Source organism: Microcaecilia unicolor, chromosome 2 (genome assembly GCF_901765095.1).
Source record: "Microcaecilia unicolor chromosome 2, aMicUni1.1, whole genome shotgun sequence".
In the NCBI taxonomy this organism is placed as follows: domain Eukaryota; kingdom Metazoa; phylum Chordata; class Amphibia; order Gymnophiona; family Siphonopidae; genus Microcaecilia; species Microcaecilia unicolor.
The window spans coordinates 29,867,309-29,939,397 of NC_044032.1; the positions used below are offsets into that span (position 1 = coordinate 29,867,309).

Genomic DNA, 72,089 nt, shown 5'->3' on the forward strand with positions numbered 1-72,089 from the left:
CTGACCGCTGTGCTTGCCAACAAGGGTTTTGCCACCAAGTATTAGGTCTTGTTTGCCAGAGGGATTAAATACTTATTTCCCTCTGCAGAATGCAAATAAATTCATATACTTTCCACAATGTGATTTTCCGGATTTAATTTGTGATGTGCTATCTCTCACTGTTACCAATAACTTACCCTTCAATTATGGGCTGCTCATGTCTTTGTCAGTGGGCAAACTTACAAAATCAGCAAGGGATCAAATACTTATTTCCCCCACTGTATTTTCTCAGATTCATTTTAAATTTATTACTTTGTAGCTTCATTGCGTGCCCCCTAGTCCTAGTATTTTTGGAAAGAGTAAACAAGCGGTTCATGTCTACCCGTTCTACTCCTCTCATTATTTTATATAACTCTATCATATCTCACCTCAGCCGTCTTTTCTCCAAGCTGTAGTGTCATAGTAAATGACGGCAGATAAAGACCTGTACGGTCCATCCAGTCTGCCCAACAAGATAAACTCATTTTGCATGGTATGTGATACTATATATGTATAACCGAGTTTGAGTCCAAGCCATTTCAGACTTTCCTCATAGGGAAGTCGTCCCATCCCCTTTATCATTTTCATCACCCTTCTCTATACCTTTTTTAATTCCACTATATCTTTTTTGAGATTTTTTCCTCCTCTTTTACATAACATGATATTGAATTGCTAAAAGGGGCAGTACCAGAACGAGGCACACTGTATTTGCATGCTTCATCCATGTTTTGTCCAATTTCCACCCATGTGACCATCTATCAGGAAAGTTATGGAGTTACGGACCAAGAAAGGGATCTGGGAGTCATCGTGGATAGGACGTTGAAATCTTCAGCTCAATGTGCTGCAGCGGCTAAGAAGGCAAACAGAATGTTGAGTATTATTAGAAAAGGGATGGAAAACAAGCATGAGGCAGATCTTGTTCTAAAATGCAAGCGTCATCGACAACGTATCAACGTGGACATCTCTACCCCAAGTTGGATATCCTCTTAGCCTAGAATGGGTGGCAGAGCTGGTGGTTGGGAAGCGGGGCTAGTGCTGGGCAGACTTATATGGTCTGTGCCGGGGCTGGTGGTTGGGCGGCGGGGATAGTGCTGGGCACACTTATATGGTCTGTGCCAGAGCTGGTGGTGGGAGGCAGGGATAGTGCTGGGCAGACTTATATGGTCTGTGCCGGGGCTGGTGGTTGGGAGGTGGGGATAGCGCTGGGCAGACTTATATGGTCTGTGCCAGAGCTGGTGGTGGGAGGCGAGGCTGGTAGTTGGGATGCGGGGATAGTGCTGGGCAGAATTATACGGTCTGTGCCGGGGCTGGTGGTTGGGCGGCGGGGATAGTGCTGGGCAGACTTATACGGTCTGTGCCAGAGCTGGTGGTGGGAGGCAGGGATAGTGCTGGGCAGACTTATATGGTCTGTGCCGGGGCTGGTGGTTGGGAGGTGGGGATAGCGCTGGGCAGACTTATATGGTCTGTGCCAGAGCTGGTGGTGGGAGGCGGGGCTGGTAGTTGGGATGCGGGGATAGTGCTGGGCAGAATTATACGGTCTGTGCCGGGGCTGGTGGTTGGGCGGCGGGGATAGTGCTGGGCAGACTTATACGGTCAGTGCACTGAAGAGGACAGTACAAATAAAAAAGTAGCACATATGAGTTATCTTGTTGGGCAGACTGGATGGACCCTGCAGGTCTTTTTCTGCCGTCATCTACTATGTTTACTTATTCAAATAGATAGAATTGTTATGGAGATGGAAGGACCTCTGTTGGAAAAAAAAGATGCATAACACTACAACTACCAGGCCAAAAAGAATGAAAGGATATTTGCATCTATTTCCATCTATAGTAATTAAGGGCAATGATTAGCAAAGTTTATTATGAGATTAGATTTTTCTAGTACTTTGAAAGACAATGAGAGGTATGCAAGCTTTTATAATACTATTCAAAATCAGTTGGCACTGATGGACTCTCACTACTGGTTTTTCTTGTCGCTTCTGGAACTTCAGAAAATATATCTTAACAAGGAATGATGTGCCTGACACTTAACTCAATCACACGGTCACATATACCTGGTAATATATAATAGCATTTTGTTGTGCAGCTAAATTTGATCCGTATGTTAAACTGTCAGTTATAATTGGATAAAAAGATTGACATCCAACTTCAGTTCTCTTCTTTATTTATTAGGATTTATTTACCGCCTTTTTGAAGGAATTCACTCAAGGCAGTGTATTCTTAAACACTTTATTTTTTTTGTTACATTTGTACCCCACGCTTTCCCACTCATGGCAGGCTCAATGCGGCTTACATGGGGCAATGGAGGGTTAAGTGACTTGCCCAGAGTCACAAGGAGCTGCCTGTGCCTGAAGTGGGAATCCAACTCAGTTCCCCAGGACCAAAGTCCACCACCCTAACCACTAGGCCACTCCTCCACTGTTGCTACTATTTGAGATTCTACATGGAATGTTGCTATTCCACTAGCTCTTCACTCATCCAAAGATAAGAACTAAGTGTATGCTCACCACAATTATAAAAATACCACTGTAAATATGTGTTTATATATATGCAGATTTCACATGTTTTATATATTTATTGGGAACCCTCGGACGATACCACTTAACGGCAATTTCATTAATTTTTTGCCTAGTGGCTAGGTCTCTCTTCATAGGGCATTCCCTTTTGTTAAACCATAAATAATTGCAGTTGCAAACACTTTTCACTCGTGCCCAAAAGTATACGTGCTCAAAATATAATAATTCAAAAAGGAAAAAAGGAAAAAACTTATCTTGAACATTACTACATGTCTCTCTGTTGAAGTCCACTTTGGCTTCCCCTAAATTACGCCGAACTGGATTCAACGAATCAGCACTGCAGCGTTACTTCCTTGAAGCACATGGCCACGGAGGAAGACGAAATATGGAGATTGCGGGTCGGACCTCGGCTGGCGGGGGTTGGGGCCCCCCGCCAGCAAAAGTAAGCAGCGGGGGAGGGTTGACGGCGGGGAGGGGGCCAGGGCGAAATCTGCGGGGGCCCAGGCCCCTGTGGCCCCACGCAGAAACGCCCCTGCTGCACGTACAACGTGCAACGACGTCAGACTCCAAAAGGAGCAGCTTTGAACAGCACAGACTCTGGAGGACGAAAAAGAACTTTAAAAGACCTCGGCTCGGTTGGGATCCCCCGCCAGCCGAAGGAATATTTTTAAAGGCAGCGGCAGGAGGAAGTGGACCTCGGCTGGCGGGGGTTGGGGTCCCCCGCCAGCAAAGGTAGGTGATGGCGGCAGGGGGGTCCAGGGCGAAATCTGTGGGGGCCCAGGCCCCCGTGGCCCCACGCAGATACGCCCCTGATTCATAATATACATGATAGCACTGCATCCGTTTGAAACTCTCCATGCAAATGTATCTCATGCATATTGATTATGGCTGTCCTAAAAATCGACCTGGCAAGGTTGGCCGCTCAGCCTAGGTTGAGAAAATAAAAAATAAATCCAATTAGTTAAATAGATAATATGTATCCACCCTTCCAAATATAAAATTCAAAGCATGCTACAACAAAATAATGTGGATGAAAACTAGATTCTCCTTTTGAGAGGGGCTTGTGAAATGCCTGCATTGCATCTTGTTGCTCCCTAGTGGAGCCACTTTGGATACTAGAGAGTTGATGACAAATGTCTAAAGAGAGGAGTTTTGGGCAATTTTAAGGTTCCTAAATATTTATGCAAAGTTGAGTGTCCAAACATGGGCTGGATTGGGTAGACATGGATCACTTGTTTACTCTCTCCAAAAATACAAGGACTGGGGGGGCATGTAATGAAGCTACTATGTAGTAAGTTTAAAACAAATTGGAGAAAATATTTCTTCACTCATTGTGTAATTAAACTCTGGAATTCATTGGCAGAGAATGTGGTAAAAGCAGTTAGCTTAGCAGGGTTTAAAAAAGGTTTGGACAAGCTCCTACAAGAAAAGTCCACAAGCCATTATTAAGAAGGACTTGGGAAACCCACTGCTTATTCCTGGGATAAGCAGCATAAAATGTGTTTTTACTGTTTTGGGATCTTGCCAGGTACTCGTGACCTGGATTGGCCACAGTTGGAAACAGAATAAAAGGCTTGATGGACCTGCGAACTGACCCAGTATGGCAATGCTTATGTTCTTATGTGCATACTTATCCTCTGTTCTTTCTGGGGATAGAGGTTCTTGAACTCTGTAGCCTAATGGTTAGTGCAGCGGCCTGAGAACCTGGATTCAATTCCCACTGCAGCTCCTTGTGACTCTGGGCAAGTCGCTTAACCCTCCATTGCCCCAGGTATAAAATAAGTACCTGTATGTTATACGTAAACTGCTTTGATTGTAATCACAGACAGGTGGGTCTATCAAATCCCATTCCATGTAAGAGCCAAAACGTACATGTTTGTATCAACCTGTTACAATACACACATGTATTTTTTTTTCCCAACACTGTCACAGGGTCTGATAGCCCTTGCCAATTTTCCTTTAGGGAAGAAATAAAACATGAGCATGAAGTTATGGAACGCACTACTTTGAGACCTGAAGACAATCAACGAAACTATCTTTCGCAAATCCCTCAATTCGTATTTCTTCAACAAAGCTTACAATGAAAACCCAGAACTGTACTAATCCACCTCTGAAAACCCATCGTTTAATATTCCTACTAAATTCCTTCCTTCTTCTCTCTACTTCTTCCCCTAATTAATCTCTGCACAACAATAATTGTACCTGACATCCAGGATTAACTGTGTATAACAAAACTATGTAAGCCACTTTGAGCCTGCAAATAGGTGGGATACAAATGCAATAAATAAATAAATAAATTGAAGGATTACGAGAGAGATCAGCCCTAGTCCTTCCAGTGGCGTACTGTACAAACCAAGCAATTTTTTTGTTTTATGTTTCATTTAATTTATTTTATTTTATTAAATATCAAACATATAAATGGCAAGTGACCGACTCACTTGCAAATGCACAGTAGAGACTTCCCTCTCTGTCCCGCCCTCGCGTCAAGACGTGATGACGTCAGAGGGCGGAACAGAGAGGGAAATGGAGTCGGACTGTTGGACACTGCCGCTGGAGCCTGGAAACGAACATCGCGCACACCAACCTCCACCCTCCCCCCATCCCCGCTGCCGCTCCCACCCCCACCCCCCTCCGTATTGGGCCCCCTGCACTGACCTGACAGCGCCTCTCACTTGCAGCACTTTCACACGGAGGTGAGAGGCGCTGACAGGTCAGTGCAGGGGGCCTGGCACGGAGGGGGGAGGGAGCGGCGGCGAGGAGGGTAGCTGGAAATCTCGCCCGTTTTAACGGGCTTTTTTTTTTTTAAATTCTTTATTTATCATTTTTCATTTAGTTACAAGTATTACACTTGAATAGGAAAAAAAACCAGTCAGTAATCTATTAAATTAAGAAAACAAACAATTTGTAGTAATATGTATGACTTACATTAGACCACCAAAATAGGGGGTTAGGAGTCGTTCCTTCGGAGATAGGATTCTTAACTATTAGAAATAGTTTAAAAATATCAAAAGAAAAGGCTTAACGATTATATCCGCAGTAAATTCTACTTAATTACCCATTCAGGTTATGTTCAGGCTACGAGACATAAACTAGTACTATATTACTTTTTTCTGTTCTATGAATACTTTCAAATGTTCAGGAAAAAGGAAAATATATTTCACACCCATATATTTTATATTACATTTGCATGGATAGTTCAAATTAAAAGTTGCTCCCAACGCTACTGTTGCATCTCTCAATGAAAGTAAATCTTTCCTTCTGGCTTGAGTTTGTTTTGTAATATCTGGGAAAACCCAGATTTTCCCTCCATAAAATGGAGTTTGTATATTTCTTAGTGCCATCTTCCTCACTAAATCCAGATCTTGCTGAAATACAAACGAAGCTAAAAGAGTTCTTCTCTCTGTTATAGAGGTTAATGAAGATTCTAATAAGTCTGATACATTTAAGTCTCCTTGTGGTGGTATTTCACCATTCTTTTTTGTAGGTAAAAAATAAATTTGTTAAGTGGTGGTATATTATTCTCTGGAGAAAATTTCAAATGTTCTATTAGATATCTCTTAAATATCTCCAATGGAGGATATACTGGAGTACAAGGAAAGTTTAATAAACGCAAATTCAATCTCCTGTTGTAATTTTCAAAGTATTCCAGTCTATTTTTTATCATTGTAGTATCTTTTATCAGATTTAACGATGTTTCCTTCAATTTAATATTTTCTGAATTTAGATGGTTAATTTTCTCAGTTATTTCATTTTTCATCTATGCAAAAGAGACAGATAATTCTTGAACATTACTCACAAGTCCTGCTATTTTACCAGTTGATGCCATCACAGTCTGTAACGTTTCCCAAATCGCCACAAGCGTTACCGCCTCAGATGAACCCTTCCCTGGATTCTGTAATGCTGTTCTAGAAATCCCAGCAGAAACCTCGACCGCAGGCCCCACTCGGGCGGTCCGTTCCTCGCTCTCGCGGTCTTTGGTAGCGCCCCCGCTATCGGGCTCTGCGGGCTGAGGCGGCGGGTAATGCGATGGAGGGGACAATGAAACGTCCTGTCCCAAGAGAATGGACTCTCCCTGGTCCAATATCTCAGCGGGATCTCCTGTCGCTATTGTTGCGGATCTCACGAGGTAACTTTCCATAGTTTGCTGGGTTGGTGTTGATGTTAGAGCCGGATGGGTCACGGCCCTTACCAAACCCTTTCTCTTCGTGTGTGGCATTATGGGCTATTGTTCAAGAAGAAAATATTTCTGAGGAAAAATTCACTCGAAGATAGGGTTTTAAACCTCGCATACACGGAGTTACTCGTGGAGCGTTCTTAACGAGCTTAACGGCTAGTGTTTAAATAAATGAAACTAAACAGACAATGAAATGAAAAAGGAAAACAATGTCTATGTGCAACCCTATTTGAAGCTGGCTTAATACAGTTCTCAGAGGGGCCCTTTAACAAAGCCACATAAGGGCCTATGCGCATCCAGCATGCGCCGAATTAACATTACTGCCCAGCTACCACGTGCCCCAGGCGGTAATTCTGAATTTGGCACGCGCCGAAAACCGAACATATTTTCTATTTTCTACCATGTGGTGCTTACCCGGCGGTAAACGGCAGTGGACACCTGCTACATGCCTAGCGCCTGGGTAGCGTGTGAGACCTTACCGCTAAGTCAGTGGGTGTTGGTGAGGCCTCAGGTCGAAAATGGATGCACGCTGGTTGTTATTTTGCCGCATGTCCATTTTCCAGCCATTAAAAAAAGGGCCCTTTTTCCAGGACGCAGCAACAGCTGTCCCGGCGTGCGCCCAAAAGACACTGTCACCGCCGCAGACCACTTTTTTGCTGCTGCGTAGTAAAAGGGCCCAGGAATTCTAAAACAATCCACTACAGACAAAAGAACAAGAAATCAGTCTTAAAGGTAGGTTAATAGATGATGGACTTCAAGTAAGAGCCGGACCATTTTGTTTAAGTGGGCAAAGATGCAAGAATTTTGGTCATTATCCTGGAAAACAACCCTCATAAGAGAGACAAAATGCACCCTCTTTCCTTAGACATAAGCATTTTTACTTGTAGAAACATTACTACTACTTATCATTTCTAAAGCGCTACTAGACGTACGCAGTGCTGTACACTTGAACATGAAGAGACAGTCCCTGCTTGACAGAGCTTACAATCTAATTAGACCAGACAAACAGGACAAACAAGAGATAAGGGAATATTAAAGTGAGGATGATAAAAATAAGGGTTCTGAACAAGTGAACAAGGGTTAGGAGTTAAAAGCAACATCAAAAAGGTGGGCTTGCAAGGACGTATGTGCAGACGTCAGACTCGCAGAAACAGAAGCCTGCCCTTGCAGATCAGCAATGTGGCTGTGCCGGAGAAGAGGGCTTTAGGATATCCACAATAACTATGCATGAGATAGGTTTACTACTACTTACCATTTCTATAGTGCTACTAGACGTACACAGCGCTGTACACTTGAACATGAAGAGACAGTCCCTGCTAGACAGAGCTTACAGTCTAATTAGGACAGACAAACAGGACAAATAAGGGATAAGGACAAAGAGTAGCAAGATTCCGTGTAGAATCCCAAGGAGTAGCAAGATTCTGGAATCCCATAGTACCAAGATTCTGTGCAGAATCCCAAAGAGTAGCAAGATTCAGGAATCCCAAGACTACTGCTACTACTTATCATTTCTAAAGCGCTACTAGACATACGCAGCGCTGTATACTTGAACATGAAGAGACAGTCCCTGCTCGACAGAGCTTACAATCTAATTAGGACAAACAAGAGATAAGGGAATATTAAAGCGAGGATGATAAAATAAGGGTTCTAAACAAGTGAATTAGGGTTAGGAGTTAAAAGCTGCATCAAAAAGGTGGGCTTTTACTTAGATTTGAAGACGGCCAGAGATGGAGCTTGACGTACCGGCTCAGGAAGTCTATTCCAGGCATATGGTGCAGCAAGATAAAAGGAATAGAGTCTGGAGGAGAAGGATGCAGAAACATGCATTTCTAACCACTTTCACACAATTAAACCAGACAGAAAAACACATAAGTACATAGCAATTGCTATTTCGGCCAATCTGGAACAGGCATTGCGTAACCCTAGAAAAGGCCACAGGTTCACAGAACATAAGGTGGCTCTTCTTATACAGGCAAACCTAAATATAGCTCCCCTCAATATTTACAAAATTATGTTCCTATTAAATCAGAACCTTCTAATGATCCTCGCTTGACTCTTGTTTATAGTATCAGAAAATAGCTCAGCGCACAACTTCTTCCCTCTGTTTACTTCCCAAAAAGTGCTGTTACACCTGGAGAGATTTCACCCCCAACCCTACCCCCCCCCCCCCCCACATTTCTCACAAACTTTCAGATGCAGACAGTTGTCTACAATGAAATAGGCATTGCAGCAACGGAACATGTAGTTTTCATGTTTACATTCATTGTCTCCATGACCCAGATTCAACAAGCGTTGAAGCACTGTCATTGGCCTCAAGTCTCAGCAGTTTATCCGCCTCTCAGCTTCTCCTGTGACACTTCTCTAGCTGGAAGGGAAATCAGAAAGTGAAGGCATGGGAGAAGTCACCTGGGAGGAGAATCTGGGGCACAGATAACCAGACAAGGAAGGAAGGAAGGAAGGGAGATAGCATGCTAAGTCACAAAGTTTCTGCAAGGCCCAATGGCCCAATATAGCATCCTTCCAATCGAAAGAAATATAACTGGTGGAAGAAAAAGGGAGAAGAAAGTCTACAAGCGTTACTCTCTTCAAAAGGAAAATTCAAAGTCAGGAATCCCAGAGCAGAAGGGATCTGAAAAGATAAGAACTTAAACTTGGGACGAAGCAGACTGTAGAACACTGAAGAAGCATATTCCAGCTCAAACTTAATGCAGAAAAAACACAATGCCTGGTACTCACTTCATAGCATAACACAAACAACTTCACTACTATAACGACACCATACTGCTCCCTTCCCGTCTCACAAAGTCTGAAAATACTGGGAGTTACCATTGATCGAAACCTCACACTCGATACCCACGTGAAAAATACGACGAAAAAGATGTTCTACTCCATGTGGAAACTCAAAAGAGTAAAACCTTTCTTCCCAAGATACATCTTCCGTACCCTTGTCCAGTCAATGGTAATAAGTCACTTGGACTACTGCAACGCACTGTACGCTGGCTGCAAAGAACAGACTATCAAAAAACTCCAAACAGCCCAGAATACCGCCACCAGACTCATATTTGGCAAAATTAAATATGAAAGTGCAAAACCACTAAGAGAGAAACTTCACTGGCTCCCACTCAAGGAACGTATCGCGTTCAAAATATGCACGCTTGTACACAAAATCATCCACGCAGACGCCCCAACCTACATGCTAAACCTCGTGGACTTGCCTCCTAGAAACGCCAAAAGATCATCCCGCAAATTTCTCAATCTGCCCTTCCCCAGCTGTAAAGGACTAAAATACAAACTGTTACATGCCACCACCTTCTCCTATATGAGCACGCATCTGTGGAATGCATTACCTACTGACTTGAAAACTACTAACGAAATAACCAACTTTTGTAAATCTCTGAAGACATATCTCTTCAACAAGGCCTACAAAGAAAACCCATAGCCTCATTAAATTACCTCGCCAACCCAACCAGTTAAGAAAGTCTACCTCTATACTTACCCACCTAACTCCTTCCTTTTTACTCTGACTTAATCTCTGTACTTCACAAATTGTATCTACTATCCTGGAATGACAATGTCATAACAGGACTCTGTAAGTGTTATGATCGTGGTCAGAACCCCTCTCAAACTTACCTTTTTCCTGGGGGTCAGCTTCTTAGCTGGCTTCTGTTTCTGTTGTCTGTCCTTTCTGAGCTAGCTCTCTCTCTCGGTGCTGGCAGCTTCCAGCAGCATGACTAATTGTCTCACTTTACTGCAGCTGTGGGTGGACTGAGTTAGCTCTACCTCTCTTTGGGTGTACTGGCTTCAAGTGCTTCACGGTGCTGCATTGGTGTGGGTTGGGCCTCTATGGGTTTTAGTGTGCTGCTTGGGTCTAGGGAGTGTGACATCATCAGGGAGAGCCTTGATAAGGAAGTGGTGTTCTTTCCTTCAGAGCCTTGTGCAACCGTGGTGTTTGCTTTAGGTAGGGTGGTGCAGTGTGCACTTCTGACTTTGTGTCTAGTTTCCCTGCTTGCTTTTGCTAAAGGTCCAGGTTAGTGTTAGTGCAGTGTGCACTGGTGACTCTGTGTTTAGCTTTCCTGCTTTTCCCTTGTGGTTCCCCTGCTTTTCCCTCTTGGTTTTGGAAGCATTGCTGTGTGTAGGGCTTTGGAAGCTCTGTTGCTATTAGAAGTACTTCAGGGTTTGGTGTTTTTAGGAACACTACAGATTTTGCTGTTAGAAGTACAGTGTTGCTTGAATGTTTTATTGGGGAAATTAACCTACACTGCATTATTAATTTCATTGACTATAGCTGCGTAGTCAGATTTAATGTAAAAGGCTGGGGTAACTGCAAAGATCATGTGGAGCTTTTGTTTGGTGTTGGCAGTAGTGGGAAAGAGGAAAACAAGTTCAGCAATTGGATATGAGATTAAACCACCTAGAATGTGAAAAATGTTGGGTCCTGTTGTCATGGGTGAAGCCATTTTAAAAGTTTGGACAAGTGATATTTATTTGAACAGTTGCCCGCTGGGACAGTACGGTGTAGCTGTGTTGTGAAATCTCTGGCAAATGCCAGCAGGTTATGCAAAGAGAAATTAGATAGAGAAAAGTGGGAGCATGGTTTACTGGCACTTGTGACTGGGTTGGGTTTCGGTGCCAAGATGCTCAGCGGAGATTAGAAGGCAGACATTGGACATCTTTACAACGCAGTATCAAGAGAAAGCAGTGCCAAAGACTTCTGTGGAAGTTAGAACATGCACATGGATCAGAAAGGGTGGAGAAGGCAGCTTGCTTTTTTTTTTCTTGGAGTTTAATTGCACTGATGTTTACCTTAAGAGTTACTAATGTATGCCTACTGCTTTAGTGTGCACCAACAAGATTAACACATTTTATCACGGGTCCCATTCAGGGCCGCCAAGAGACTGGGCCGGGCCCGGGGCAAGGCCGCCCCCGGGGCATCCCCCCCCCACTGCCGCCGCCCCCCCCTGAGGTCATCATCGCCCCCCCTCCACCCGTCCACCAAAGGGCCGGGCCCCCCTGAAGTCAAATCATAGCGCCTCACCTCGACCTCGCTCCGTGTGAAAGAAGAACGGCAGCGGCAGTCTGCAGATCGCCTCCCTTTGGGCCTTCCCTCCCTGTGTCCCGCCCTCGCACCAAGTTACGTCAGACGAGGGCGGGACACAGGGAGGGAAGGCCCAAAGGGAGGCGATCTGCAGACTGCCGCTGCTGTGGTTCTTTCACATGGTGCGAGGTCGAGGTGAGGCGCTATGATTTGAATTCAGGGGGGCCCGGCCCGGTGGTGGATGGAGGGGAGCAGGAGCCAGGGGACTGCGGCGCCCGGGGAATATTGTCCCCCCCTGTCCCCCCTCTCGGCGGCCCTGGTCCCATTTTATGCAGTAGGATCTAGTCACTAATAACATGTATTAATGGTGTTAGCATGCATGCATTGAAGCAGTAGTGCATATTAGTCTAGCTATTAGTATCTATATCTCCAGATGTGATTTTTGATTGGAAGCATGCTAGATTTATGCTTGTATATCGGGCCGATGCAAAGATATTTGCTAGTCAATATTCATAAATATTCAGCTGGTGGTGGTGAGTATTTAAAAAAAAAAAAACAACGCTTACTGGATCATGTGCAGAATAGGAGGCAGCTCCCAATACTGATGTGGGTCCTGGCCACACCCACAAAAAGACACTCAGGTCCCGGCTGAATATCAGTCAGGGCTCGCATAAGGGTATCTGGCCAGGTGTGATCCGTCCAGGGCTTTTTTTTGACGGGGTACTTGGGAGTACTGAGTACCGGCACCTTTTTCCATTGTCTGCTAATATTGACCCATGGTCCCCAAGTTTTAATGAAAGATCTCAGGCTCTACACACCAATTCTGCCTTGTCATAGATTCTGTGACTGGTTGCAGGGGGCCTGGCTATTGTGGGGTGAGTCCCTCAATAATCACCCCCACCCCTGAAGGGTGGCCTGGCATTTGAGTACCTTTGAGTACTGGCACCTATTTCGTTAGAAAAAAAATGCACTGGATCCGTCCCTCCCTCCCTCTTCTTCTTGGAAAAGCATTTTCCCCCGACTCCATTCCCCCTTTCCCTACCTCTTCTTCCGTAGAAGAGAATTGGGCCCTCCTACAAGGATCCCCCCCACCCTCTCCCCTGTAGGTTCCCCCTCAGGCCTACCTTTACAATCCTTGATGGTCCAGCGGAGAAAGCAGTGGCGTAGCCACAGGTGGGCCTGGGTGGGCCAGGGCCCACCCAACAGTAGCACACATCTAGCGGTAGCTGGTGGAGATCCCAAGCTCTACCAGCTGAAGACTTCCCCCTGATGGTAATGAAAACGCTACTGTTGTCTGGCTAAGCCCCTGGGAGAAAGTGCATTTGCGATTCCCACTCACTGCTGCCCATCGTGGCTCCCACTTCAAAATGGCTGCTGTGATCTCTAGCTTTTGAGCAGCTCATATGTTCTGACACTTCACCTCCTTTAATATGTGAATGCCCCCCCACACACATTGTGAGGTGAATTTTGATGACAGTAAGGGGAAAGAGAGAGAATCATGTTGAAGTGCTTTTAAAAACACAAACAGGTTTATTCTCTCTGAAATCATTTTCTGACTTCACAACTGTCAGCTAAGCTTACTTACCTTAGCAGAGCTACACACAGGAAGATAGTTGATTGAACTTTGGCTTGGCACAGTTTACAGGAAATGGGGGGGGGGGGGGGGGGGGGAGGGAGGGGAGATGGCCCTCCAGCTTCCTACATGCAAATGGAAGCAGGCAGACAGGTTGATGGGAGCATTTCAACACACTTTGAAGGGAATAATTCGCTGAAGTAAATAAAGTTTGTGGGGCAGACTATCAGGCTCATTTTCAAAAGAGAAGGACACCCATCTTTCGACACAAATCGGAAGATGGGCGTCCTTCTCACAGGGTCGTCCAAATCGGTATAATTGAAAGCCGATTTTGGATGTCCCCAACTGCTTTCCATCGCAGGGACGGTCAAAGGTCACGGGGGCGTTTCGGAGGCGTAGCGAAGACGGGACTTGGGCAAGCCTAACACATGAACGTCCTTGACCCATAATGGGGAAAAAAAAGGGTGTCCCTGATGTGCAATTGGATGACTTTACCTGGTCCTGTTTTTCTTACGACCAAGGCACAGAAATGTGCCCAAACTGACCAGATGACCACCGGAGAGAATCGGGGATGACCACCCCTTACTCCTCAAGTGGTCACTAACCCCCTCCCACCCTCAAAAAAATCTTTAAAAATATTTTGTGCCAGCCTCAAATGTCATACTCAGGTCCATCACAGCAGTATGCAGGTCCCTGGAGCAGTTTTAGTGGGTGCAGTGCACTTCAGGTAGTCGGAGCCAGCCCCACCCCACCCCCACATGCTACACTTGTGGTGGTAAATGTGAGCCCTCCAAAACCCACCAGAAACCCACTGTACCCACATCTAGGTGCCCCCTTCACCCATAAGGGCTATGGTAGTGGTGTACAGTTGTGGGTAGTGGGTTTTGGGGGGGATTGGGGGGCTCAGCACACAAGGTAAGGGAGCTATGTACCCCTAGGGTGCCCGGTTGGTGTCCTGGCATGTCAGGGGGACCAGTGCACTATGAATGTTGGCTCCTCCCACGACCAAAGGGCTTGCATTTAGTCGTTTCAGAGATGGGCGTCCTTGGTTTCCATTATCGTCGAAAATAAGAAACGACCAAGTCTAGGGACAACCATCTCTAAGGACGACCTAAATTTCAAGATTTGGGCGTCCCCGACCATATTATCAAAACGAAAGATGGACGTTCATCTTATTTGGATAATACGGGTTTTATTGGGACATTTTGTGAGGACATCCTTAGCAAAGCTTGGGTGTCCCTTTCGATTATGCCCCTCCATGTATACACGCTGTAGGGAAAAAGGTAAATTGGAATAAGGGAAATAAAAATCTACTCCCCATGAATTTAAGGGAGAGGTAAATCAGTGGTATAGTGGGAATTCTCTAGTGTAGAGAAAAGTTTGGAAGGGCTTGATTCATGCTGGACAATCTGTATGGTCCTGGCTGGGTGTGAACATTGCTTTTGAGTGGGAAAATGCTGAAACTGGTGATTGCAGAGCCTTGATAAAGGCTGGTAAATCTGAATCCCAGTAGGGGAAGTACCCTTAGATACTTCTCTAAAGATACAGAGAGCAGAAACCCTTGGGAAGACTATTTTGGAGCAGTTCAGGGCAGAAGAAGGAGCAGGCATTGCTCAGGGCACCACTGGTAACTAGGACCGGGAAGAGCAGAGGTAGCCCTCTAGAGGGGATCCCAGGAACTGGTGGTTGCACAGCTGTGTCTGAAACCCAGCAAGGAGAAATCTCCAGAGGCTGCTCTTGAAGAGGGGCCCAATGGGGCAAAGGTCTTCAGGGTGCGATCGGCACTAGGGGCCAAATGAGGGCAAAGGCCTCCGGGGTGCAATCGGCACTAGGGGCTCAGAGAAGAAGGACGATGGGTCCTCGGAGCCCTGGGATGCTCCAGGAAGTTGCAGCAGGCCCAGTCACAATCAACCTGGAAGCCCAACTTAGCAGCCACCAGCTCAAGAAACCTTCAGCAGAAGGGGTGAGATCTGAAGGGATTGGGTGAGGATGGACTTGTAAAGAAAGGAGAGGAGGGACCTAGGCCACACAGCCACGCTCATACACTGATTTGACTAACTAGCAGGGAAGAGCTTACAGCTACTACCTTGGCAAGCAAGACTGACAGGGTCTAAGCAGTGTGCGAAGGTGGAAGTCACTGTCTCTGAACATCTGAGTTATGTGATGCAAATTTCCACATCAGGAATCACTGCCCAGGAAAAGGATCTAGGTGTCATCGTTGATGATACGTCGAAACCCTCTGTTCAATGTGTAGCGGCAGCTAAGAAAGCAAAAAGAATGATAGAAATTATTAGGAAAGGAATGGAAAACAAAACTGAGAATGTTATAATGCCTTTGTATCGCTCCATGGTGCCACCGCACCTCGAATACTGTGTTCAGTTCTGGTCACCACATCTCAAAAAAGATATAGTGGAATTAGAAAAGGTACAGAGAAGGGCGACCAAAATGATAAAGGGGATGGGACGACTTCCCTATGAGGAAAGGCTAAAGTGGCTAGGGTTCTTCAGCTTGGAGAAAAGGCGGCTGAGGGGAGATATGATAGAGGTCTATAAAATACTGAGTGGAGTGGAACAGGTGGATATGAATCACTTGTTTACTCTTTCCAAAAATACTAGGACTAGGGGGCAACAACAGAGGGTGGGTGGGACTAAGGCACCGGGCCCCCCCTTGGAGGCCCGGGCCCAGATAATTTTGTCCCCCCTTCCCCCCCCCCCCCTCGGTGGCTATGATCTGCCATAATTTACTATGTTACTGTGCTATTTTCTCCTTTCACAGGACCTACTTTTCATTCATCCAAAATTTATCAGAAATCCAATCCAGGTTTTGACTAAATAAAACATAAAGGGGTCAGGGCGGGGAGGGAGAGGGGAGCTCTTGAGGTCTAGCATAGTAGTTAGGATGGTCACGTTTAGGAGGCTTAAGCCTTAACATTTCCTTGCATAATGCTACAACTGGGTCATGGAACAGTTGAAGAAAGGTTTCAAACACTTGTCATCTGAACTAGTCGTTTACACTAGAACAGACCATTTGAGAGGGGGGAGAGGGCCATCAGAACACAGGCCTTAGGGTCCCCCCAGGATGGTTTCAGCATTGGTATCCAAGTGAGGTCTGCGGAGGATGACCGGGAGTTTCTACTAGAGTCTGGGGGAGGGAGACATAATTATACTAGTTGGGAATTGGGTGCCAACATCATCAATGGAATGTCTGTAGGTTTTGTGGACTTGTCTCTAGTAGTGTTCAAAAGGATTTAGTATCAACAATTTTTGTAACTTAAGTATGTTGGCGAAGAGGGGAAGGGAGGGATAGGGGGGCGGGATGAAAATTGGTAAAATGTTTGATGACAGATCTTCCCATCTAGTTTGATTGTGGAGATTCTGATACTGGTCTTAATGTATATGCCTGCATTGAATATTTTGTAAATGTGTTTGAAACATAAACATAAAGGGGCCAGATTCAATATCCGGCGCCTGAAAAATCCGTGCAGAACAAATTTCCGACTAAGCATATTCTATAAGTGGCGCCTAGATTCAGGTGCAGTATATAGAATAAGCTTAGTTGATCATCCCAGCGCCTAGAACTATGCGCATCCATTTACACCAAGGAAAATGTGGCGTAAATGCTGGCAGATAGATTTAGGCGCAGAGGGGGATATTCTATAACCGTGCATGTAAATTTTGGAACGTTCGTGAAGCGCCCATTTCCCTGCCTTTGACCACACCCCTTTTGGGCTGCCTTCATTAGAATTTAGGCGCTTTTGCATTATAGAATACACTGAGCGAGTTGTGCATGTAAATTTTAATTATTGCCAATTAGTGATTGTTATTGTTTAAGTGCTATCATCAACGCTGGTTAGCTGGTTCAGCCAATTAAGTTGTGCGCGTTGTTATAGAATACGCTTGGATTTCGGCACACATAGAATCCTGGGGGGAAAGTGCTTCCCTCTCCATCCCTGCATTCCTCCACTAGAGGCTCCTTGTGACTCTGGGCAAGTCACTTAACCCTCCACTGCCCCTGGTACAAAATAAGTACCTGAATATATGTAAACTGCTTTGAATGTAGTTGCAAAAAAACCCTCAGAAAGGCAGTATATCAACTCCCATTTCTCTTTCCCTATTTCAGATTCTACATGGAATGTTGCTACTACTTGAGATTCTACATGGAATGTTGCTATTATTTCAGATTCTTTTGAGATTCTACATGGCATGTTGATACTTGAGATTCTACATGGAATGTTAATGTTGCTATTCCACTAGCAACATTCCATGTAGAAGCCTGCCCTTGCAGATCAGCAATGCGGCCACGCAGGCTTCTGTTTCTGTGAGTCTGACGTCAGACTCACAGAAACAGAAGCCTGCGTGACCCGCATTGCTGATCTGCAAGGGCAGGCTTCTACATGGAATGTTGCTAGTGGAGGAGTAGCCTAGTGGTTAGTGCAGTGGACTTTGATCCTGGGGAACTGAGTTCAATTCCCAATGCAGCTCCTTGTGACTCTGGGCAAGTCACTTAACTCTCCATTGCTCCTGGTACAAAATAAGTACCTGAATATATGTGAACCGCTTTGAATGTAGTTGCAAAAAAACCTCAGAAAGGCGGTATATCAAGTCCCTTTCCCCTTTCTTCCCTCCTGAAATGCTCCTCTCTCCCTTCTCCCTCATTCTTGACAGACAGTGGTGGACCCACCCCCTCTGCAACATACATACAATTTATTTCACCATGTATTTGTCATAATTTTTTTTTTAAATTAGGGGTTACTCCAGACCTGCCTGTGTAAGAGTGCAATTAAGATGGGTAAGATTTTATGATATTTCATACAGTGGGGGAAATAAGTATTTGATCCCTTGCTGATTTTGTAAGTTTGCCCACTGACAAAGACATGAGCAGCCCATAATTGAAGGGTAGGTTATTGGTAACAGTGAGAGATAGCACATCACAAATTAAATCCGGAAAATCACATTGTGGAAAGTATATGAATTTATTTGCATTCTGCAGAGGGAAATAAGTATTTAATCCCTCTGGCAAACAAGACCTAATACTTGGTGGCAAAACCCTTGTTGGCAAGCACAGCGGTCAGACGTCTTCTGTAGTTGATGATGAGGTTTGCACACATGTCAGGAGGAATTTTGGTCCACTCCTCTTTGCAGATCATCTCTAAATCATTAAGAGTTCTGGGCTGTCGCTTGGCAACTCGCAGCTTCAGCTCCCTCCATAAGTTTTCAATGGGATTAAGGTCTGGTGACTGGCTAGGCCACTCCATGACCCTAATGTGCTTCTTCCTGAGCCACTCCTTTGTTGCCTTGGCTGTATGTTTTGGGTCATTGTCGTGCTGGAAGACCCAGCCACGACCCATTTTTAAGGCCCTGGCGGAGGGAAGGAGGTTGTCACTCAGAATTGTACGGTACATGGCCCCATCCATTCTCCCATTGATGCGGTGAAGTAGTCCTGTGCCCTTAGCAGAGAAACACCCCCAAAACATAACATTTCCACCTCCATGCTTGACAGTGGGGACGGTGTTCTTTGGGTCATAGGCAGCATTTCTCTTCCTCCAAACACGGCGAGTTGAGTTCATGCCAAAGAGCTCAATTTTTGTCTCATCTGACCACAGCACCTTCTCCCAATCACTCTCGGCATCATCCAGGTGTTCACTGGCAAACTTCAGACGGGCCGTCACATGTGCCTTCCGGAGCAGGGGGACCTTGCGGGCACTGCAGGATTGCAATCCGTTATGTCGTAATGTGTTACCAATGGTTTTCGTGGTGACAGTGGTCCCAGCTGCCTTGAGATCATTGACAAGTTCCCCCCTTGTAGTTGTAGGCTGATTTCTAACCTTCCTCATGATCAAGGATACCCCACGAGGTGAGATTTTGCGTGGAGCCCCAGATCTTTGTCGATTGACAGTCATTTTGTACTTCTTCCATTTTCTTACTATGGCACCAACAGTTGTCTCCTTCTCGCCCAGCGTCTTACTGATGGTTTTGTAGCCCATTCCAGCCTTGTGCAGGTGTATGATCTTGTCCGTGACATCCTTAGACAGCTCCTTGCTCTTGGCCATTTTGTAGAGGTTAGAGTCTGACTGATTCACTGAGTCTGTGGACAGGTGTCTTTCATACAGGTGACCATTGCCGACAGCTGTCTGTCATGCAGGTAACGAGTTGATTTGGAGCATCTACCTGGTCTGTAGGGGCCAGATCTCTTACTGGTTGGTGGGGGATCAAATACTTATTTCCCTCTGCAGAATGCAAATAAATTCATATACTTTCCACAATGTGATTTTCCGGATTTAATTTGTGATGTGCTATCTCTCACTGTTACCAATAACCTACCCTTCAATTATGGGCTGCTCATGTCTTTGTCAGTGGGCAAACTTACAAAATCAGCAAGGGATCAAATACTTATTTCCCCCACTGTATCTGCTGTAGTAATTCGATCTAGATGCCACCCAAAGATGGGGTGTGGAAGCAATAGGGTGTTTTTCTTAGTATTAAGTTGTAGCACAAGATGACATTAAGATAGGCATATATTGTATAGACACACTGCTAGAGGTCAGGGTGCATCCAGTAACTGCTAATATTGTGTTATACTGAATGACATTTTAGTGTGATTGCCTATGAATCAAGGTGTGATTCAAATGTTAGGATCCTCTAAATATTATGTGATAGTGAATCATCATGGCTATTATATAATAAATATCATACACAGAAAGCACTTATATATCATATAGCTTCAATTATGCATCTTGAAGACTACTACTACTACTACTTAACACTTCTATAGCGCTACAAGGCTTAAGCAGCGCTGTACACCATACACGTAAAGACAGTCCCTGCTCAAAGAGCTCACAATCTAAATATGGAATGTTGCTAGTGGAATAGCAACATTCCATGTAGAATCTCAAATAGTAGCAACAGAATCTCCAATAGTAGCAACATTCCATGTAGAATCTCAACTAATAGCAACATTCCAGAATCTCAAATAGTAACAACATCCCATGTTCCACTGCACTAACCACTAGGCTACTCCTCCACTAGCAACATTCCATCTAGAAGCCTGCCCTTGCAGATCAGCAACGCGGCCGCACAGGCTTCTGTTTCTCGAGTCTGACGTCCTGCACGTATGTGCGGGACGTCAGACTCACAGAAACAGAAGCCTGCGCGGCCGTGTTGCTGATCTGCAAGGGCAGGCTTCTACATTATTACTACTACTACTTAACACTTCTATAGCGCTACAAGGCATACGCAGCGCTATACACCATACACGTAAAGACAGTCCCTGCTCAAAGAGCTCACAATCTCATTCAAACGGAGCTATGGTGCATTAGTGGGTTCAAGCAACAATTCTCCTATCGTCACCGGTCCTCTTTTAGTTTTAAATAATTTGTTATATGAACTTCTTATATTTTTAGTGATTTTAATAGGGAAACTGCCATCCCAAACCTCGCTAGGTAAGAGTAGCTTTCACTTAGCTTTAATATATCCACTCCAGAGGTTTTACTCTGTCCAACATGACATCATGTTTCGCTGTTCGGCTGTGTCAAGAATTCCTCCCCAAAGAGATAGAGAAATGCACTGTGCCGCCACGGATGATGGACCTATCTCTTTGTAGAGGAAAACCTTGACACAGCCGAACAGCGAAACATGATGTCATGTTGGACAGAGTTGGACAGATAGCCTAAAAATACTCGGAGTAACTATCAACCGCAACCTCACTCTCGAGAGCCAAGTAAAAACAGTAATACAGAAAATGTTCTACTCAATGTGGAAACTTAAACGAATAAAACCTTTCTTCCCGAGGGATACCTTTCGTAAACTAGTACAATCATTGGTCCTAAGCCACGCAGACTACTGCAACGGTATCTATGCGGGCTGCAAAGAACAACTCACTAAAAAAACTCCAAACCGCCCAAAACACAGCAGCCAGACTGATATATGGTAAAACATGATTCGACAGTGCCAAACCCCTTTGAGAAAAGCTGCAGTGACTCCCAATCAAAGAACGGATCATCTTCAAAATCTGTATCTTAGTCCACAAAATCATCTACGGCGTAGTCCCAGGATACTTGATAGACCTCATTGATCTACCAACTAGAAACAGACTCGGATCAGCACGATCATACCTAAACCTACATTACCCAAACTGTAAAGGGCTAAAATACAAAACAAGTCACGTATCTAACTTCTCCTACATAAGCGCACAACTATGGAATGGACTCCCGCATGTAGTGAAAACAATACACGATCACCTAAACTTCAGGAAATTCAGCTTCTGCAAACTATTGAAGACCCATCTCTTCAACAAGACATATAACAAAGATCAAGACATGTGAAATTCCCCACATGCACCTAGAACTGTCTTATAATGTATATCTTGTTTATCGCTACTATGTTTTATCATTAACATGTAACCCAAAATCCTTCTGTAATGCCAAATGTCTAAAATGTCCTATCTCCACTGTTCATGATGTATTGTAAGCCACTTTGAGCCTGCAAAGAGGTGGGAAAATGTGGGATACAAATGCAACAAATAAATAAAAAAATAAAAATTGAAAACCCACCTCTTCAAAAAAGCTTATCCCACCAACCCAACATAAATCCCCACACCCAGCAACACAAGATAATCCATGATCGTACTGGACAATTTACTATCCTCGACCCCATGAAGCCTGAAACACTTCTATCTGTGCTAAAGAGGATCCACGTACGTGGAGAACTCAATAGATCCCACGGGGCAGCAAACAGAGATAAAAGAAGTGGGAAAAGTAAACCAGGCTTGTCCAAAGAACTGGGACCAAACAAATAATAATAAAATCAACACAGTTTATTAATGTTTCCTTAGAAATGACTCGACACAACGTTGTGTTTCGGCCTGGCGGCCTGCATCAGGAGTCTATAGATAAAAACATCGAACAATGTGTAAATAAAACAAACTTAAAACAAAGATAAGAGTGACAATAGTCAAAAAGAGAAACAGGATCATTAAAGATTTATATCATGAAGAATATCATACAAAAAAATAATAAGCAAGATATATCATATAAATAAAGGACATTATCTACCGTATTAAAGTAAAATGATTACATGAAAAAAACTCCATCATAAAGAAATGATACCGAGTATTAAAATTGACATCAAGATTAATGATAAAGAACAAATAGATTGGTATATTCAACACAAAACTGATAACATGTGGTGCATATACAGATTAAGAAATTAAACAATATAAGATTAAATATTGGCCTAGTGGTTAGGGTGGTGAACTTTGGTCCTGGGGAACTGGGTTCGATTCCCTCTGCAGGCACAGGCAGGTCCTTGTGACTCTGGGCAAGTCACTTAACCCTCCATTGCCCCATGTAAGCTGCATTGAGCCTGCCATGAGTGGGAAAGCATGGGGTACAAATGTAACAAAAATAAAATAGATACTATTGGAGATTCTACATGGAATGTTGCTAGTGGAATAGCAACATTAACATTCCATGTAGAATCTCAGATAGTAGCAACAGAATCTACAAATAGTTTCAACATTCCATGTAGAATCTACAAATAGTTTCAACGTTCCATGTAGAACAGGCAGCTCCTTGTGACTCTGGGCAAGTCACTTAACCCTCCATTGCCCCATGTAAGCCGCATTGAGCCTGCCATGAGTGGGAAAGCGCAGGGTACAAATGTAACAAAAATAAAATAGATACTATTGGAGATTCTACATGGAATGTTGCTACTATTGGAGATTCTACATGGAATGTTGCTAGTGGAATAGCAACATTAACATTCCATGTAGAATCTCAGATAGTAGCAACAGAATCTACAAATAGTTTCAACATTCCATGTAGAATCTACAAATAGTTTCAACGTTCCATGTAGAACAGGCAGCTCCTTGTGACTCTGGGCAAGTCACTTAACCCTCCATTGCCCCATGTAAGCCGCATTGAGCCTGCCATGAGTGGGAAAGCGCAGGGTACAAATGTAACAAAAATAAAATAGATACTATTGGAGATTCTACATGGAATGTTGCTACTATTGGAGATTCTACATGGAATGTTGCTAGTGGAATAGCAACATTAACATTCCATGTAGAATCTCAGATAGTAGCAACAGAATCTACAAATAGTTTCAACATTCCATGTAGAATCTACAAATAGTTTCAACGTTCCATGTAGAACAGGCAGCTCCTTGTGACTCTGGGCAAGTCACTTAACCCTCCATTGCCCCTTGTAAGCCGCATTGAGCCTGCCATGAGTGGGAAAGCGCAGGGTACAAATGTAACAAAAATAAAATAGATACTATTGGAGATTCTACATGGAATGTTGCTACTATTGGAGATTCTACATGGAATGTTGCTAGTGGAATAGCAACATTAACATTCCATGTAGAATCTCAGATAGTAGCAACAGAATCTACAAATAGTTTCAACATTCCATGTAGAATCTACAAATAGTTTCAACGTTCCATGTAGAACAGGCAGCTCCTTGTGACTCTGGGCAAGTCACTTAACCCTCCATTGCCCCATGTAAGCCGCATTGAGCCTGCCATGAGTGGGAAAGCGCAGGGTACAAATGTAACAAAAATAAAATAGATACTATTGGAGATTCTACATGGAATGTTGCTACTATTGGAGATTCTACATGGAATGTTGCTAGTGGAATAGCAACATTAACATTCCATGTAGAATCTCAGATAGTAGCAACAGAATCTACAAATAGTTTCAACATTCCATGTAGAATCTACAAATAGTTTCAACGTTCCATGTAGAACAGGCAGCTCCTTGTGACTCTGGGCAAGTCACTTAACCCTCCATTGCCCCATGTAAGCCGCATTGAGCCTGCCATGAGTGGGAAAGCGCAGGGTACAAATGTAACAAAAATAAAATAGATACTATTGGAGATTCTACATGGAATGTTGCTACTATTGGAGATTCTACATGGAATGTTGCTAGTGGAATAGCAACATTAACATTCCATGTAGAATCTCAGATAGTAGCAACAGAATCTACAAATAGTTTCAACATTCCATGTAGAATCTACAAATAGTTTCAACGTTCCATGTAGAACAGGCAGCTCCTTGTGACTCTGGGCAAGTCACTTAACCCTCCATTGCCCCATGTAAGCCGCATTGAGCCTGCCATGAGTGGGAAAGCGCAGGGTACAAATGTAACAAAAATAAAATAGATACTATTGGAGATTCTACATGGAATGTTGCTACTATTGGAGATTCTACATGGAATGTTGCTAGTGGAATAGCAACATTAACATTCCATGTAGAATCTCAGATAGTAGCAACAGAATCTACAAATAGTTTCAACATTCCATGTAGAATCTACAAATAGTTTCAACGTTCCATGTAGAACAGGCAGCTCCTTGTGACTCTGGGCAAGTCACTTAACCCTCCATTGCCCCATGTAAGCCGCATTGAGCCTGCCATGAGTGGGAAAGCGCAGGGTACAAATGTAACAAAAATAAAATAGATACTATTGGAGATTCTACATGGAATGTTGCTACTATTGGAGATTCTACATGGAATGTTGCTAGTGGAATAGCAACATTAACATTCCATGTAGAATCTCAGATAGTAGCAACAGAATCTACAAATAGTTTCAACATTCCATGTAGAATCTACAAATAGTTTCAACGTTCCATGTAGAACAGGCAGCTCCTTGTGACTCTGGGCAAGTCACTTAACCCTCCATTGCCCCATGTAAGCCGCATTGAGCCTGCCATGAGTGGGAAAGCGCAGGGTACAAATGTAACAAAAATAAAATAGATACTATTGGAGATTCTACATGGAATGTTGCTACTATTGGAGATTCTACATGGAATGTTGCTATTCCACTAGCAACATTCCATGTAGAAGGCTGTGCAGGCTTCTGTTTCTGTGAGTCTGACGTCCTGCACATACGTGCAGGACGTCAGACTCACAGAAGCAGAAGCCTGCGCGGCCACATTGGTGATCTGCAAGGGCCGACTTCTACATGGAATGTTGCTAGTGGAATAGCAGCATTCCATGTAGAATCTCAAATATGGAGGAGTGGCCTAGTGGTTAGGGTGGTGGACTTTGGTCCTGGGGAACTGAGTTCAATTCCCACTTCAGGCACAGGCAAGCTCCTTGTGACTCTGGGCAAGTCACTTAACCCTCCATTGCCCCATGTAAGCCGCATTGAGCCTGCCATGAGTGGGAAAGCGCAGGGTACAAATGTAACAAAAATAAAATAGATACTATTGGAGATTCTACATGGAATGTTGCTACTATTGGAGATTCTACATGGAATGTTGCTAGTGGAATAGCAACATTAACATTCCATGTAGAATCTCAGATAGTAGCAACAGAATCTACAAATAGTTTCAACATTACATGTAGAATCTACAAATAGTTTCAACGTTCCATGTAGAACAGGCAGCTCCTTGTGACTCTGGGCAAGTCACTTAACCCTCCATTGCCCCATGTAAGCCGCATTGAGCCTGCCATGAGTGGGAAAGCACAGGGTACAAATGTAACAAAAATAAAATAGATACTATTGGAGATTCTACATGGAATGTTGCTACTATTGGAGATTCTACATGGAATGTTGCTAGTGGAATAGCAACATTAACATTCCATGTAGAATCTCAGATAGTAGCAACAGAATCTACAAATAGTTTCAACATTCCATGTAGAATCTACAAATAGTTTCAACGTTCCATGTAGAACAGGCAGCTCCTTGTGACTCTGGGCAAGTCACTTAACCCTCCATTGCCCCATGTAAGCTGCATTGAGCCTGCCATGAGTGGGAAAGCGCAGGGTACAAATGTAACAAAAATAAAATAGATACTATTGGAGATTCTACATGGAATGTTGCTACTATTGGAGATTCTACATGGAATGTTGCTAGTGGAATAGCAACATTAACATTCCATGTAGAATCTCAGATAGTAGCAACAGAATCTACAAATAGTTTCAACATTCCATGTAGAATCTACAAATAGTTTCAACGTTCCATGTAGAACAGGCAGCTCCTTGTGACTCTGGGCAAGTCACTTAACCCTCCATTGCCCCATGTAAGCCGCATTGAGCCTGCCATGAGTGGGAAAGCGCAGGGTACAAATGTAACAAAAATAAAATAGATACTATTGGAGATTCTACATGGAATGTTGCTACTATTGGAGATTCTACATGGAATGTTGCTAGTGGAATAGCAACATTAACATTCCATGTAGAATCTCAGATAGTAGCAACAGAATCTACAAATAGTTTCAACATTCCATGTAGAATCTACAAATAGTTTCAACGTTCCATGTAGAACAGGCAGCTCCTTGTGACTCTGGGCAAGTCACTTAACCCTCCATTGCCCCATGTAAGCCGCATTGAGCCTGCCATGAGTGGGAAAGCGCAGGGTACAAATGTAACAAAAATAAAATAGATACTATTGGAGATTCTACATGGAATGTTGCTACTATTGGAGATTCTACATGGAATGTTGCTATTCCACTAGCAACATTCCATGTAGAAGGCTGTGCAGGCTTCTGTTTCTGTGAGTCTGACGTCCTGCACATACGTGCAGGACGTCAGACTCACAGAAGCAGAAGCCTGCGCGGCCACATTGGTGATCTGCAAGGGCCGACTTCTACATGGAATGTTGCTAGTGGAATAGCAGCATTCCATGTAGAATCTCAAATATGGAGGAGTGGCCTAGTGGTTAGGGTGGTGGACTTTGGTCCTGGGGAACTGAGTTCAATTCCCACTTCAGGCACAGGCAGCTCCTTGTGACTCTGGGCAAGTCACTTAACCCTCCATTGCCCCAGGTACAAATAAGTACCTGTATATAATATGTAAGCCGCATTGAACCTGCTATGAGTGGGAAAGCGCGGGGCACAGATGTAACAAAAAAAATATATATATATGAATGATGCCATGACGTTAGTGATAAATAAAAATCAGCAATCCTTGGAGATGTTAAAAAAAACAAAATAATAAGAGGAATTGTAGCACAATCATAATGAAACTGACCTTATGTCTTAAGGAAAGACTGATGGTCTAATTTTACATTTAAGTTGAAAAACAGAAGGCTTGAAATAACAACATAAAGTTGGTCTAGGGAAAAAGTTGCATAGAGAAGTTATATTACTCATCTGCTCTAAAAGAAAAAAATGGTGAGAAAATGTGGGGTATAAATGTAATAAATAAATAAATAAATAAACCCCCTGGAGTGGATATATTAAAGCTAAGTGAAAGCTACTATTACCTAGCAAAGTTTGGGATGACAGTTTCCCTATTAAAATCACTAAAAATGTAAGAAGTTCATATAACAAATTATTTAAAACTAAAAGAGGACCGGTGACGATAGGAGAATGGTTGCTTGACCCCACTAATGCACCACAGCTCCGTTTGACGGAGGTCTTCAAGATGCATAATTGAAGCTATATGATATATAAGTGTTATCTGTGTTTTGTTACATTTGTACCCTGCGCTTTCCCACTCATGGCAGGCTCAATGCGGCTACATGGGGCAATGGAGGGTTAAGTGACTTGCCCAGAGTCACAAGGAGCTGCCTGTGCCTGAAGTGGGAATCCAACTCAGTTCCTCAGGACCAAAGTCCACCACCCTAACCACTAGGCCACTCCTCCACTGTTGCTACTATTTGAGATTCTACATGGAATGTTGCTATTCCACTAGAGGTCGGCCCTTCCAGATCAGCAATGTGGCCACGCAGGCTTCTGTGAGTCTGACGTCCTGCACGTACGTGCAGGACGTCAGACTCACAGAAACAGAAGCCTGCGCAGCCTTCTACATGGAATGGTGCTAGTGGAATAGCAACATTCCATGTAGAATCTCCAATAGTATCTATTTTATTTTTGTTACATTTGTACCCTGCGCTTTCCCACTCATGGCAGGCTCAATGCGGCTTACATGGGGCAATGGAGGGTTAAGTGACTTGCCCAGAGTCACAAGGAGCTGCCTGTGCCTGAAGTGGGAATCAAACTCAGTTCCTCAGGACTAAAGTCCACCACCCTAACCACTAGGCCACTCCTCCACTCCTTACACACTTCTGTGTATGATATTTAGCTATAATCTTCACTTATATGGAACAATGGAGCCGGTAGGACAGTTCACTATCATATATCAACCTTTTCTTACATAAGCACGCAATTCTGGAATATACTACCGCGCAACTTGAAAACAATCCACGAACTAACCAACTTCCGCAAACTACTGAAGACTCATCTCTTCGATAAAATTTACTGTAAAGATCAATACACATGAAGTCCACACTCACTGTTCCAGAAATACACCAATACATTCTTTCCTAAACTCTCATCCCTCGTAATTTTATCACACTTAAACCTTCACTCACAAAAAATGTTATATCGAATGTTCATTTGCTAAGGTTCTATTATCCTATCAATTTCCCTTTGTCTCTGTCCATTGTTCTTTTCCTTGTCCTATTCCCTAACGATACCTTGAGTCTGCTTTCGCTTAAATTCTCACAATGTAATCCATAACTGAATTGTAACAAATCGTATTTCCATTATTTACAATGTATTGTAAGCCACACTGAGCCCGCAAATAGGTGGGAAAATGTGGGATACAAATGCAATAAAATAAAATATAATAAAGGCATGGCAATGCCTCTGCAGTTGGCTGACTGCAGACTCACGGACAAGCACGGAACATGCTTCTGAAAATCAAGATATCTTGGGTGTTATATTTGATTGCACAAGGCTTTTACGACTGTAGTTATAGCATATGAGTAATACAAGAGACCAGTTGCAACTCGTCCTTGGGACTACTGGCAAAGGATCTGAAACTTGACAAAATAATCCAATAAGTCTGTTGATTGAAGTAGAAAAGTGTTTTAGTGATAAGACAAGAAAAGGTAGTCGTTAGCAGAGTTTGCTCCAAGCCATGATGGATGGTTGCGTGGGATGCCTCAGGAATGGGTGCCTTCTCATGGATTGAGTGGTATTGCAGAGTGGTTGTTGGTAGCAAAAAAGACAGATCTTCCTTAAGATCTGGAACAGATTCAACAAGGAACAGAAAACGGGAGGGATGACCTCAGGAAACTTAAGGGGTGGTTATGTAATTAGCAGTTAAGATACAATGCAGAGAAGACGAGTTATACATTTGAGGTACAGAAACCCAGGGAAGCAGTATCTGATAGGGGAAAGAGTGGTAGGGGGAGGTGGTATAATGATATATAAGACCCTCCAGTCCGTTCAGAACTCTGCTGCACGTCTTCCACCTGGACCGATACACTCATATCACCCCTCTCCTCAAGTCACTTCATTGGCTTCCGATCCGGTACCGCATTCAGTTCAAGCTTCTGCTTCTAACCTACAAAGGCACTCGATCTGCAGCCCCTCCTTATCTCTCTACCCTCATCTCCCCTTACGTTCCTACCCGTAACCTCCGCTCTCAGGAAAAATCCCTCCTTTCAGTACCCTTCTCCACCACCGCCAACTCCAGGCTCCGCCCTTTCTGCCTCGCCTCACCCCACGCGTAGAACGGACTCCCTGAGCCCATAGGCCAGGCCCCTTCCCTGCACCACTACACCTCTACTCAGGAAATCTAGACTGCCCCAACTTGACATTTCGTTCGTTAGATTGTAAGCTCCTTTGAGCAGGGACCGTCCTTCTTTGTTAACTTGTACAGCGCTGCGTAACCCTAGTAGCGCTCTAGAAATGTTAAGTAGTAGTAGTATTGGGTTCTTAACTGAATTCGGGGGGGGGGGGGGGGAGGGATCCTAATACAAAGATCATGCTATGCAGTATAGATTACAGGAAAGTACCATTGTGACCTACTGCAGTGGTTCATTCCTGCTTTCATATTTAATTCAGTTCAATTTCTTCTATCCTGCAATTTCCCCAAATACAGTTCTAAGTGGTTTATAGGAAACTAGCCGTTAAGCCCGTTAAAACGGGCGAGATTTCCAGCTACCCTCCTCGCCACCACTCCCTCCCCCCTCCGTGCCGGGCTCTCTGCACTGACCTGACAGCGGAGGTGAGAGGCGCTGTCAGGTCAGTGCGGGGGGCCCGATACGGAGGGGGGCGGGAGCGGTGGCGGGGATGGGGGGGAGGGTGGAGGTTGGTGCGCGCGATGTTCGTTTCCAGGCTCCAGCGGCAGCGTCCGACAGTCCGACTCCATTTCCCTCTCTGTTCCGCCCTCTGACCTCATCACGTCTTGAGAGGGAAGTCTCTACTGCGCATTTGCAGGTGAGTCGGTCACTTGCCATTTATATGTTTGATAAACTGTGCATTCCCAGAAGCAACAAATGTATTTACATTTAAAATAATCAATTTTTAATCTTAATATGTATTTTGAGAACATCATCCCAATTTTGACTGTTAATTGATTCTACCATTTAGCAGCTTGGTATTGGAAGGTGGCTGAAAACGAAGATTTATACACAATACCTTTTGGACTAGGTTATGGTAACTCTAAAAAGTGTCTTACTGTTTTCAATGTATTGCGATCCAGTAATAAAATCAGCTTCTCCATATATGCTGGAGTATCACCACGTATCATAAGAGAAACAAAGGAAGCCAATGCAGTTTAACAAATAGCAGCAAAAAACTCAATCTGGTTGCCGTGTTCTGCAGAGTTTGGAGTTTACTTCGAACAGTAATAATGCAGCCTATATATATCAGATTACATAGTAGATGACGATGACGGCAGAAAAAGACCCGCACGGTCCATCTAGTCTGCCCAACAAGATAAACTCATATGTGTATACCTTACCTTGATTTGTACCTGTCTTTTTCAGGGCACATACCGTATAAGTCTGCCCAGCAGTATTCCCCGCCTCCCAACCACCAGTCCCACCTCCCATCTCCATCACAGACCGTATAAGTCTGCCCTTGATTTGTACCTTACCTTGATTTGTACCTGTTTTATTTTATTTCAGGGCACAGACCGTATAAGTCTGCCCAGCGGTATTCCCCGCCTCCCAACCACCGGTCCCGCCTCCCATCTCCATCTCAGACCGTATAATCTGCCCAGCAGTATTCCCTGCCTCCCAACCACCAGACCCGCCTCCCATCATTGGCTCTGGTACAGACCGTTTATCTGTTTACAAGAGTTTATCTGTGGTAAAATGAAAGATTGTACTAAATTCTAAAACTTGCTTATTGAAAACAATTCTTCACCCGTCTTAATTTTCTCAATAGCCCAAATACCTTTCCAATAATATTCTTAATATGTAAATCAAAAGTCAAAAATCTATCTAGCGCAAACCCCCCCCCCCAATTTTCAAATAATTTTCCAGTTTAAATGTCTGATTCTCCACTATTAATTGAGGACTAAGGTTGATATTATGTATTGTTCCTAATACCAAATATTTAATTTTCTCTTTGTTTCATTTCAGATGATTAAGTACATATCCGTTGTTTGACTGCCTGACTACTTTTCTCCACATCCTCAACAATATTTCCAATAGATCTAGCATTTATTTAGATTTTGCTCACACCTTTTTCAGTAGTAGCTCAAGGTGAGTTACATTCAGGTTCACTGGATATTTCTCTGTCCCTGGAGGGCTCACAATCTAAGTTTGTACCTGAGGCAATGGAGGGTTAAGTGACTTGCACAAGATCACAAGGAGCAGCGGTGGGATTTGAACTGGCCACCTCTGGATTGCAAGACCCGTGCTCTAACCACTAAGCTGCTCCTCCACTAGCAACATTCCATATAGAATCTTCAATAGTAGCAACATTCCATATATTTATTTAGATTTTGCTCACACCTTTTTCAGTAGTAGCTCAAGGTGAGTTACATTCAGGTTCACTGGATATTTCTCTGTCCCTGGAGGGCTCACAATCTAAGTTTGTACCTGAGGCAATGGAGGGTTAAGTGACTTGCTCAAGGTCACGAGATCAGTAGGATTTGAACAGGCCACCTGTGGATGTCAAGACCATTAGGCCACTCCTCCACTTCAAATTGTAAGATCATCAGCGTAAATGGTGCGGTAGCCGTGTTAGTCCACTTTTAAAGGTAATCAATAGAAATAAAACAAAATAAAACATGGAAAAGAAAATAAGATGATACCTTTTTTTTATTGGAAATAACAATATGTTTCTTGATTAGCTTTCGAAGGTTGCCCTTTATTTATTTTATATTTATTTATTGCATTTGTATCCCACATTCCCCCACCTATTTGCAGGCTCAATGTGGCTTACATAGATTTAATAACATTGTCATATCAGGATATCAAATACAGTTAGTAATGTGTAGCGATCAAGGAAGGGAAAAGGGAGACGGGAGAGAGTGATTAGGGTAGTTATAAAAGGTGGGCGTACATGGTTGGTGTGGTGACTTAGTGAGGTTATAGGTTCCCATTGTAGGCCTTGTTGAAGAGGAATGTTTTCAGAGATTTTCGAAAGATAGTTGTTTCATTGATTGCTTTGAGGTTTGTATGCATTCCATAACTGCGTGCTCATGTAAGAGAAGGTAGTGGTATGCATCAGCTTGTATTTTAGTCCTTTACAGCTGGGGAAGTGCAGGTTGAGAAATTTTCAGGATGATCTCGTGGCGTTTCTGGGAGGCAGGTCCACGAGGTTTAGCATGTAGATTGGGGCGTCTGCATGAATGATTTTGTGTACAATCGTGCAGATCTTGAACGCAATGCGTTCCTTAAGTGGGAGCCAATGAAGTTTCTCTCTTAGGGGTTTTGCGCTTTCATATTTAGTTTTTCCAAATATGAGTCTGGCGGCCGTATTCTGGGCAGTTTGGAGTTTTTTGATTGTCTGTTCTTTGCACCCGGCGTACAGTGCATTGCAGTAGTCCAGATGACTTATTACCATTGATTGAACCAGGGTACGGAAGATGTATCTCGAGAAGAAAGGTTTTACTCTTTTTAGTTTCCACATGGTGTAGAACATCTTTTTCGTCATGTTTTTCACATGGGTATCAAGAGTGAGGTTTCGGTCAATGGTGACTTTGTCAGATCGGAAATAAGCAGCCAGTTTGGCTGGCGGGGGTCCCCAACCCCCACCGGTTAAGGCAGTTGTCCCACGCTGGTCTCACATTGCCTGGCGCCCTGTCCTGTTTTCAGGCACCAGGCAATGTGAGACCAGTGTGGGACAAACACTTTAGATATCAGGGGTTGGGGACCCCCGCCAAGGTACCTTCCGCCGGCGGCGGGAGGGAGCGGTGGCGGGCAGATGGGGGGCAGAAGTGGTGGTGGTGGGAGGGCAGCAGCGGTGAGGCGGGCCAAAATATGCCCCCCACCTTGGGCTCTAGCCCCCCTTCCTGTCGAGGTCTGGCTACGCTCTTGCCATAAACCATTATTAAAATGGACTTGGGAAAATCCACTGCTTATTTCTAGGATAAGCAGCATAAAATGGATTGTACTGTTTTGGGATCTTGCCGGGTACTTGTGACCTGGATTGGCCACTGTTGGAAACAGGATGCTGGGTTTGATGGACCTTCGGTCTGTCCCAGTATGGCAACCCTTATGTACTTATGTAGTGGAGGAGTGGCCTAGTGGTTAGGGTGTGGACTTTGGTCCTGGGGAACTGAGTTTGATTCCCACTTCAGGCACAGGTAGCTCCTTGTGACTCTGGGCAAGTCACTTAACCCTCCATTGCCCCATGTAAGCCGCATTGAGCCTGCCATGAGTGGGAAAGTGCAGGGTACAAATGTAACAAAAATAAAATAGATACTATTGGAGATTCTACATGGAATGCTGCTACTATTGGAGATTCTACATGGAATGTTGCTATTCCACTAGCAACATTCCATGTAGAAGGCTGTGCAGGACGTCAGACTCACAGAAGCAGAAGCCTGCGTGGCCACATTGGTGATCTGCAAGGGCGACTTCTAGTGGAATAGCAACATTCCATGTAGAATCTCAAATAGTAGCAGCAGTGGAGGAGTGGCCTTGTGGTCAGGGTGTGGACTTTGGTCCTGGGGAACTGAGTTCGATTCCCACTTCAGGCACAGGCAGCTGCTCCTTGTGACTCTGGGCAAGTCACTTAACCCTCCATTGCCCCATGTAAGCCGCATTGAGCCACAAATGTAACAAAAATAAAATAGATACTATTGGAGATTCTACATGGAATGTTGCTACTATTGGAGATTCTACATGGAATGTTGCTATTCCACTAGCAACATTCCATGTAGAAGGCCGCGCAGGCTTCTGTTTCTGTGAGTCTGACGTCCTGCACGTACATGCAGGACGTCAGACTCACAGAAGCAGAAGCCTGTGCGGCCACATTGGTGATCTGCAAGGGCCGACTTCTACATGGAATGTTGCTAGTGGAATAGCAATATTCCATGTAGAATCTCAAATAGTAGCAACAGTGGAGGAGTGGCCTAGTGGTTAGGGTGGTGGACTTTGGTCCTGGGGAACTGAGGAACTGAGCTCGATTCCCACTTCAGGCACAGGCAGCTCCTTGTGACTCTTAACCCTCCATTGCCCCATGTAAGCCGCATTGAGCCTGCCCATGAGTGGGAAAGCGCAGGGTACAAATGTAACAAAAATAAAATAGATACTATTGGAGTTTCTATATGGAATGTTGCTATTCCACTAGCAACATTCCATGTAGAAGCCTGCGCGGCCACATTGGTGATGTGCAAGGACCGACTTCTACATGGAATGTTGCTAGTGGAATAGCAACATTCCATGTAGAATCTCAAATAGTAGCAACAGTGGAGGAGTGGCCTAGTGGTTAGGGTGGTGGACTTTGGTCCTGGGGAACTGAGTTTGATTCCCACTTCAGGCACAGGCAGCTCCTTGTGACTCTGGGCAAGTCACTTAACCCTCCATTGCCCCATGTAAGCTGCATTGAGCCTGCCATGAGTGGGAAAGCACGGGGTACAAATGTAATAAAAAAAATACTCTGTGCAGGTAAAATTGTTGTATGTATAGTGCGAATAATCCCTGCCTCTAAAAAAAAAAACAACAGGACCTTGATCAGGAAGAACCAAGGTTTAAAATTGAAAAGCAGGCTTTCAAATTGTATCGTGAATGTTTTTAATTCCCTTAGTATTGTATGGTTTAAATATGTATATTGCCTGTTTTGTAACAACTGTTATATTGTATACCGTTAGTAGATGACGGCAGAAAAAGACCTGCACGGTCCATCCAGTCTGCCCAACAAGACAACTCATTTGTGCTACTTTTGTGTATACCCTACTTTGATTTGTACCTGTGCTCTTCAGGGCATAGACCGTATAAGTCTGCCCAGCTCTAGCCCCGCCTCCCAACCACCGGCTCTGGCATAGACCGTATAAGTCTGCCCAGCACTATCCCCGCCTCCCACCACCGGCTCTGGCACAGACCGTATAAGTCTGCCCAGCGCTATCCCTGCCTCCCAACCTCCAGTCCCGCCTCCCACCACTGGCTCTGGCACAGACCGTATAAGTCTGCCCCGCACTATCCCCGCCTCCCAACCTCCAGCCCCGCCTCCCACTACCGGCTCTGCTATCCAATCTCGGTTAAGCTCCTGAGGATCCTTTCCTGATGAACAGGATTCCTTTATGTTTATCCCACGCATGTTTGAATTCTGTTACCGTTTTCCTCTCCACCACCTCCTGTGGGAGGGCATTCCAAGCATCCACCACTCTCTCCGTGAAGAAATACTTCCTGACATTTTTCTTGAGTCTGCCCCCCTTCAATCTCATTTCATGTCCTCTTGTTCTACCGCCTTCGTATCTCCGGAAAAGGTTCGTTTGCGGATTAATACCTTTCAAATATTTGAACGTCTGTACCATATCACCCCTGTTTCTCCTTTCCTCCAGGGTATACATGTTCAGGTCGGCAAGTCTCTCCTCATACGTCTTGTTACGCAAATCCCATACCATTCTCGTAGCTTTTCTTTGCACCGCTTCGATTCTTTTTACATCCTTAGCAAGATACGGCCTCCAAAACTGAACACAATACTCTAGATGGGGCCTCACCAACGACTTATACAGAGGCATCAACACCCCCTTTCTTCTGCTGGTCACACCTCTCTCTATACAGCCCAACAACCTTCTAGATACAGCCACCGCCTTGTCACACTGTTTCGTCACCTTCAAATCCTCAGATACAGTTTTCGTGTTGATTAAGTTGGAAGGTAGGGGTGGGGGTTGGGATTGGGGGGTAGTTAAAAATTTGTTAAAAGTTTGATGACAGTTTTTTTTCTCTTGGTCTTTGTTGTGGAGGTATTGCATTCATAGGAGCCAACGTTTCGTAATTATTGGGGGTGCTAAGCCCAATGGAAATAACCCCTCCCTCGACACATACAAGGAATTTTCTCAATATTGAGGGTGATCAAGCACCCACACAGTCGGCTCCTATGATTGCATTTGTATCTCTGTACACCTCTGTAGCTGGATGCGTTATTTTGACATGTCATCAAGAAAAATGTTGAGAACCAAAATTTAAAAGCAACCTTTAAAAAGATGGCTGCTTGGCTGGGATTTTAAAATGGCCAGGGAGAAAGCTTGACCTACTGACTGAGGAAAACTCTTCCAGGCAAAATGGAAAGCAGCAAGTCAGGAGCTGGCGAAGGAGGACAAGGCCAGACATAACAGTGGCCTGCCCACTGAACAGAGTTAAGAAAGAACTGGCATAGGATGAGATAAGAGAGAAGAGATAAGGAGGAACTGCAGAGTGAATGCAGTGATAACGGAGAACGGCTTGAACTGTGGGTGGATGTGTTTAGGGAGCCCATGTAGTGACTTGAGAGCAGGGGTTAGTCATAACATCACTAGAGGAAGATTAAGTTGGATAAACTGAAGTGCAGAGAGATGGCTCAGTGGAAGATCTTTGAGGAGCAGAGATGACGAAAGAGCAAATTAAAGTTTTTGTAATGTGTTCAAAAAGGAAGGGTCAAATTTTGTGATTTAAAAAAATTGCTGACCACACTAGCTAAATTAGATCCAGGGGTACTTGCATAGGTGCCGACTCTGTGGGTGCTCGAGCACCCCCAATATTTTAACCTGCCGGAAGTTCCCAGCCAGCCCGACCTACCCGCCCTCGGCGTCAACAGTCCTCCACTCCTCGCCTTCCTGCCGCCCAGAATTTAAAACTCATCTTTCTTACCTCAGGTCCCGGCGGCAGCAGTGAAAGGCGCGCTTCAGCCTTCCCTTCTCTCTCAGCTCTGGTCCCGCCCTCATTTCCTATTTCCGGAAGGGCGGGACTCTGACTGTGCGGCGAGGTTTGATCCGGTGTGGCAGGGGTGGGTCTGGGCGGGCTAGGGGTGGGGCGAGGATGGGGACAGGCGAGGTTGGGTTAGATTCCTGTAAGGATGAGTGGGGACAGGTTAGATTCCGGCAGGGATGGATTAGATTTCTGTTCCCATGCAACTCTCTGTTTTGGATGTGTGAGGAAATGGGGAAGAAAGGATGGAAAAATGACTCCAAGGTTGTACACTGAGGGGCTTGGAAGAACGATAGTGTTATCCACAGAGATACAAAGATGGGAGAATGAGTTGGCGGGGGTAGGGAGACTTGCATGTGAACCTCCCTCTTGCATCATTGTTGATCTTACTGGCAGGCAGCAGTCGCCCCCTATTACGCATCATCTCCCGCTTTCGCCCCACTCACCTGCTGCTTCCAGACTTCTCTCTGTCTTCTTCTTTGCAAGTTGTGCTACATCTTCCTACCAGGGGCGTAGACAAACAACAGATTTTGGGTGGGCCTAGGCAAGAATTGGGTGGGCACCAAGTGTTCTCTCCCCCCCCCCCAAAAAAAAAATTATCTCAGCTGGTGGGAAGATGCTTCTTTCCACCTTGGCAGCAGGCATGCACTGAAAACTGAGCATGCATAGGTGCTGGTGTTGTAGGAGAGTAGCACTTTCGTTACCATCAGTGGGAAATCTTCAGCTGGCGGAGCTCGGGATTCCCACCAGTTACCACTAAACATGTTCTACTGTTGGGTGGGCCTGAGCCATAAATGGGTGGGCCCTGGCCCACCCAAGCCCACCTGTGGCTACGCCACTGCTTCCTACGCTGTAGTACTTTCTTTGTCTCTGTCATGCCCACGCCATTCTCTACCCATCATCTCTAGCCACCCCCAAACATTTATCTGACCACTAGGTGGATCTGGCATTCCCCTAGGGTGGCACAATTGGGGGAGGGGGGGGCAGCATCGAAGTGGCACTCAGTGTGCCTACGAAAGGCATCGTAGCCTGTTTCAGAAGGGCCAGAGAATGCGCGAATGCTCAAGGCCTCGTACTGACCGTGATGTGTTCCATAGGCATGCTGACTGCTGTATCAATGCCTCCCTGGAGGGGGTAAGGAAGGAATGGCAAGCTGCTGAACACCTCAGGGTTGGGAGGAGGGGAGGGAAGGGGAGATAACTGGAAACCAGGGAAAGGGGAGAGAAGGGGAGATACGCTGGACACCACAGAAGAGGGAAATAGGGAAGGAGAGAGATGCTGGACACAAGGGTGCTGTGGAGTCTTGAACTGCCCTGGGAACGGGATGGGGAGGTCAAGTGGAATAGCTGAAGGTTTGCCTAGGTTGTCATATTCCCTCGGGCCAGCCCTGCCCCCTACCTTTGTGTCTGCCCCCTTCCTCTTTCCCTGTTCAATTGGCTCAGGCTAATCAAGCCTTTGGAGTCAGTGATGTCTAGATTTTCAGACTGCAGCACAGAAATTTGATACGGAGTCTCTAACCCGAATACATGCACAGGCCATGTTATTGTGTGGCTACTTCTTCCTGCATAGGCTTCAGTGGGGCGTCAAATCCGGTGCTACAAAAATATATTTATTTTTGTAGCGCCAGTGTGTACCCAGCGATAATTACTGCCCGGTTACCACCAGGCTAGCAGGGGAGCCCTTACCGCCACCTGAATGGGTGGCGGCAAGGGTTCCCCCCCTGAAATGGCAGCACGGCAAGTGCTTTACTTGCCACATGGCCATTTCCTGCTGAAAAGAAAGACCTACCTGTTACCTGCTGCGGTAAAAGGGGGCCTCGGCGTGCGTCAAAAACACGCACTGACGCTAGAGCAGGCCCCCTTTAGCCACAGCTTGGTAAAAGGGGCCCATAAAAAAATGAATGTAGATGGTTTAAGACAGGAACATTTTGTACCACTTAAGAGGTGTCGTTAATTTTATTTCTGGTGGCCCACATTAATGGTGGTCTCCAAACTGAGACTTGCAGGTCCCCTCACTTCTCTAATCTGTAAGTGGTTCCTAGTCAACGCTCCTGTGGGCAGCAGCACAAATTCAAAATTATGCCGTTGACCCTTTGATCCCCACACACCAAAGCCCTATCTGGCAGTGAGTAGGGCCTGGTTCTGTGCATGTGGGGAGTGATTGTGAAGTTATAAAAGAAGGTAAAACCAATTGTACGGACGACATTTTTCCGGCTTAACTACAGCAACTGCTTTTTTGGTTTTTTTTAAGGATGCGCAGGCAAAAATAATTAATTTTGTTCAATTCCTATATTTGTATGCTTTTTCATTTAGTTTTTATAAATTTTCATTTAAAAAAAAATATCTTTATTGGTGTCGGAACAAAAAACCAATACAAATAAATGCACTTCATCATGAACTGTACATGGGATGGTAATAATACTTACACTAGAATCTAATAAGACAATTTCCCGTGTACCATCCCTCCCACCTCGCTCCCCACCATTGCAATTCCCAACATTTCTCAACAACCATTAAACCTCTAGGTCTCTTTCGTCCAACGTTTCCCATTTTCTCCCCGTCCCTTCCCTCCCCCCATTCCCTTATCTCCACAACTCCACCCCCAAGGCCTCATGTTGACTCCACCCTCTCAAAAACCCAACACGTTATATGACATCCAAAGCTCCCTGTATTCCCCCCTGCTCCTAGTAGCAGTAATTGAGTACTGCAGCTATACCCATTCCGCCATCTCCCCCATTAGACCATGCCACCCAGCTATCGACGGTGAAGATGTATCAACCCATGTTTGTAATATGCATTTTTTAACCAAGAGTACCGCTAACAGGACAAATTGGCATTGAGCTTCTGATAACCCTTCCTCTCTGAGTTGGTCTACTTCCCCCAACAGTAAAATTTTTTTGTTTGTTCACAACTGGACAAGAACAATACTAAAGCAACAGGAAACGACCTTAGCAATGGGGCAGAAATGTTCAAGCCTGCCCTGAGCTGGTTCCTGCTGGCCCAAGATTATCATAGTAACATAGTAAATGACAGCACATAAAGATCTGTATGGTCCATCCAGCCTGCCCAACAAGATTAACTCATTTTACATGGTATGTGATACTTTATATGTATACCCGAGTTTGATTTGTCCGTGCCTTTCTCAGGGCACAGACCGTAGAAGTCTGCCCAGCACCAGTTTTGCTTCCCAATTACTGGTGTTCCCACCCATTCTCCACTACGATTCCATGGATCCATTCCTTCTAAACAGGATTCCTTTGTGTTTATCCCACGCATGTTTGAATTCCGTTACCGTTTTCATCTCCATCACCTCATGCGGGAGGGCATTCCATGTATCCACCACCCTCTCTGAGAAAAAATACTTCCTGACATTACTCCTGACACTGCTAGGGATGGGTTGGCTATTGTAAACTCTCAAGCGGCAGAATAGCTCCTCTTAGAGAGTGGATGCCTTCCAACTAACCTAAAATTTTGGAAAAAGTGTTGAATATTAATACTGGAAAGAATCCTGTCATTTTGAGTTAGACACAAATATAGCAGTGTTTTTCTATCAGCTTTTTTTATTGAGGTAAATGAGTCAATTTTTTAATACCTGTACTTTGATTTGTTTATTCTGTCACAGAGTCCTTAGCAGCGACTCCTAAGGCTTGAATACTAGACTAGACTAGAATGACAAGAACTAGGATTGCTCAAAGTAAGTCTTAAAGTCATTATATCTCTGTGAAGTGCGTTCAGCATAAAAAGGTACTAAAGGATTACTGAAAGCTAAGATCCAATCAAGAAACATGAGATAGTTAGGCATGAGTTGGCTCTACACCAGTCTTTCAAGAATTAGAAGTCTCTTTTGGAAGGTGGCTGCTTTCCAAGCCAACGGTCATAGGTTGAAGGCTAGCTGGTGAAATGCTGAAATTTAATGACACTGAAAAGAAACCTGTTGTTTATTCCTGTCTTTTCAGGCTAGAACATTTTCCTAGATTGCTTCAAACAAATTCACATCGTTATTTTATGTCACAGTTTTGGGATATCATCTTCTCCTTATGGCGGGGTCTCATGCCTTCCATTACAGTTGGGGGTCTATTCCATAGCTGCTGAGAGGGGGGGGGCAGGAGGGACAAAATTCCCCGGGCCTCCAAGGGGGGCCCGGCGCCGCAGTCCCACCCGCTCTCCGTCGTCGACTGTCTGCCCCCTGCATTGAAATCGCAGTCTCACCTCCGTGAAAGCAGCACTGCAGGCAGCAGAACGCCTCCCTTCAGTCCTCCTTCCCTCCCTGTGTCCCGCCCTCGTCTGACGTAACTTCTGCGAGGGCGGGACACAAGGAGGGAAGGAGGGTCGAAGGGAGGCGTTCTGCTGCCTACAATGCTGCTTTCACAGAGGTGAGACTGCAATTTCAATGCAGGGGGCCTGGCCCGGTGGCGGACAGAGGGGGGGAGCAGTGGCGACCTCGGGGGGTGGAGGGGGGAGCGGCGGTGGCGACCTTGAGGGGGTGGAGGGGGGAGCAGTGGCTGCGGCGATTTTGGGGGGGGGAGTGGTGGCGACCTTGGTGGGGTGGAGTGGGGACGGGGTGGCGAAGGCGGCAGGGGCGGGGCCCCGGGGGTGGCCTTGCCCTGGGCCTGGCCCAGTCTTTCGGCGGCCCTGGTCTATTCAGCTGTCCTTCAGAGTTCTTACATGAAAAAGACTGTGTTGGCCCATCTTACTGATATAAAAGGGTTCCCCCCCTCCCCCGATGTCTGTTAGAACAATAAGAAAGGGGAATACTGGATGGGTCAAGGAAGAGCTGTTAACTGACATGATTCATTCCTGTTTCTTAAATCGTCCTTCTTTCTCTTGTGCCGGTGAAGCAGGGAACATGTCAGAGTGTATGGAGAAAAACAATCCTATGATAATTGTCCAAGGTGAGCAGCAAGACTTGTGGGTGTATAATGAAAGCATCCACATTCACTGGAAAAAAATAAAGAACAGGAGATCGGAGACTTCATTAAATTGTTTGTGTTACAAGTGTTTGGATGATTTGGCTCTTATTAGTAGACCTTTAAAAAAAATTCGGAATAAAAATGTTTGATTTTTTTTATTAGTTTAAATGTTCTGCTTTTCATTTTTTTGCATTTTTTAAAATTTCATCTTCTAACATATCAGATGACTGGGAGTTAGTGACAACTCAAGTAAGAGAAAGGAGATAGGAAAACGAGAGTGAGACAATGAAGAAAAGGGAAATAGTGAGGGAAAGAGCAAGAGAAGGATGGCTTTGCTGCCTAAAATGTTAGGTGACCCTTTGTTCTGCTTTGGTTTGAAGTTAATTAAAGCCACAACAGATGAGACTTGCATGATTGCAAGTTCTCTGCACTTCCATTTATAGTCGGATCTGCAAACCGTCAATTATGTCTGGGCAGCACTGCCTTGTAAGGCTGAGTCCATCTCTACACCTGAGTCATAATAAGCTTTGCCCTTAAGCCAAATAAATGCTCTACCCTCTTGCATAAAGTGACAGGTGTTCTGCCAGGCCCACAGCATCTAACATGGAGTCTATCGCTTTAACTCCATCTTGTCCTAGTGTGAAAAGTTCTCAGTCCCCCAAAGCTGGCTAATTGTCCTAGTACTTCAGACCTAGGTGTATGCACGGAGTGTTGGGTACGATAGAACTGCATGTACTGTATGCAGTAAAGCAATTTGGCTGTCTTCTAGGAATGTTTTCCACTTTTGCAGGATGTGTATCAGGGGTAGCATTGACAAACAGTTTGTGTGCCTTACGTGACTTCTCAGCGGGGTCCTTTTACTAAGGTGTGTAGGGTGCCTACAAGTGTACAACACATGTGAAATTAGAACTACTAACTGGCTACTGCATGCCCCAGGCGGTAATTCTAATTTTTATGCCTGTCTGATATGTGCGGCATACATAGTAACGTCAGGGCCATAATCGAACGGAGGCGCCCATCTATAAGAGCGGCCATCTCCAGGTATTGCCCCAGGGAAGGGGCGGAGCCAACTGTATTATCGGACAAGATGGGCGCCCATCTTTTGTTTCGATAATACGGTCGGGGCCGGCCAAATCTCAACATTTCAGTCGACCGAAATGTTGAGATGGCCGGCCTCGGTTTTCGCTGATGATGAAAACTGAGGCCGGCCATCTCAAACCCCGCCAAATCCAAGGCATTTGGTCGTGGGAGGAGCCAGCATTTGTAGTGCACTGGCCCCCCTCACATGCCAGGATACCAACCTGGCACCCTAGGGGGCACTGCAGTGGACTTCAGAAATTGCTCCCAGGTACATAGCTCCCTTACCTTGTGTGCTGAGCCCCCCCAAAACCCACTCCCCACAACTGTACACCACTACCATAGCCCTTAGGGATGAAGGGGGGCACCTACATGTGGGTACAGTGGGTTTTGGGGGCGGGGGTTTGGAGGGCTCCCATTTACCACCACAAGTGTAATAGGTAGGGGTGGGATGGGCCTGGGTTCACCTTCCTGAAGTGCACTGCACCCACTAAAACTGCTCCAGGGACCTGCATACTGCTGTCATTGAGCTGGGTATGACAGTGGTCAGTTGGGGCACTTTTTTTGAGGCTAGGTTGTGAACAAAAAGGGACCAAGTGAAGTCAGCCAATTGCTCGTCAGGGCCGGCCTTCTTTTTTCCACTATTGGCCGAGGCCGGCCATCTCTTAACCACGCCCCTGTCCCACCTTCGCTATGTCTCTGACGCCCCCGGAAACTTTGGCTGGCCCTGCGACGGAAAGCAGTTGAACTTGGCCAAAATCGGCTTTCCATTATACCAATTTGGCCGGCTTCAGGAGAAGGCCAGCCATCTCCAGATTTGTGTCGGAAGATGGCCGCCCTTCTCGATTGAAAATAAGCAGGATAGTAACATGGTAGATGACGGCAGTGAAAGACCTGTACGGTCCATCCAGCCTGCCCAACAAGATAAACTCATACGTGCAACTTTATGTGTATACCTGACCTTGATTTGTATCTGCCATTTTCAGGGCACAGACCATAGAAGTCTGCCCAGCACTAGCCACGCCTCCCAACCACTAGCCCCACCTCCCACCACTGGTGCTGCCACCCAATCTCCGCTAAGCTTCTGAGGATCCATTCCTTCTGATCAGAATTCCTTTATGTTTATCCCACGCATTTTTTAATTCTGTTACTGTTTTCATCTCAACCACCTCCCTCAGGCGGGCATTCCAAGTATCTACCATTTTAATAGACAGCGTAAGGTATAAGCAAAGATAGAACATATAGATAGGTAGGTGAAGTTTGAAAGGGAATGGGACTTGATATACTGCCTTTCTGTGGTTTTTGCAACTACATTCAAAGCGGTTTACATATATTCAGGTACTTATTTTGTACCAGGGGCAATGGAGGGTTAAGTGACTTGCCCACAGTCACAAGGAGCTGCAGTGGGAATTAAACTCGGTTCCCCAGTACCAAAGTCCACTGCACTAACCACTAGGCAACTCCTCCATTGCAGCTGATATTGTGATGTCATAATGCCTCATTCCACCAATGCCTGAGCCAACCTCATCAGTGATGTCACAATGGCTTGATTGCCCGATACTTGGCTCACTTCTGATATTGTGATGTCATAAGGGAAAGGGAATTGGGACTTCATATACTGCCTTTCTATGGTTTTTGCAACTACATTCAAGGGAGTTTATATAGTATATACAGGTACTTATTTGTACCTGGGGCAATGGAGGGTAGAGAATGACATGGGGATGGGGACCCGCAGTAACTGCGGGGATGGGGGCGGGGACAGATCCCATGGGGATGGGGACAGAGCCCGTGAGGACAGGGACAAACTTTGTCCCCGTTTCACTTTCTACTTTGAAGCCTCTTAATGAACTGGACTGTTATTTATGTTTGTTTGATTGATGCAGACGACAATATTTTTATTTTTTGGAAAAACAAGCAGACGTGCTGGCCACAGCTAGCAAAATTTGCATGGGGGGAATACTGTACATCCTGCTACCAGCACATCTTCTAAGAAGACAACTTCTATTCCAGGAAGGACTGTGGAAGACAGGAGAGCTAGACTGAATCCTGAGATTGTTGATAACTTATTCACCCACAGATTAAAGAATCATAACAGTGCTTCATAGGACATATTTCTCCTCCTAGGGCATACAGAACGGGTTGTATTTTGTACCCCTGGACATTTTAACAGGGTGGATTAGGATTCCTTGGGGTAGTAGAAATCAGCTATTGCTGGGGTTGGAAAGGTAGAGGGTGGTGGTGAGGAGGGTTATTATAGCTGCTCACTGTTATTATTGTTTTCTATTTATAATTTATACACAACAGTTGCACAGCATATTGTTCCTTTTTATATGTTAATAAAAAGATTTAAATATAAAACCATAAGCGTTTGAGGCGTCTGCAGATGAGAATGGAAGGTTAGGTAACTTGCTTGGAGTCATAAGCAGCTGTAGTGGGAATGAAACCCAGTTCCCCAGGATCACAGGCCACTGCACTAACCACTAGGCTACTCCTTCACTTACACATCATTGGAGAGACAGATTGAAATTTCACTTAAACAAAGTGAAAAAAGGACCCCTGATACTCTGCTGCTTTATGGGTCGATAGCTCTAATCATATGTCCAAAAATTTCCTTATAAAAACAATTATTATTTTTCAGTCACTCTACTGTATTAACAACAGTTTTTTTTTAAAATAGTCATAGTCATAGTAGATGATGACAGAAAAAGACCTGCACGGTCCATCCAGTCTGCCCAACAAGATAAACTCATGTGTATACCTTACCTTGATTTGTACCTGTCCTTTTCAGGGCACAGACCGTATAAGTCTGCCCAGCAGTATCCCTGCCTCCCAACCACCAGCCCCGCCTCCCAACCACCGGCTCTGGCACAGACCGTATAAGTCTGCCCAGCACTATCCCCGCCTCCCAACCACCAGTCCCGCTGCTCACCACTGGCTCTGGCACAGACCGTATAAGTCTGCCCAGCACTATCCCCGCCTCCCAACCACCAGTCCCGCCTCCCATCTGATTTTGATAAAATGGGGGAATACCTGAAGAAGGAGCTGTTGGCGTGGGATAAATGTTCTTTTTCACAAGGAGTTTTTTGAACCTACGATTACAGCTATCAACCCGCAAAGCAACAGAGTAGCTGTGGGTGTTATGTTTTACGACTTACTTGACATTTCTAGCTCTCTCTTTAGTTGATATTGTTCTTTGGCATGTCTGGCAATATTTTATAACCGAATGGTGTGTTTGGGGTTTTTTTTTTGGGGGGGGGGAATGGGGTCCCTCCTATATTTTTACGTATTAAAGTAACCCTTTTGGAGATATTTCTCCTAAGAGAAATCAACTGCATTAGGTAATTGTAAACTATAAACTAAAATAAATCCTTCTGCCTCTCCCCATTTTCTTCCATCTTTGAACTCCCGTCCTCAGATGATACAAACCCAGAGTTCTGGGAAACCTTTGCCAACCTTCCGAATGCAGGAGCATCTCACCAGCACTGCTGTTTGGTTGGCAAGGCCACTGTGGTAGCGTCCTTTCCTGGGCCTGGATTGGCCGCTGCTAGAAACAGGATGCTGAGCTTGATGGACCTTCGGTCTGTCCCAGTATGGCAATACTTATGTAAACGGTAACGGAATTCAAACATGCGTGGGATAAGCATAAAGGAATCCTGTGCCGAAGGAATGGATCCTCAGGAGCTTAGTCAAGATCAGGAGTTGTATGGTCTATGCCAGAGCCGGTGGTGGAAGGTGGAGCTGGTGGTTGGGAGGCGGGGATAGTGCTGGACAGACTTGTACGGTCTGTGCCAGAGCCAGTGGTGGGAGGCGGGGCTGGTGGTTGGGAGGCAGGGATAGTGCTGGGCAGACTTATACGGTCTGTGCCAGAGCCAGTGGTAGGAGGTGGGGCTGGTGGTTGGGAGGCAGGGATAGTGCTGGGCAGACTTATATGGTCTGTGCCAGAGCTGGTGGTTGGGAGGAGGGGCAGGTGGTTGGGAGGCGGGGATAGTGCTGGGCAGACTTATACGGTCTGTGCCAGAGCCGGTGGTGGGAGGCAGGGCTGGTGGTTGGGAGGCGGGGATAGTGCTGGACAGACTTGTACGGTCTGTGCCAGAGCCGGTGGTTGGGAGGCAGGGCTGGTGGTGTGGAGGTGAGGATAGTGCTGGGCAGACTCATACGGTCTGTGCCAGAGCTGGTGGTTGGGAGGAGGGGCAGGTGGTTGGGAGGCGGGGATAGTGCTGGGCAGACTTATACGGTCTGTGCCAGAGCCGGTGGTGGGAGGCGGGGATAGTGCTGGGCAGACTTATACGGTCTGTGCCAGAGCCGGTGGTGGGAGGCAGGGCTGGTGGTGGGGAGGTGAGGATAGTGCTGGGCAGACTTATACGGTCTGTGCCTGTGCCGGAGCCGGTGGTTGGGAGGTGGGGCTGGTGGTTGGGAGGCGGGGATAGTGCGGGGCAGACTTATACGGTCTGTGCCCTGAAGAGCACAGGTACAAATCAAAGTAGGGTATACACAAAAAGCAGCAAATATGAGTTATCTTGTTGGGCAGACTGGATGGACCGTGCAGGTCTTTTTCTGCCATCATCTACTATGTTACCTTCTGTGTGGTGTATCTGGGCCTAACCAGTACTGCAAGTTACAGGATCCAATCCCACACACCACAGCATGCAGCTAAGCTGCCTGAGCCACGGGGCAAACCCAAAAAATAATCCTAAAACAAGCACCCAAACCTATCCAAAATGCACAGTGTGCTGTTACAGTGTTTGAATAACATTCCATCGGGGAAAGGAAACATTTTTGGATGGAGACTAGAGATCCCGGTAGATATGATTAAAAGCTTAGTCCTGTTCATGGACCCTATGTGAGCTCCTGTAATGCTGATAAGAGTGGTCTCTTACACATTCTTCTGACGTGAGAACCATAAAGCAATATATCCAACATCAAAAGAAGACAAGGTCTGGCACTCTTATCAATGGAATAAGGCTGGATTAAAGTCACATCCATTAAAGTCATTCTATGAAACTGAATTCTCTACTTTCCTCTGATCTATGCCTTTAAGCTTGTATCTGTTCAAAGCAGTACTCCACATAAACTTTATCCTCGCCCACTCTCAGTCATTGGCATGGAAAGCTGAAGATGTGCTCTGAACGTGCAGATAGTTGTTGGGTCAAGGATAGCATCTTATCATGGCATGTCTCCATGAAAGAAGAAATTTTGAGATTTGGATGCTATTTTTTACAAGAAGTATGTCTAAGGGGAAAGAAGTATGTCTAGGGGGAAAGGTCTCATATTCCGCCAGAACCGATATACTCATATCACCCCTCTCCTCAGGTCACTTCACTGGCTTCCGATCAGATACCGCATTCAATTCAAGCTTCTCCTTCTTACCTACAAATGCACTCAGTCTGCTGCCCCTCACTATCTTTCTACCCTCATCTCCCCTTACGTTCCCACCCGTAACCTCCGTTCACGGGATAAATCCCTCCTCTCAGTACCCTTCTCCACCACCGCCAACTCCAGGCTCCGCTCATTCTGCCTCGCCTCACCCTATGCTTGGAACAACCTTCCTGAACCCTTACGCCAAGCCCTCTCCCTGCCCGTCTTCAAATCTTTGCTTAAAGCCCACCTCTTCAATGCTGCGTTCGGCACCTAACCCTTACCGTTCAGTGAATCCAGACTGCCCCAATTTGACTGCCCCTATCGGACCGACCGTTCACTTGTCTATTAGATTGTAAGCTCTTTGAGCAGGGACTGTCTCTCTTTGTTAAATTGTACAGCGCTGCGTAACCCTAGTAGCGCTCTAGAAATGTTAAGTAGTAGTAGTAGTAGAAAGGTCATTTCAAGGAGACATTTATCCTAGTCAGCTTGAAAAGTCTCACGATGGCAATGCAAGAGTTTATTTTTCACAAATAATGTTATTGGAAGAAATACCAGGGATGTTCACTGGAGAAATGGTTGAGAGAGAATGTGATGATCCTAATAAAACTCACCCTCAACGTTCTGAGGACACTGACGTCAGTGTCACTTCCTTCGGGCACGTCCTTCGGGTTCGAAGGGTTCGTGGTGGTGAAGCCACCGAAATCACTGTCTCTGGGCCCCACCCTTGCGTCAAACGTGATGACGTCAAGGGCGGAGCAATGGCGTCAGTGGCTTCACAACTCAGGAGATGAAGGTGGCGTGTGTTGACGAGGTGCGGAGCAATAGCGGTCAGTGGCTTCACAACGCCGAAGGGGTGGGTAGGGAGGGGGGGGGTTCGGGAGGAAAACCTTGCTAACGCCCGTTTCATTTGCTCCAGAAACAGGCATGTTTTACTAGTGTTGTAATAAGTTTTTAAAAGGATTCAATCAGGGGACACTTAAAAATCTAGTAGTGCATGGTTGAAGGTGAAAGTGATAAAGCTTTTGAACAATTTGTCAGACTTATTTAAGGAAACTTTGATGGAAGTGCTTAAAACCAAATTTGACATGTTTATATTTCTAATCTTAATGGGTGAGGTAATATAAAAATTGCAAAATTAAAAATGAATGTCACTTGGATACATGATTACGTAAGTGATTTCTTCCAGTTTAAAAGATATGAGCATGAGCAACAAACAACGCAGTTTATGTTTTCTTTCTTATTTGCCGATGTCTTTGAACGATTTTCAGAAGACTCTGTTCACGAGGAGCTTGCACTATTAGGCTAGGGAGTGGATAAGCAGTGTGAGTCCATAAAATAAAGTGAAATAGTTGTAAAAAGTGTTTAAAAATGTCAGTGCATTTATATTTCTTTGTCTCCTCTGCACAGCGCTCTCTTCTTCGTTCTCATACGTCTTTCACTAGAGATGTGCTTTCATTTCAGATGACATGGGACATGTCAAGTAACATTTCCAAAAGTTGTTTTGTGTCATTTTGTGCCAAAAACAAGAGGAAATGACACAAAACTGTTGGATTTTATTTTGTGTGACATTGAAAGTGCATGCTCTTGTGAAAGAGCGTGTATTTGTTCACAAGGAGTGTGCACTATGTGCGAAGAGGATGAGTGCATGATCTTTCCCCATAGTGTGTGCATATGCGTACCGTTGCACATGTGTAAACAGAGTCGGATTCTATAAAAAGTGCTCAAAAATGGACGCTAGATCTGCACTAAGCACTTTTCCCCAAATTCTATATATTTATTTATTTATTAGGCTTTATTTACCACCTTTTTGAAGGAATTCACTCAAGGCTCGAAACCTTGGGGTTATCTTTGACTCTTCTCTCTCCTTCTCTGCTCATATCCAGCAGATCGCCAAGACCTGTCGTTTCTTTCTTTTTACAACATCTGTAAAATCCGCCCCTTTCTTTCTGAGCACTCTACCAAAACCCTCATCCACACCCTTGTCACCTCTTGTTTGGACTACTGCAATCTGCTTCTTGCTGGCCTCCCACTTAGTCACCTCTCCCCTCTCCAGTCGGTTCAAAACTCTGCTGCCCGTCTCGTCTTCCGCCAGGGTCGCTTTACTCATACTACCCCTCTCCTCAAGTCGCTTCACTGGCTCCCTATCCGTTTTTGTATCCTGTTCAAACTTCTTCTACTAACCTATAAATGTACTCACTCTGCTGCTCCCCAGTATCTCTCCACACTCGTCCTTCCCTACACCCCTTCCCGTGCACTCTGTCCCCTGGATAAATCCTTCTTATCCGTTCCCTTCTCCGCTACTGCCAACTCCAGACTTCGCTCCTTCTGTCTTGCTGCACCCTATGCCTGGAATAGACTTCCTGAGCCCCTACGTCTTGCCCCATCCTTGACCATCTTTAAATCTAGATTGAAAGCCCACCTCTAACATTGCTTTTGACTCGTAACCACTTGTATCCACTCGCCTCCACCTACCCTCCTCTCCTCTTTCCTCTACACATTAATTGATTTGTTTGCTTTATTTTTTGTCTACTAGATTGTAAGCTCTTTGAGCAGGGACTGTCTTTCTTCTATGTTTGTGCAGTGCTGCGTATGCTTTGTAGCGCTATAGAAATGCTAAATAGTAGTAGTAGTAGTAAGGCGATGTATAGTAAGAATAAATCAAACATAAGCAATAGACAATTACAGCAGTAAAAATATTCGAATAACAATGGCATAGTATACTACTTACAATGTCAACACAGTATGTAATAAAATAGTTTAATTGACACTGTCTGGTATAATGTCAACACAATATGTAATAGAACATTTTAATCGACAGTGTAGGGTATAATTAAAGAAGGAACATATAGATACGTAAGAGAGTAAGAAGAATTAGAAAGTAATGTGATTAGTTTGTAGAAAGTTGCACATGATGTCATCGAGATGGTTAAATGTTATCTCAGCTAGGGTAGGAGTGGAGAAACATGTCCTGCTGCAGTATGTGCAGCCCGAGTCACTCCTTGTGAGTGTGAGTGAGACTAACGAGTTAGTTACTTCTTCCATTAAAGGCTTGGTTGAAGAGCCAAGCTTTCACCTGCTTCCTGAAGTACAGATAGTCTTGTGTTAAGTGGAGCCTTTCAGGCAATGCATTCCAGAGTGTGGGGGCTACTCCGGAGAAGGCTCGCTTTGTGTAATGTCTTTTGGAGAGGGTGTGGTTAGTGATAGTCCTTGAGAGGACCTTAGTGTCCTTGGAGGTGTGTAGAGGATCATCCTATACTTCCGGTACTTGGGGCCATTTCTTTTAAGTGCTGTGAAGATCAGACAGAGAGTTTTAAATTTAGCCCTGTATTGTGCTGGTAGCCAGTGAAGCTTTTGCAAAAATGGTGTGATGTGGTCACCTCGCTTGCAACCTTCTATTAGTCTTGCTGCAGCATTCTGAATTAATTGGAGCTGGTGAAGGCCCTTTGTAGTCAGACCGTTGTATAGTGCATTACAGTAATCCAGTCTTGATGCTGTCATGGCATGCACAACTGGGATAAGATTTACCTTCTCGATGTAACGAGAGAGGCAGCATAGCTGTTGCAAATAGTAGAAGCAGCTCTTGAAAGTTGCTTGGATTTGGAGAATCAGAGTAAGTGTTGAATCTAACTGTATTCCAAGGTTTCTGACTTGTGCTTTGAGGGGGAACTTGTACTTCCCAAAAGAGATTTTGATGTCAGGCATGTATCCACTTGTGTTAGGGACCCAGAGAAGCTCGGTTTTACTTGGGTTCAGTATCATTCTCGCTTACCCTGTTTTATTTTTTGTTCTTCAATTCCCACTGCAGCTCCTTGTGACTCTGGGCAAGTCACTTAACCCTCCATTGCCTCAGGTACAAAATAAATACCTGTATATAATTTGTAAACCGCTTTGACTGTAACCACAGAAAGCCGATATTTGAAGTCCCATTCCCTTTCTCCTTTCAACCAATGTTTACTATGATTAAGATGCTTTACTCCAGTGGCATACCAAGGGGGGGGGGGCGGCGGGGGCGGTCCGCCCCGGGTGCACGCCGCTGGGGGGTGCCGCGGCATGCGCCTGGCTCCGAGTTCGCTATCTTCGCTCGTTCGCTGCAGCTCCCTCTGCCCCGGAACAGGTTACTTCCTGTTCCGGGGCAGAGGGAGCTGCAGCGAACGAGCGAAGTTAGCGAACTTTTCGGAGCCGACAGGCACGTGCCGCAGCACCCCCCCCCCAGCGGTGTGCACCCGGGGGGTGTCATTTCGCCGGGGGGAGGTGTCATTTTGCCCGGGGGCGGGGGCGCTGTACCTGGGGGGGGGGGCGCATTGGCGATCCGCCCCGGGTGCCATCCTGGCTAGGAACGCCACTGCTTTACTCTCTATAGTGGTCTATCATTTTATATATTTATTTATTTTCTATTGTTTTATTTTTACACAATAATTTTGATATTCTTCCATTTTGATTTGCTGAGGCAGGCACTTTCTGTGCTGAAATGCATTGAGTCTATTGTGTCATTTGTTCTTTGGCTATACCAAATTGCCATTAAAGTTTGATGTAATCCCATTGTTTGTTGAGCCTCCTTTCACATCCCACTCTTTACTGTCGTGTCAAACGGTACGCCATTTAAAGCTGTGCTAAACACACGTTAGCACCTAATCCGCCTTAGTAATGTGTCTGGCATTGGAAGGAGACTGTCAGGCTTATTTTCGAAAGAGAAGGGCGCCCATCTTTCGACACAAATTGCAAGATGGGCGTCCTTCTCCCAGGGTCGCCCCAAATCGGCATAATCGAAAGCCAATTTTAGGTGTCCTCAAGTGCTTTCCATTGCGGGGACGACCAAAGTTAACGGGGGCGTGTCAGAAGCATAGCGAAGGCGGGACTGGGGCGTGCTTAACACATGGGTGTCCTTGGCCGATAATGGAGAAAAGAAGGGCGTCCCTGACGAGCACTTGGCCGACTTTACTTGGTCCATTTTTTCTTGCGACCAAGTCTCAAAAAGGTGCCCAAACTGACCAGATGACCACCAGAGGGAACTGGGGATGACCTCCCCTTACACCCCCAGTGGTCACTAACTGCCTCCCACCCTAAAAAAAAAAAACTTAAAAAATATTTTTTGACAGCCTCTATGCCAGCCTCAAATGTCATACCCAGCTCCCTGACAGCAGTATGTAGGTCCCTGGAGCAGTTTTAGTGGGTACTGCAGTGCACTTCAGGCAGACAGACCCAGGCCAATCCTCCCCTATCTGTTACACTTGTGGTGGTAAATGTGAGCCCTTCAAAACCCACCTGAAACCCACTGTACCCACATGTAGGTGCCCCCCTTTACCCCTTAGGGCTATGGTAGTGGTGTACTCTCGGCGGCCATTTTGAATCCCGAGACCGTCACAGCAACAGGATGCAGGGCAAGGACAGAGGTCACTAGACCACCAGAGTAGTAGATAGTAAGTAAGGGGAGGGGAGGTGACGGGAGTGGCAGGAGATGGGAATATGTGCCCCAGGGCAGGGTGTGGGTGGGGAGGGGTGGGGAGGGGCAGGGGGCGGGACATGTGCCCTCTTTTTGAGAGGGCAAAATAAGGTAACCCTATTTCTGTAGTATAACCAAACTAGTTTACATTTATTATATACAGGTAATTTCTTTGTCCCTAGTGGGCTCACAATCTAAATTTTTACACCTGGGGGGCAATGGAGGGTTAAATGACTTGCCTAGGGTCACAGGGAATTGCAGGGAATTGAACCCAGTTCCCCAGGTTCTTAACCAATAGGCTACTCCAGATGGGATGTGCAAAAGGGTAGTCCAAGTCCGTAGGGTGCAACTGACCTTTACTCTCCTTTCTATTATAAATTGTAACTTCCAATCTCTCTGATTTATGCAGCTTCTGTAATTAGGTTCTGTAAGCCGCTCAGAGGTTTATTGCAATGGGTGGGATATCAAATGTTTAATAAACCTGGAAACTTGGACTGTGGATTGTTCGCCTACCTAGTTATTTGCGAAGGGGTACTGAGAATGTGCAGCAAGAGACTTGCTTACTTAGCATGCAATCCGTAATCAAATTGTCAGTCCTGTTTCATCGAGGTTTAACTGAACAATGTCCTTTTGATAAGGAGGTAGTTAAGCAAGAGACACATAAGCTTCCACCTACACCAGAATGTGGACAGGCAAAATGCTGGTATACCCTTATTTCCCCCTGTTCCCTCCCCCCTGCCAAAAAAAAATCCATAATTTTCTGTTATACAGTCTGTTGTTTGCTACTTTTTATTTATTTATTTATTGCATTTGTATCCCACATTTTCCCACCTCTTTGCAGGCTCAATGTGGCTTACAATACATCATGAATGGTGGAAATATATAAGGAAATAAACATTTAGTATTACAGAAGGATCTTGGGTAACATGATAATGATAGAACATGATAGAGTTTGTATTACAGTTCTGAATATATGTGGAGGAGTTCACATTTGTTGCTCTTTGTGGTATGCCTTGTTAAAGAGATGGGTCTTCAGTAGTTTGTGGAAGTTAGTTAGTTCATAGATCGTTTTTATTTTATTTGTTGCATTTGTACCCCACATTTTCCCACCTGTTTGCAGGCTCAATGTGGCTTACATAGTACCGTCAGAGGCGTTTGCCCAGTCGGTGGATAACAAATGCAAGGTTGTATAGTGATCGTATGAGGTATAAACCTCTCGTTTAGACTACTGCAATCTGCTTCTTGCTGGCCTCCCACTTAGTCACCTCTCCCCTCTCCAGTCGGTTCAAAACTCTGCTGCCCGTCTCATCTTCCGCCAGGGTCGCTTTACTCATACTACCCCTCTCCTCAAGACCCTTCACTGGCTCCCTATCCGTTTTCGCATCCTGTTCAAACTTCTTCTACTAACCTATAAATGTACTCACTCTGCTGCTCCCCAGTATCTCTCCACACTCGTCCTTCCCTACACCCCTTCCCGTGCACTCCGCTCCATGGATAAATCCTTCTTATCTGTTCCCTTCTCCACTACTGCCAACTCCAGACTTCGCGCCTTCTGTCTCGCTGCACCCTACGCCTGGAATAAACTTCCTGAGCCCCTACGCCTTGCCCCATCCTTGGCCACCTTTAAATCTAGACTGAAAGCCCACCTCTTTAACATTGCTTTTGACTCGTAACCACTTGTAACCACTCGCCTCCACCTACCCTCCTCTCTTCCTTCCCGTTCACATTAATTGATTTGATTTGCTTACTTTATTTATTTTTTTGTCTATTAGATTGTAAGCTCTTTGAGCAGGGACTGTCTTTCTTCTATGTTTGTGCAGCGCTGCGTATGCCTTGTAGCACTATAGAAATGCTAAATAGTAGTAGTAGTAGTAGTAGTATAAGTGGAGGGTCGGAATGGATGAAGATTGCGTGATGTCCTGTTCGATCATAGTCGTGCCGTGTTGGTAGGTGAAGAGGGTTACGTGGGGTCGTTGGGGTAGGCCTTTTTAGAAGAGGTTGGTTTTTAGTGATTTCCTGAAGTTCAAGTGGTCGTGGATTGTTTTCACAGCTCTTGGGAGCCCATTCCATAGTTGTGCGCTTATGTAGGAGAAGCCGGCTGCGTAAGTTGTTTTGTATTTCAGTCCTTTGCAATTTGGGTAGTGTAGGTTTAGGTAAGATCTTGACGATCTGACTTTGTTTCTTATTGGTAAGTCTATAAGACTCTTTAGAGTCCAAAGCATTGTGCATACACGCTGGTTGGACGAGTGTTATGGCGCGATTGTTGATGTTATTCATCAAGGGCTTCTGTACAGTATGGTAGAAAGTACACATGTGTTGCTGTGTGTATAATATGAGCTGTAGCAATTACTGCTCTAGTGTAAATATCAGAGAAAGTCTTTTGTGTGATAGTTACAGTGTATCACATGACTGTAAATGTAGCTAATGGGATTTGTACTGATACATTTCAGAGATTCTACTGTATGAGATGATGCTATAATAAAGGTTTGAATCTGTGTACAGTGTGTCGAGTGTAAGAACCTGTGGTGAATGTAAAAAGTGTGACTGATTGATTGTGACACAAATATGCTGTGTATATTGTAGAGGAGACTGCATGTTTTAAAAAGTTAAGCCCTGTTCCACTCCCTCCGCAGACATACAAGCACAGATTTATTGTCGTGCCGCTGTTTTCTGCAGATTATAATAATCTGGGAGTCCATCCTCCCTTTTGGGGCTCCCAGGATTTTGAGTAGGTGAGAAATCGAGCTTTAAGTCTCTCTGGGCTTTAGTCAGTACCAGTTCTATGGGCTGCACAGCCACACAAGGGCAGAGTTGTTTCAAAAGCAAAAATGTTTTACAGAGTACTAGTTTAACGGGTAAACTATCCGTTTCCGCATACAGTTCAAACTCCTCTTATTGACCTACTATTAAAAAAGGCCCGTTTCTGACACAAATGAAACAGGCGGTAGCAAGGTTTTCCTCGGAGTGTGTATGTTTGAGAGAGTGTATGTGAGAGTGACTGTGTGTGAGAGAGAGAGAGTGAATGTGCGAGTGTGTGTGTGTGAGAGAGAGAGAGTCTGGGTGTGAGTGTGTCTGTGTGAGAGAGAGTGTGTGTGTGAGAATGAGAGTGTGTGCAAGTGTGCATGTAAGACACAGTGTGTGTGAGAAAGAGAGTGTGTTTCACACAGATACAGTGTGTGAGAGAGAGTGTGTGTGAGACACAGACTCTCTGTGAGACTGAGTGTATGAGACCAAGAGAGTGTGTGAGTGACTGTGTGACACATAGAGAGTGAATGTGATACAGTGTGAGACATAGAGTGTGTGAGAGACAGTGTGTGAGAGTGAGAGAGAGAAAGACATTGACTGTGAGAGAGAGAGAGCGTGTGTGACAGAGATACCTCCCCCCCCTCTGGTGTCAGGCCCCCCTCCCCCCCTCTCTCTTTGGTGTCTGAGCGTTACTGTGCAGGACGCTGAGCTCTGGCTGTGCTTCAAGGAACTGACCAATCCTATTTAATAGAATGCACCTCCAACATTCTGAAGCCGAGAAACCTCGTGTGGTTGGTCACTTCTGCTCGTGACGAACCCGGAAGTACGTGATGTCAATTCAGGAGATGGATACAGAGAGCAGGAATGCCTCAGCCATGCAGTCAGCTTCAGAATCTTGGAGGTGCGTTTTATTATATAGGATAAGTGCATTCACTCTGCAGCTCCTCAGTACCTCTGCACTCTCATCTCTCCCTACATTCCTCCCCGGGAACTCCGTTCACTGGGTAAATCTCTCTTATCTGCACCCTTCTCCTCCACTGCTAACTCCAGACTCCGTTCCTTTTATCTTGCTGCACCATATGCCTGGAATAGACTTCCTGAGCCAGTACATCAAGCTCCATCTCTGGCCGTCTTCAAATCTAAGCTAAAAGCCCACCTTTTTGATGCTGCTTTTAACTCCTAACCCTTATTCACTTATTCAGAACCCTTGTTTTATCATCCTCACTTTAATATTCCCTTATCTCTTGTTTGTCCTGTTTGTCTGTCCTAATTAGATTGTAAGCTCTGTCGAGCAGGGACTGTCTCTTCATGTTCAAGTGTACAGCGCTGCATACGTCTAGTAGTGCTACAGAAATGATTAGTAGTAGTCTTTGGGATTCCGGAATCTTGCTACTCTTTGGGATTCTGAACGGAATGTTGCTATTCTGAATGGAATCTTGCTACTCTTTGTCCTTATCCCTTATTTGTCCTATTTGTCCTGATTAGATTGTAAGCTCTGTCGAGCAGGGACTGTCTCTTCATGTTCAAGTGTACAGCGCTGCATACGTCTAGTAGTGCTATAGCAATGATAAGTAGTAGTATATACAAGAAAATGTGCATGCAATGAAAATTAATAACTATATGTTGTATCTATTCATCACAAATGCCATTAGTGCTAATACAGGACTGTCAACTGTACTTGTTATTTCAGGTCAGTAGCTTACAAGTCGTAATCCAAGCATATGTAAAACAATTGTGCCTTGCCTTTATTGGTTTTACTGATTAAACTTTTCTGAAAGCCTTCTCTTCATGTGGCATAGAACCGTAGAAACAGACAACTCAATAGGAGATCAGAACTGTATGTTCCCATTCGTAACCTCCGCTCTCAGAACAAATCACTCCTATCTGTACCCTTCTCCACCACCGCTAACTCCAGACTCCGCCCCTTCTGCCTCGCATCACCTTATGCCTGGAATAGACTTCCTGGACCTATACGTCTAGCTCCATCTCTACCTGTTTTCAAATCTATGCTGAAAACCCACCTTTTCACTGCTGCTTTTAGCTCCTAGCCACTACTCAATTGTCCCTTCCTTCCTTCTCACCCATTACTTCCCTCACCCGTAACTGTCTTGCCTGACTGTATTATTTAGATTGTAAGCTCTTTTGAGCAGGGACTGTCTCTTTGTGTCATGGGTTCAGCGCTGCAATTGCCCTCCCCTTGTCCCTTCCTCCCTTCTCACCCATTACTTCCCTCACCCGTAACTGTCTTGTCTGTCTGTATTATTTAGATTGTAAGCTCTTTTGAGCAGGGACTGTCTCTTTGTGTCATGGGTTCAGCGCTGCAATTGCCCTCCCCTTGTCCCTTCCTCCCTTCTCACCCATTACTTCCCTCACCCGTAACTGTCTTGTCTGTCTGTATTATTTAGATTGTAAGCTCTTTTGAGCAGGGACTGTCTCTTTGTGTCATGGGTTCAGCGCTGCGTGCGTCTGGTAATAATATTTAAATAACAAAGGTATTAATGAAACAAATGAATTTTTCCATTAGGGAAAACTGTAGTATGAGAGGACATGAAATGAAATTATCAGGAGGTAGACTCAGGAGCAATGTCAGAAAATATTTTTTTGAAGGAAATGGTAGTGGATATCTGGTGGAGACAAAAAAAACTGGTGATGGAATTGGAAAGGGATGGAGAACACACATGATCCGCTAACTCCAGACTCCGCCCCTTCTGCCTCGCATCACCTTATGCCTGGAACAGACTTCCCGAGCCCATACGCCATGCGCCCTCCCCGCCCATCTTCAAGTCCTTACTCAAAGCCCATCTCTTCTCCCTTGCTTTTGGCGCCTAACCACCTTCCCCATTCATGATACCTACACTGACTACATAGTTTGTAACCTTTAGATTGTAAGCTCTCTTGAGCAGGGACTGTCCTTCCCCATGTTTAAACTTGTACAGCGCTGCGTAACCCTGGCAGCGCTATAGAAATGCTAAGTAGTAGTAGTAGTAGTAGTAATTGTGAGGCTGTACAATTTAATTCCTGTTGTATTGCCTTAAGCCCCAACTGACATTCTCTCTTCACTCTTTTGCAACAAAGGAGCTTCTGTGCTTATTTGATTGCTTCTGAAATTGGGTTTTTGTTTTCATCTCCAGTGGAAGACCATTCTATGCATCAATGAAAAGATATTTCCAATGTTACTCTTGGGTCTATCAACTCTAAACCTCATACCATGATCCCCTGTTGCAGATTATCCTTTCCAAAGAAAAAATGGTTTGCTTTTAGTTCATTATTTACATGTATGTAATGCTTTGATGTTTCTCTTATATATACTATCTGCTAACACATTTGCTTATTTCCGATCTGAGGAAGAAGGGCAACCTTCGAAAGCTAATCAAGAAATATATTAAGTTATGTCCAATAAAAAAAGGTATCTTATTTTCTTTTCCGTGTTTTATTTTGTTTGATTTCTATTGATAACCTGGATACTGAAAAAACATTTGATTGGATAGAATGAGGATTGATGGAAGAAATTTTGCGAGAGTATGATGGGGGGGGGGGGGGGGGGGAAGGGGGTTAGCTCATGGATTATGTAGGAGCCAAGGGCAGTAGTGGGACTTAATGGATATGTATTATGGCCCTTTAGATTGGGTAGGATGACGAACCAGGGGAAGAAGGGTTGTGGTGAGCAGAGAACTCTGCTTTATATTCTGAGTATCTATATAGTGATTTAAAGTTTTTGAGGATGAGTGCAGGAGGAAATTGCAGATCTGACTTTGTGGCTGGACAGGTGGTTAGTAAGATGACTGGACCCTACACCCCTACATACGCTGAGGAAATGGTAGGGGAAGGTATACTTTGTTTTGGAGATGGAATTGTTGACAGCACAGATGACGGAGGATGTGAAAGGTGTGGGAGCTGGTCCTGAAGTATGGCAGTATGGTTGTGGTGGTTTAGAACATAAGAGTAGCCATACTGGGTCAGACCAGTCGTCCATCTAGCCCAGTATCCTCTTTTCCAGACAGTGGCCAAGCCAGGTCACAAATACCTGGCAGAAACCCAAATTGTGACAACACTCCATACTACCAATCCCAGGGCAAGCAGTTGCTTCCCATGTCTGCCTCAATAGCAGACTATGAGCTTTTCCTCCTGGAATTTGTCCAAACCCTTTTTAAACCCAGATACGCTAACCGCTGTTACCACATCCTCCGGCAAAGAGTTCCAGAGCATTCAGTGAAAAAATATTTCCTCCTGTTTGTTTTAAACGTATTTCCACGTCATTTCCTTGAGTGTCCCCTAATCTTTGTACTTTTGGAATGAGTAAAAAATCGTTTTACTTCTACTCATTCTACACCACTCAGGATTTTGTAGACCTCAATGACATCTCTCCTCATCCATCTCTTTGGAGGGAGAAGGTGGATGTGTGAGTGAGGGTTCACGGAAGGAGCATGTAGGAGCTGGGAGGAGGAGGGGCTAAGATTGGATTTTTCTTTCTAATAGTTGTTTGTGTGTTTGCTGGCTTTATTAAAACCAATAAAGAATGAGGTTCAAAATGACCTTACTGAGCAGACTACTACTACTACTACTACTTATTTCTATAGCGCTACTAGACATACGCAGCGCTGTGCACTTGAACATGAAGAGACAGTCCCTGCTCGACAGAGCTTATACTCCAATCAGGATAAACAGGACAAATAAGGGAAAAGGACAAAGAGTAGCAAGTTTCCTTGCAGAATCCCAAAGAGTAGCAAGATTCCGGAATCCCAAAGACTACTACTACTATTACTACTTAGCATTTCTATAGCGCTACTAGACGTACGCAGCGCTGTACACTTGAACATGAAGAGACAGTCCCTGCTCGACAGAGCTTACAATCTAATTAGGACAGACAAACAGGACAAACAAGAGATAAGGGAATATTAAAGTGAGGATGATAAAATAAGGGTTCTGAACAAGTGAATAAGGGTTAGGAGTTAAAAGCAGCATCAAAAAGGTGGGCTTTTAGCTTAGATTTGAAGACGGCCAGAGATGGAGCTTGACGTACCGGCTCAGGAAGTCTATTCCAGGCATATGGTGCAGCAAGATTAAAGGACTACAGGGCCATGCAGGCCTTTATTTCCCATCGTTAACTATGCTACTAAAGATTAGTATTTGGCAAGGGGGTGTTTCTAGGGAGAAAGTGAATATGTTTTAGTGCAGATGAGTATGAATTTGCTTGTGCTGGGAGGGGGAAGGGAAGAAGGACTAACAATTTGGAAGAAAATGTGGTCATTCTAGTCTATAGAAGCAATTCATTCTAATATTCCCACAATTAAGAAGACAATGTCCCTTTCAGGAGACTCCAGTTGTCCAGCCAAGTTTCTCCTGCTGTTTCAATAGGCTTATGCTACAGTGAGACTTAACCACAAGCTGTCGGTGACATTACAAGAAAATAAATGGGCTTGCCCCATGTTAGCTGCATTGTATGTCAAAGTCTGACAATAACTGCCAAAAACAAAGCAGTTTTGTTCGGCACAAATATTTCATAGTCCACATTTTGAGTCTGAGCAGTTCTGAGTTGGTGTGTGTTTTTCATAGAGACTGTTCCGCCCATCTTGTCCTTGTCTATATATCTGCACTTGGCCCCTCAGCTACATGATAAGCTGTGTTATAGAAAAGCATTGTATCTATGTTGTCTGAATGTTCTAATGTGTGCTTATTAGATGTTTCATTAATATTATTATTTGTTACATTTGTACCCTGCACTTTCCCACTCATGGCAGGCTCAATGCAGCTTACATGGGGCAATGGAGGGTTAAGTGACTTGCCCAGAGTCACAAGGAGCTGCCTGTGCCTGAAGTGGGAATTGAACCCAGTTCCCCAAGACCAAAGTCCACCACCCTAACCACTAGGCCACTCCTCCACTGTTGCTACTATTTATTTGAGATTCTACATGGAATGTTGCTATTCCACTAGCAACATTCCATGTAGAAGTCGGCCCTTGCAGATCACCAATGTGGCCGCGCAGGCTTCTGCTTCTGTGAGTCTGACGTCCTAGGACATCAGACTCACAGAAACAGAAGCCTGCGCAGCCTTCTACATGGAATGTTGCTAGTGGAATAGCAACATTCCATGTAGAATCTCCAATAGTAGCAACATTCCATGCAGAATCTCCAATAGTATCTATTTTATTTTTGTTACATTTGTACCCTGCGCTTTCCCACTCATGGCAGGCTCAATGCAGCTTACATGGGGCAATGGAGAGTTAAGGGACTTGCCCAGAGTCACAAGGAGCTGCCTGTGCCTGAAGTGGGAATTTTTATGCTGACATTATTCTATTTCCCTTCTCCTTCGTCGCTAACTCCAGACTCCGTTCCTTTTATCTCGCCGCACCTTATGCCTGGAATGGGCTTCCTGAGCCATTACGTCAAGCTCCATCCCTGGCCGCCTTCAAATCCAGGCTAAAGGCCTACCTGTTTGATGCTGCTTTTGACTCCTAACTTGTCACCTGCTCGTAACCTTCATCTTGTCTTCCTCTCTTCAATAGTCCCCTTTCCTTATGTGTCCTATCTGTCTGTCCCACCCGTATCCCTTATTTGTCCTGTCTGTCTGTCTGTCCTGATTTAGATTGTAAGCTCTTTTGAGCAGGGACTGTCTTTTCTTCATGTTCAATTGTGAAGCGCTGCGTACGACTGGTAGCGCTATAGAAATGATTTATAGTAGTAGTAGAAGCCTGCCCTTGCAGATCAGCAACACGGCCGCGCAGGCTTCTGTTTCTGTGAGTCTGACGTCCTGCACGTACGTGCAGGACGTCAGACTCACAGAAACAGAAGCCTGCGCGGCCGTGTTGCTGATCTGCAAGGGCAGGCTTCTACACGGAATGCTGCTAGCGGAATAGCAACATTAACATTCCATCTAGAATCTCCAATAGTAGCAACATTCCATTTAGAATCATTCCTATGTGTCCTTCTACCCTTATCCTTATTGGTCCTATCTGTCTGTCCTGATTTAGATTGTAAGCTCTTTTGAGCAGGGACTGTCTTTTCTTCATGTTCAATTGTGAAGCGCTGCCCTCCACCATAACAGCAGTATACTGTGCTGACCTGAGGAAAGAGGTTTTGGCCTCTGAAAGCTAATTGAAAAATGTATTTAGTTCAATAAAATATTATCATATTTTCCATTTTATGTTTTATTTGTATTTGTTAACCTATAGTAGAGTGATTGAAATATGTCAGTTTTTTAAAATTTGCATCTCGTTATATTTGCACAGTAAAGGGGGATTGAGGGGCCGGACTGTTCAGGGAAGAGGTCCTGGTGCAGGTTGCAGGCAGCCTATGAGTGGCGATGCCACTGCCCAGGTGAAGACTGCAGCAGACAGGATTTTAAGGTACCGGGGGGGGGGGGGGGGGGGGGGAGGAACGACGCACAGCTTGGAGAAGAGACGGCTGAGGGGAGATATGATAGAAGTGTATAAAATAATGAGTGGAATGGATCGGGTGGATGTGAAGCGACTGTTCACGCTATCCAAAAATACTAGGACTAGAGGGCATGAGTTGAAGCTACAGTGTGGTAAATTTAAAACGAATCGGAGAAAATTTTTCTTCACCCAACGTGTAATTAGACTCTGGAATTCGTTGCCGGAGAACGTGGTACGGGCGGTTAGCTTGACGGAGTTTAAAAAGGGGTTAGATAGATTCCTAAAGGACAAGTCCATAGACCGCTATTAAATGGACTTGGAAAAATTCCGCATTTTTAGGTATAACTTGTCTGGAATGTTTTTACGTTTGGGGAGTGTGCCAGGTGCCCTTGACCTGGATTGGCCACTGTCGGTGACAGGATGCTGGGCTAGATGGACCTTTGGTCTTTCCCAGTATGGCACTACTTATGTACTTATGTACTTATGCCTGTAAAAAAATAAAAAATGTTTAGCACCCCCAACCATTTTGAAAAGTTGGCTCCTATCCTGAAATGGCAAGGACAAATCAAACTCGGGTATACGTATAAAGTATCGCATACCACATACAATGAGTTTATCTTATTGGGCAGACTGGATGGACCGTATAGGTCTTTATCTGCCGTCATTTACTATGTATTCCAGGGAGCCTGCCTGTTCCCACTGAGTGAAATACAATATTGAAGCACCATCCCCCACTGGCAGTAATGCAGTTGGGGGACTCTCACTCTGCTTAAAGGGTACAGTGCCTGGGTCCCCACTCTCACCATTCCAAAGTCATCATTCAATTACCCAGACTCACATTCAATCCCTGAGTCCCTGTTGTCTCTCATCCAAGCCACCACCTAGTCTCAGTCATGATAGCTAGGTGTGTGTGTATATATGGGAGGGGGATTCACTTGTCACTTCTAGGATTCCCCTCCTATAGCAATGCCATTGTACCAGACTCATTTCTGTCATTCCCCCCCAGGCTTAACCCTCCTAGACATAGCCGCCGAGGGGGGGGGGCAGAGGGGACAAAATCCCCCGGGCCCAGCGCCGCAGTCCCACCCACCCTCCGTCATCGACCATTTGCCACCGGGCTGGGACCCCTGCATTGAAATCACAGCACCTCTCACCTCCATGTGAAAGCAGCAGATCGCTTCCCTTCGGGCCTCCTACCCTCCCTGTGTCCCGCCCTCGTCTGACGTAACTTCCGCGAGGGCGGGACACAGGGAGGGAAGGAGGCCCGAAGGGAAGCGATCTGCTGGCCTGCTGCCTGTAGCGCTTTCACAACGGAGGTGAGAGGTGCTGTGATTTCAATGCAGGGGGCCCGGCCCAGTGGTGGACGGAGGGGGGGGGGGTGGAGGGGGGGGGGGAGCAGCGGCGGTGACCTCGGAGGGGGGGGGGGGCAGGGCCCCAGGGGCGGCCTTGCCCCGGGCCCGGCCCAGTCTCTCGGCGGCCCTGCTCCTAGACTACCCTACCCTTGCTTATCCTTTTTTTATACCCCTATCCAGGGGCAGACTCGTACGCCATTTTTAAAATACTGTGGTGCCGGGCAGGGGGGAATAGTGGCAGCCCGGCAGGCCAGGCAGGAAAGAACATGTTCTCCCCCCCCCCTGCTGAGGCCACTAGATCACCAGCGGCGCGTTGGGCATCCAGGCAGAGCCTCTGGGCCCTCGGGCACTGCCCAGTTGCTCGAATGGTTAGTCTGCCTCTGCCCCTATCCCATCAGTCCTCCTTTTAAATGTCATCCTTCCCACTCAATGATTAGATCTGGTGAAAGTAGAAAAAGGGCAAGAATGTTTTCTTTAAGTAATTTCTTCCTCCTCTGAAGCAAGAAATGATAGTGATTGCAGCCACAGAGGCTAGACTGGTGGTCAACAGGGCCTCCCGGGAGGGTGCAGAATGCAGAATTTTGTAGCCCAGACTAGTGGCAGCAAGTGATCACAGTAACAATGTAGATGAGAAAGATACGGTGGTAGTGACTGCTAAGGGGGAGGGGATGCAGACCTACAACATTTGTGATTGGTGTTAACAGCAGCAGTGGTCACTGGAGGTTGTAGAGAAGCAAAAATAGGGAATAGTTATGGTTATTTCCAAGTTTGCGATTCCCCTGACCAGGGCTTTTTTTGAGGGGGTACTTGGGGGTATTGAGTACCGGCACCTTTTCCATTGTCTGCTAAAATTGACCCATGGACTCCAAGTTTTAATGAACGAGCTCAGGCTCTACACACCGATGCTGCCTTGTCATAGATTCTGTGACTGGTTGCAGGGGGCCTGGCTATTGTAGGGTGTGTCCCTCAGTGATCACCCCACCCCAAAGGGTGGCCCTGGCATTTGAGTACCGGCACCTTTTTCACTAGACAAAATACACCAAGAACTATAGATTGAGAATGACCATGGATTCTACAACACTTTAGTGGGAAACTCTACACTAAAGATGTGATTATGGTCACAAAATGAAAGAAGGCTCTTAGTGGCAGTGGGATTGGTTGAGAAGTTCAGCCTAAGTAATTGCAGTCTGTAGATGATTATATTTGTGTTGCTGTATTAAACATTTTAGTTTTAATCAGGGCTTTTTTTGAGGGGGTACTTGGGGGTACTGAGTACTGGCACCTTTTCCATTGTCTGCTAAAATTGACCCATGGTCCCCAAGTTTTAATGAAAGAGCTCAGGCTCTACACACCAATGCTGCCTTGTCATAGATTCTGTGACTGGTTGCAGGGGGCCTGGTTATTGTGGGGTGGGTCCCTCAGTGATCACTCCACCCCTGAAGGGTGGCCCTGGCATTTGAGTACCGGCACCTCATTTGCTAGAACAAACGCACTGGATAAAGGGACCCACGTGTGAGTGATCAGGCCTTTGTGACATCACTGATGAGGTTGGCTGTTAGCCATTGGTGGAATGAGGCATTATGACATCACATTATCAAAAGTGAGCCAAGTATAGAACAATCAAGCTAATTACAGGGGTTAACAGTAAAATAACATGTCTTAACAATAGCTCATGTTGATAAGCCCCCTAAATGAAAAAGAAATGCCTGTAGAAATCAAAATCACTGCTACATGTGATAAAAGCAGGGCTTTTTTTGAGGGGGTACTTGGGGGTATTGAGTACCGGCACCTTTTCCATTGTCTGCTAAAATTGACCCATGGACTCCAAGTTTTAATGAACGAGCTCAGGCTCTACACACCGATGCTGCCTTGGCATAGATTCTGTGACTGGTTGCAGGGGGCCTGGTTATTGTGGGGTGGGTCCCTCAGTGATCACCCCACCCCAAAGGGTGGCCCTGGCATTTGAGTACCGGCACCTCATTTGCTAGAACAAACGCACTGGATAAAGGGACCCACGTGTGAGTGATCAGGCCTTTGTGACATCACTGATGAGGTTGGCTGTTAGCCATTGGTGGAATGAGGCATTATGACATCACATTATCAAAAGTGAGCCAAGTATAGAACAATCAAGCTAATTACAGGGGTTAACAGTAAAATAACATGTCTTAACAATAGCTCATGTTGATAAGCCCCCTAAATGAAAAAGAAATGCCTGTAGAAATCAAAATCACTGCTACATGTGATAAAAGCAGGGCTTTTTTTGAGGGGGTACTTGGGGGTATTGAGTACCGGCACCTTTTCCATTGTCTGCTAAAATTGACCCATGGACTCCAAGTTTTAATGAACGAGCTCAGGCTCTACACACCGATTCTGCCTTGGCATAGATTCTGTGACTGGTTGCAGGGGGCCTGGCTATTGTAGGGTGGGTCCCTCAGTGATCACCCCACCCCTGAAGGGTGGCCCTGGCATTTGAGTACCGGCACCTTTTTCACTAGACAAAATACACCAAGAACTATAGATTGAGAATGACCATGGATTCTACAACATTTTAGTGGGAAACTCTACACTAAAGATGTGATTATGGTCACAAAATGAAAGAAGGCTCTTAGTGGCAGTGGGGTTGGTTGAGAAGTTCAGTCTAAGTAATTGCAGTCTGCAGATGATTATATTTGTGTTGCTGTATTAAACATTTTAGTTTTAATCAGGGCTTTTTTTGAGGGGGTACTTGGGGGTACTGAGTACTGGCACCTTTTCCATTGTCTGCTAAAATTGACCCATAAACACCAAGTTTTAATGAAAGAGCTCAGGCTTTACACACCGATTCTGCCTTGGCATAGATTCTGTGACTGGTTGCAGGGGGCCTGGCTATTGTGGGGTGGGTCCCTCAGTGATCACCCCACCCATGAAGGGTGGCCTGGCATTTGAGTACCGGCACCTTTTTTGCTGGTAAAAACGCATTGCCCCTGACTCTCTCCTCTCCCCAGTCTGCAGGCACACGTGGTTGTTAAAGAATGCATAGGCTTATTATCTATGTGAAATTTTTGGTGACACATCTCCCAGCACTTGGTGACTCACTAACGTGTCCCCACACTGGTTCAGAACCAATGGTCCATACTAATGCTTTGAGAAAGGAGACTTGCAAAAACCAGCACTTGCTCAGCATTGTACCTTATGGACTGAAGTCGGTTGGCTTCAGGAAACAAAAGAATGAGAAGGTAAATCGAATATGATGGACTTGGGACAAAGTTAAAAAGAAATACAATCTCTTGAGAGAAAAAAAAAGCATGGGGCAATTTTATAATTGCCCCCCCCCCCCCCGTTATAACCTGGTGTTGTTGTGTTTAATATTTAAGCAGTTGCAGTTACACAAATCATAAGGCTGGTTATATCTGCAGCCCCTCCTTACCTCTCTACCCTCATCTCCCCTTACGTTCCTACCCGTAACCTCTGCTCTCAAGACAAACCCCTCCTTTCGGTACCCTTCTCTACCACTGCCAACTCCAGGCTCCGCCCTTTCTGCCTCGCCTCACCCCATTCTTGGAACATGCTTGCCCCCTCCCTGCCCATCTTCAAAGCCTTGCTCAAAGCCCACCTCTTCAATGTCGCCTCCGGCACCTAACCACTACACCTCTACGCAGGAAATCTAGACTGCCCCAACTTGGCATTTTGTCCTTTAGATTGTAAGCTCCTTTGAGCAGGGACTATCCTTCTTTGTTAAACTGTACAGCGCTGCGTAACCCTAGTAGCGCTCTAGAAATGTTAAGTAGTAGTAGTAGTAGTTATAAATGCAGGTGCAAAATAAGACCAAGAAAATGATAATGCCTCTGTATCGCTCCATGGTGTGACCTCGCCTTGAGTATTGCCCTGAATCCTGCTCGCTGTATCTCAAAAAAGATATAGCAGAATTTGAAAAGGTTCAAAGAAGAGCGACCAAAATGATAAAGGGGATGGAACTCCTCCCGCATGAGGAAAGGCTAAAGAGGTTAGGGCTCTTCAGCTTGGAACAGAGACGGCTGAGGGGGGATACGATTGACGTCTATACAATCCTGAGTGGTATAGAACGTAGGTAAAAGTGAATAAATTTTTCACTCTTGCGAAAAGTACAAAGACCAGGAGATATTCAATGAAATTACATGGACATACAATCAAATCAAATCAATTCTTGTATACTGCTAATATCCCCTTTCCAGGATTCAGTGTGGTTTACATTCTAGGTCAGACAAAAGCCGATAATGTTAGTGTGAGGTATGAGAACAATTAGAGACCATTGGTGTAATGCATATTATAGGAAAGGATAATGTATGGTACCAGGAGGTAGAAGTCAATGGATTGTTATGAAGAAGTCTTTGGAAAGAGAAAGGATTTTAGCCTGTTCCTGAAGCCAAGGAAGCTGTTTTCTGTTCTGATAAAACAAATAGGAGGAAACATTTTTTCATGCAAAGAATAGTTAAGCTCTGGAACTCGCTGCCAGAGGATATGATAATGACGTTTATTGTTTCTGGGTTTAAAAAAGGTTTGGACAAGTTCCTGGCAGCAAAGTCCATAGTCCGCTATTGAGAAAGACGCGGGGAAAACCACTGCTTGCCCAGGGATTGGTAGCATGGAATGTTGCTGCTATTTGGGTTTCTGCCAGGTACTTGTGACCTGGATTGGCCATTGCTGGAAGCAGGATACTGGGCTAGATGGACCATTGACCTAACCCAATATGGCTAGTCTTATACCTTAGTACAGAGGAGATGCACAGTATTCTGTATGTTGGACTTCCTAAGAAACAACTAAATAGATTACAGCTATTGCAGAACACTGCTGCTAAAATGATCATTGGTTATAATAGAGTTACCCCTTTGTTACTACTAATACTGATCTACTACTACTAGTACGGAGTGGAGGAGTGGCCTAGTGGTTAGAGCAGCAGTCTTGCAATCCTAGAGGTGGCCAGTTCAAATCCCACTGCTGCTTCTTGTGATCTTGGACAAGTCACTTAACCCTCCATTGCCTCAGGTACAAACTTAGATTGTGAGCCCTCTTGGGACAGAGGAATATCCAGAGTACCTGAATGTAACTCACCTTGAGCTACTACTGAAAAAGGTGTGAGCAAAATCCAAATAAATTATTTGAGATTCTGTTGCTACTATCTGAGATTTTACATGGAATGTTGCTACTATTTGAGATTCTAGATGGAATGTTGCTAATGGAGGAGTGGCCTAGTGGTTAGAGCACCGGTCTTGACAGCCATAGGTGGCCAGTTCAAATCCCACTGCTGCTCCTTGTGATCTTGGACAAGTCACCTAATTCTCCATTGCCTCAGGTACAAACTTGGATTGTGAGCCCTCCTGGGACAGAGAAATATCCAGAGTACCTGAATGTAACTCACCTTGAGTGACTACTGAAAAAGGTGTGAGCAAAATCTAAATAAATAAATAATTTCTATAGCACTACTAACTGTATGTAGCGCTGTGCACATTCTCTGCAGGTGCTTTCTCTGTCCCTAGAGGGCTAACAATGTAAGGGGCCCTTTTACTAAGCTGCATGGGCACCTATGCGCACCCAACACATGCCAATTTTGAGTTACCGCCCGGCTACTGTGTGGCCCTTGTGGTAATTTCATTTTTAACCCGCGTCCCAAAAATTATTTTCGGGTACACGTAGCGGACGCGGGTCAAGTGGCATTCTATGCGCATAGGTCATTACTGCCTGGTTAACGCATGAGACCTTACCGCTAAGTCAATGGCTGGCGGTAAGGTCTCAGACCCAAAATGGACATGCGTCAATTTTTATTTTGCCACTTGTCCATTTTCGGCAAAAATTTTAAAAAAGGCATTTTTTGCAGGCATGCTGAAAAATGGATCTGGACGTGCCCCAAAACCCACACTACTGCAGGCAATTTTTCAGCACACCTTAGTATAAGGACCCCTGAGTTTTTGTACCCGGGGCAACACAGGGTTAGATGACTCGTCCAAGGTCAGAAGGAGCTGCAGTGGGAATTGAACCCAGGGCTGTCAGGATCAACACCCACTGCGCTAACCATTAGGCTACTCCTCCACTCCCTTTATTGGTTGAGTTGCGTTTGGCTGTCAGTCAAAGCTAGGATATTGTATAAAGCCTTTTGTTTAGTCTTTAAATCTTTTCATGGTCAAATTTCTGTTCATATGTATGATTGACATTTAGGCTTAAGAATAATAGTATTCTTTTATTCATCATGTAACATCTAAAAGATGAACGGTCCTATTCTTACCAGGCAGCTTGTTTTTGGAACTCTTTGCCGTTGAATTTAAGATCTGAGAACTCCTAAGAGTCATTTCGCAAGTATCTTAAAACTTTCTTATTTAATGAATATTTGGTTGTAAATTCAGTTTATTAGTTGTTATGTATTTTGTAACTGCGTGATGTAATTTGTATTTTGTATATTTTAATTTGTATGTTGTATATAATGTTTTTTTCCCTTTTATTATTTATACACTGCTTCGGACCCACGGAGGAAT

At 45.1% G+C, this 72,089-nt stretch overlaps 2 long non-coding RNA genes across 2 annotated transcripts; both read right to left on the reverse strand.

Annotated features, from left to right (window-relative positions):
• Nucleotides 1-19,995: 19,995 nt before the first annotated feature.
• Nucleotides 19,996-20,919, reverse strand: LOC115461831. The gene is made up of 3 exons (XR_003940778.1): nt 20,879-20,919; nt 20,662-20,666; nt 19,996-20,058 (listed from the first exon to the last, which is right to left on the reverse strand). It is a non-coding gene; the product is annotated as an uncharacterized LOC115461831 (long non-coding RNA).
• A 28,260-nt stretch (nt 20,920-49,179) lies between these two features.
• Nucleotides 49,180-69,732, reverse strand: LOC115462288. The gene is made up of 3 exons (XR_003940802.1): nt 69,650-69,732; nt 68,114-68,119; nt 49,180-49,193 (listed from the first exon to the last, which is right to left on the reverse strand). It is a non-coding gene; the product is annotated as an uncharacterized LOC115462288 (long non-coding RNA).
• Nucleotides 69,733-72,089: the final 2,357 nt, after the last annotated feature.